This window comes from Panicum virgatum, chromosome 2N (genome assembly GCF_016808335.1).
Source record: "Panicum virgatum strain AP13 chromosome 2N, P.virgatum_v5, whole genome shotgun sequence".
Taxonomy (NCBI): Eukaryota; Viridiplantae; Streptophyta; class Magnoliopsida; order Poales; family Poaceae; genus Panicum; species Panicum virgatum.
The window spans coordinates 38,188,140-38,260,046 of NC_053146.1; the positions used below are offsets into that span (position 1 = coordinate 38,188,140).

The 71,907-nt window shown below is 48.6% G+C and overlaps 2 protein-coding genes and 1 pseudogene across 2 annotated transcripts; all 3 read right to left on the minus strand.

Annotated features, from left to right (window-relative positions):
- Positions 1–43,752: 43,752 nt before the first annotated feature.
- LOC120660369 lies at positions 43,753–44,772 on the minus strand. The gene is made up of 2 exons (XM_039938879.1): positions 44,466–44,772; positions 43,753–44,361 (listed from the first exon to the last, which is right to left on the minus strand). The coding sequence occupies exons 1-2, from the start codon at positions 44,701–44,703 to the stop codon at positions 44,030–44,032; spliced, it is 570 nt and encodes a 189-aa protein (XP_039794813.1). The 5' UTR covers positions 44,704–44,772; the 3' UTR covers positions 43,753–44,029.
- Positions 44,773–57,760: 12,988 nt separating this feature from the next.
- Positions 57,761–58,261, minus strand: LOC120662577 (annotated as a pseudogene).
- Positions 58,262–70,480: 12,219 nt separating this feature from the next.
- On the minus strand, positions 70,481–71,495 carry LOC120660370. The gene is made up of 2 exons (XM_039938880.1): positions 71,194–71,495; positions 70,481–71,089 (listed from the first exon to the last, which is right to left on the minus strand). The coding sequence occupies exons 1-2, from the start codon at positions 71,432–71,434 to the stop codon at positions 70,758–70,760; spliced, it is 573 nt and encodes a 190-aa protein (XP_039794814.1). The 5' UTR covers positions 71,435–71,495; the 3' UTR covers positions 70,481–70,757.
- Positions 71,496–71,907: the final 412 nt, after the last annotated feature.

Here is a 71,907-nt window from a genome sequence, read left to right on the forward strand (position 1 = left end):
CAGGAAAATTTCCACTAGTACTCGACCCTGTTGTCCAAGGATCCAAGCTCACTCGAGTACTCATCGACGGCGGAAGTGAGCTCAACCTGATCTTTGCAAGCACACTGATGAAGATGGGCCTCAACTGCATGAGCTTGCTCACACCAAGCAAAGCTCCCTTCTACAACATTGTTCCAGGAAACTCCTCTACACCAATTGGCTCGGTTACCCTCCCAGTCACATTTGGTACGGAGCAAAACTTCCGGACAGAGTATATCATGTTCGAAGTAGCCGACTTCGAATCTTTCTACCATGCCATCTTGGGAAGACCAGCACTGGCCAAATTCATGGCCGTGCCTCACTACGTCTATTTACTCCTCAAAATGTCGGGCAACACAGGAGTCCTTTCTCTACGCGGGGACCTCCTCAAGTCCTTTGAGTGCAACAAGGAGGCAATTGTTCATGCCTCTAGCATTCGAGTACCTAGCTCCGTGAGCGAGATACTCGCCACTGCCAAGGAGCTATCTCTCAACAATGACTTGATGCCCTTGTTGGCGGCTCTTAAGTTGAAAATCCAACCGCCAACTTCTGTAGCATTTCATAACATTTGAGCACCAAACTTAGTTATAGGGCTTATTGCTAATTGGTTCCACAAGTTTTGGTGAATTGTGATCTGCAGGCACCCATAGGTTAAATAGAAAAGAAAACACAAGTAAATGCACAAGAAAAGCACAGAAGATCGCTGCCTGCGTTTCACCTACAAAAAGGGCCCACAAACCAGAGGAAACGGGCGTGCCAAGCAAGATGCACCCAAGGGATAAGACCAGGGCCCACCTGTCAGCCAGCCAGAGGAAGATGGGCCTGGGAGGGCGCCATCTGGGGCCGGCCGAACCCTTGGGTCGGCCGAACCCAGACGGGCTCCCGCCCAGGTGTGCCTTGGCGGGAGATTCGATCTTATCCTCTAGATGGCGGTGCCCACATGTTTCCTTTTTAATTTTGGCGGGAACCGACCTCATTGGGCTATAAAAAGGGCCTCCCTCACCCCCTCAAACACAGACCACATTAGAGAGAAAGAGAAGAAGGGGAGAGTCCACCCTTAGAGTTGCTTTGTAGAGTAGGCTAGGGAGTGTGTGAGGAGAAGCTCGGAGGAGTGCCGGAGTTGTCGGCTACCCTCTACTTGTACCTCGGCGGGTACGAACCTCTTTCGAGTAAGTATCCGGGTCTTTGTCTACTTGGTGAGTTCTTACCTGAATTAAGCTTTTGTTATCACTTGCTTGTGGGATCATTGTTCGTCCTCGTGACGAGTGTTCTAGTCTAAAGGCTCGAGTCGTGGACGGAGTCGGGGCTAGAGCAGTAATCGATAGCATTGACGTGGTGTCTAGGTTAGAGGTTACCTTTGTTTGCATACCTTCTCCACGGTCTGTAGGGGTAGGCGGCAGGTGGTGACAGCCCTGTCCATCCCTTGTAGTCCCCCACATGAGGGTTGGGTATAGAGCTAATAGCCGGATACTCATGGCAGACCAGGAGTAAGCCGGTGCCCGAAGCAAGCGGGTGAGAGCTGAGTTTATCTCTCTTAAGTATCTCTTCTCTTAGACGACCACACTACCCAAAGGCTACCCTTCTCTCTTCCTCCGGGTAACTCAGTTAGAAGACCGGTACACCTCCGTTCCTCGTGGAAAATACGATACCCTGAATACTCCCGGGTGAAGTGCTACAACGGTATTTCCGTGCGCTTGCGGATTTCTCTGTGAGAGTTAAGAAATACTAACAAGCATTTCTGGCGCTGTTGCCGGGGAACGGTTGCTGTAGTTGTCTTCGAGCCTAGTTGCCCGTGTATGCTTTCTTTTTACCTTTCTCTTTCTTTATTCCTTTTTCCATGGATCACCTTTCTATCCACCAATTCTCTGATCCCAACGGCGAGTTCTTAGAGCCACCAAAATCCTCCAAGCCAATCACATTCTCAGGCTTTGAACTCTGCCCTGGCTTCATAGCCATGGTTCGGGAACAATCCTTCTCTGGTTATGACCATGAAAATCCCTACGACCACCTACGAGAGTTCGAGCAGCTGTGCTCATGCTTGTCAATCGCAGGCATGGCACAAGAAACACTTCGGTGGATGTTGTTTCCTTTCTCTCTTGCTGAGAGAGCGAAACAATGGTACGCCCATAATGTAGGGAAGGTAAATGGAGAGTGGGTTGAGCTAAGAGACAGATTCTGTCTTGCGTTCTTCCCTATGTCTCGCATTGCTTCCCTACGAAAAGAGATCCTCGACTTTTGTCAGGATGAGAAGGAGTCCATAGGTGCAGCCTGGGCTAGATTTTCCAAGCTAACTCATGCTGGCCCAGACTTGTCTATCCCCGACCACGTGTTGCTTCAACACTTCTGGTTAGGGCTTAGAAAGGAGTCTGCCCTACAGCTTGATGTCACTGATGGAGGGTCATTCATGCACAAAACCACTTCCGAAGCCAAGGCTCTTCTAGACCGTATTCTAGAAAACACCTCCTTCACCGAAGCCCTCCCGTTAGAAGAACCTTCAAGCCATGAGGAAGCCCCGCTAATTGAGTCAGCAATCTTAACTCTAAACAACCTGGACTCAACCACTGAGCCTTCACCCGAATCAAAAACAATGGAGGAAGAAGAAATTCAACCTCCAGAGTTCCCTTTTGAATTCGAGGATGATTTATTCGAAGATTTTGGAAACACCTTGAATTACCTCTACCAGAAAAGACCCCCAGTTCCAATTGGTCCTGCTGAACCTCTCAATAAGGCTTTCCTTAAAGAGATGGTTAGAGACTTAACCACTGTCATGAGCAGCGAATGGGTACAGGAGGGTGAGTTATCATCTGAACCACTTCAGATTATCGCTCCCTCTTTGATAATTCACTGTTTTATCCAAGGAACCTTGGGGGAGGTCTTATACAATCTCACGGTTGGAGCAAACGTCATGTCGGCCTCCTATGCGTTTATGCATTTGGAGAACTCTTTGGTTCCAACCAAGAAAACCCTCAGGATTTCACCAGGATCCGTCCTAGAGGGAGTTGGGATAGTCCATGACGTACTTGTACGTCATAATGATTTTGAGGTTGCCCTTGATTTTCATATCTTCGATGTCTATGACTTTGATGTTTTAATCGGGCACCCCTTTGAGAAGTTGTTCCTAGAAGGCCCTCTTTTAGGAACCCTTGATGTTAAGCTAGGGAGAGAAACATTCTCAATCCCGATTTCTCGGGCGAAGAATTCCCCCGCTGAACTTCTCCCCGAACCAGAGCCGATTGAAGAAGTGATGGCCATTTCTCCCTTTGAGCCTTCTGAGTCGTCTTTAGAAAAAGATGCTGAACTCTTCATTCAAGAAGAAGATGACTTAGGAGAGACTCTTGACCTTCCCACTGACGAACGTCCATCACGACCACCAATCGAGCTAAAATCTCTTCCTTCTGGCCTTCTCTATGCTTTCTTAAATGGCGACACCGAATCTCCCGTCATCATAAGCAATAAACTTTCTGACGTGGAGACAACCAAACTCCTAGCCATACTAGAAAAGCATAGGCTTGTTTTCGGTTACTCACTCCAGGACCTTAAGGTAATCAGCCCTACGCTTTGCACTCATCGCATTCCTGTAGACCCATCTTTCACACCTTTTAGGGAGCCTCAGCGTAGGCTAAATAATGCGATGAGAGAGGTTGTCAAGACAGAGGTCCTAAAGCTTCTGCACGCCGGGATAATTTATCCCGTGCCTCACAGTGAGTGGGTGAGTCTCGTCCAGGTTGTGCCAAAGAAAGGAGGAATGATGGTCGTTCGGAACAGCAAGAATGAGCTAATCCCACAACAACCCATCACGGGGTGGAGGATGTGCATTGACTACCGAAAACTCAACTCGGCAACAAAGAAAGATCACTTCCCACTGCCTTTCATTGATGAAATGTTAGAGCGGCTGGCGAAGCATTCTTTCTTCTGTTTCCTTGATGGGTACTCGGGTTATCACCAAATCCCTATCCACCCTGACGATCAGAGCAAGACCACATTCACATGTCCTTATGGAACGTATGCATACCGAAGGATGTCATTCGGGCTTTGCAATGCCCCTGCATCGTTCCAAAGGTGCATGATGTCTATTTTCTCAGACATGATTGAAGAAATCTTGGAAGTTTTCATGGACGACTTTTCCGTCTATGGAAAAACCTTTGATCATTGTCTTGAGAATTTAGATAGGGTCTTGCAGCGGTGCCAAGAGAAGGACCTGGTGCTAAATTGGGAAAAGTGCCATTTCATGGTCCGTGAAGGCATCGTTCTCGGACATCTTGTGTCCAAGAGGGGGATCGAGGTGGGTAGAGCTAAAATTGAGGTCATAGAAAAGCTCCCACCTCCGGTGAACGTAAAAGGGATCCGTAGCTTCCTAGGTCACGCAGGGTTCTACAGGCGGTTCATTAAGGACTTTTTTCAGATTGCTAGGCCCCTCACGAACCTCTTAGCTAAGGATGTGCCTTTTGAGTTCACTGACGAGTGCCTTAGAGCTTTCAAAATCCTTAAGAAAGCACTCATCTCGGCCCCAATCATTCAACCCTCAGATTGGAGCCTTCCGTTTGAAATAATGTGTGATGCTAGTGACTATGCTGTTGGAGCGGTCCTTGGCCAAACCAAAGATAAAAAGCATCATGCAATCGCCTATGCAAGCAAAACCCTGTCAGGAGCTCAATTAAATTATGCCACAACTGAAAAAGAGCTCCTGGCTATTGTCTTTGCAATTGACAAGTTTAGATCTTACTTGGTTGGAGCAAAAGTAATTGTTTTCACCGATCATGCTGCTTTGAAATACTTGTTAACCAAGAAAGATGCAAAACCACGCTTGCTAAGATGGATCTTGCTACTCCAAGAATTTGATCTGGAGATAAAAGATAAAAAGGGAGTACAAAATTCTGTTGCCGATCACTTGTCGTGTATGCCTATCACTAACATGCAGGATCTTCCCATCAATGATTTTCTACGCGACGACATGCTATTAAAGGTGATAGATTCCTACCCGTGGTACGCAAATATTGTGAATTTCATGGTTTCAGGATACGTGCCACCGGGGGAAAATAAGAAGAAACTATTGTATGAGAGTAGACGCCACCTATGGGATGATCCATACCTGTACAGGGTGTGCTCAGACGGCCTGCTCAGAAGATGTGTACCAACAGCTGAAGGGATCCAAATCATTGATAAGTGCCACTCAGCACCCTATGGAGGCCACTATGGCATATTTCGCATCTAGGCGAAAATATGGCAAAGTGGTTTCTACTGGCCATCAATGTATGAGGACACCCGAGACTTCATCAAGAGGTGCAGAAAGTGCCAAATGCAAGGTGGCATCACTTCTCGTGATGCGATGCCCCTCAACTTCGATCTTCAAGTCGAACTATTTGATGTTTGGGGCATTGACTTCATGGGACCATTCCCAAAATCAAAGGATTGTGAGTACATCTTGGTCGCTGTCGACTACATGTCAAAGTGGGTTGAAGCATTACCATGCAGATCTGCCGATGCCAAGCATGCCCGCAAGATGTTTCATGAGATCATCTTCCCACGTTTCGGGACTCCAAGAATGGTGATAAGTGACGGAGGGTCCCATTTCATTGATCGGACCTTCTGGAAATTCTTGGAGGAGCTTGGGGCACAGCATAACATTGCAACTTCATACCACCCACAGACCAATGGGCAAGCAGAAACCTCCAACAAGTAGATCAAGAACATTTTGCAAAAGACAGTCAATGAAATGGGGAAAGGATGGAAGAATAAGCTACCTAATGCACTCTAGGCATACAGGACGGCTTACAAAACCCCCATAGGAATGTCGCCATACCAGCTGGTATATGGAAAAGCCTGCCATCTACCAGTTGAGCTAGAACACAGGGCTCACTGGGCTATCCGAACATGGAACATGGATAGTAAGATGTCAGGAAGAAACAGGAAGATCCAACTATCCCAGCTGGAAGAACGGAGGGAAAAAGCCTACCACAGTGCCAAGATCTATAAAGACAGAACCAAGAGATGGCACGACAAGAGAATCATGCCCAAGGAATTTAAAACTAGAGACATGGTACTACTTTTTAATTCCAGGGTCTAGCTCTTTGGGCAAGGAAAACTACGAAGCAAATGGAAGGGGCCATACACCGTCATCCATGCATCTTCACATGGAGCAATCATACTGCAAGATGACGATGGTAAGAACTTCAAGGTAAATGGCCAACGTTTGAAAGTTTTTCTTGAGCCTTTTAATTCAAAGGAAGAGGTAGATGTAATTAATTTAATCGATCTCCGTTTTCTACCTTAAAACTTCCTACCCACATAACACCTTGATAAAAAAAATTTAAAAAAAACAAAAAAAGGTTTTAATAAATAAATAAATCAAATAAAAAATTTAGACTCCCCGGTATTTCAAAACCGGCAGAGTCCTTTCTTGTTTCCACCTTTGTTTTTCTTTGAATAAAAGCAGGTACAAGAATAAGTGTGGGGGAGGTCTCTCAAGGATTACGAGAAGCAAAACCATTCAAGATCTCCCCACCACATGAAAGACCAGCACCATGCGACAGGTCCAAGGCAGGATCTCCCATGCAGCTCCTACATCATCCATTACGCTGGTTTGCACTTCCGGACTCACACACTTTCCTGTTCAAATTTCCAATCTAAACAAAAATTTTATGCACTCCATGGGCTTTATGATAAACTTGCATACTCTTTATTCCAAGACTTTTGCCTTGCTCTTGTGAACTAAAACTTGATAGGGAACCCATGCTATCTAATAATTGACTTTTGAGATATGGTTGAACGAATGGAACCTAGCCCTTCCATGCAAAGTACTTGGAATTTCTTTTTAAATTATCAAAAATTGCAGCAAGGCTCCTCACTTGTCAATAAAATTCCTATCCAAGGCCATATGTTGATCGAAATTGAAAACCTCCCACATATGCAACTTGTTTTCTCATTGAGCTTTGTCAAATTGTTGTGACCCTTTGAGAGATTCATTTCATATTCCTATGATCAAGATCACGTACATGCCTCCACTCAAATGCTATACTTCTACACTTGAAGATAGCAAGCATTTCCATCCACCACAAAATAAAACTCCAAGTCATACCATGACTCTCTCTTTCTCCAAAGTTACCATCAAGGATGTGGGCTATGCAAAAAAAAAAGAAATAAAAGATGCATAACCAAAGAAGGTATGCCACATGCTCAAAAGGCATGTTTAAAAAAAAGAAGAGAATTGGACACATGAGGTCCAAGTATTAAAAAAAAAGAGTTGGACACATGAAGGTCCAAGTATTCAAAAAAAAGAAGAAAAGAGATAGCCCATGTCCAAAGAAAAATGGAGAGAGATGGTTCATGAAAAGGAGTTCATACATCATCCACCAACAATATTCACACACTTGCACATCTTGATCAAGGATTATGACTTGTTTCTCCTTTGGATCTGGTCTTTGACTTAGCAACATATGAGGAACAGGTATGCCTCCAATTGTTCCCCTACCCTCAGCTCCACATAAGCCTTTTTAGAGGCAGGAGAAGAAGAAGGCATCACTTTGCCTAGGTGAGGAAATACACAGAGTGATCCGAGAGGACAAGCTGAGGAGCTAAGCTATCATTTTTCTTATTAAAAAAACAAGTTGCTAAGCAAGGAAGGCTAAGGAACCTGAAGTTTAAACTATTCCAAGTTTCAATTATCAAGATAAGTGTGGTAGACACTCAAAAGTTCACAAGTCCAGGAAAAAGCATGGAATAACTTGTATGCAGGATACAATCAAGGAGATGCATCCACCTTAGTCCTTCAACCTTTACTCGAGGACGAGCAAAGGGCTAAGTGTGGGGGTGTTGTTGGCGGCTCTTAAGTTGAAAATCCAACCGCCAACTTCTACAGCATTTTATAACATTTGAGCACCAAACTTAGTTATAGGGCTTATTGCTAATTGGTTCCACAAGTTTTGGTGAATTGTGATCTGCAGGCACCCACAGGTTAAATAGAAAAGAAAACACAAGTGAACGCACAAGAAAAGCACAGAAGATCGCTGCCTGCATTTCACCTACAAAAAGGGCCCACAAACCAGAGGAAACGGGCGTGCCAAGCAAGATGCACCCAAGGGATAAGACCAGGGCCCACCTGTCAGCCAGCCAGAGGAAGATGGGCCTGGGAGGGTGCCATTTGGGGCCGGCCGAACCCTTGGGTTGGCCGAACCCAGACGGGCTCCCGTCCAGGTGCGCCTTGGCAGGAGATTCGATCTTATCCTCTAGAAGGCGGTGCCCACATGTTTCCTTTTTAATTTTGGCGGGAACGACCTCCTTGGGCTATAAAAAGGGCCTCCCTCACCCCCTCAAACACAGACCACATTAGAGAGAAAGAGGAGAAGGGGAGAGTCCACCCTTAGAGTTGCTTTGTAGAGTAGGCTAGGGAGTGTGTGAGGAGAAGCTCGGAGGAGTGCCAAAGTTGTCGGCTACCCTCTACTTGTACCTCGGCGGGTACGAACCTCTTTCGAGTAAGTATCCGGGTCTTTGTCTACTTGGTGAGTTCTTACCTGAGTTAAGCTTTTGTTATCATTTTCTTGCGGGATCATTGTTCGTCCTCGTGACGAGTGTTCTAGTCTAAAGGCTCGAGTCGTGGACGGAGTCGGGGCTAGAGCAGTAATCGATAGCATAGACGTGGTATCTAGGTTAGAGGTTACCTTTGTTTGCACACCTTCTCCACGGTCTGTCAGGGTAGGCGGTAGGTGGTGATAGCCCTGTCCGTTCCTTGTAGTCCCCCACGTGAGGGTTGGGTGTAGAGCTAATAACCGAATACTCTTGGCAGACCAGGAGTAAGCCAGTGCCCGAAGCAAGCGGGTGAGAGCTGAGTTTATCTCTCTTAAGTATCTCTTCTCTTAGATGACCACACTACCCAACGGCCACCCTTCTCTCTTCCTTCGGGTAACTCAGTTAGAAGACCGGTACACCTCCGTTCCTCATGGAAAATACGATACCCTGAATACTCCCGGGTGAAGTGCTACAACGGTATTTCCATGCGCTTGCGGATTTCTCTGTGAGAGTTAAGAAATACCAACAGCCCTCAAAGAAGCCAAGCCAGTCATCGGTAAAACCAGCCGGAGACGTCGGCACCAAGGCCATCCAGCTACTGTTAAGGACGTCCAGAAGCTCACAGGCTACATGGCAGCCTTAAACCGATTCTTGTCTAGGCTTGGTGAACGGGGCCTACCCTTTTTCAAGCTCCTCAAACAACAAGACAAATTTGAGTGTACTACAAAAGCAGCGGAAGCACTCGAGAACCTTAAGCATCATCTCCAGTCACCTCCAATTTTTACAGCTACACTACCAGGAGAGGAATTACTCCATTACATTGCTGCGACTACTCACGTAGTCAGCACAGCGATAGTCGTCGAGCGCCCGGAGGAAGGCCATGCCTATGGTTTCTAGAGACTATTTACTTCATCAGTGAAGTACTTTCTGAATCAAAGGTCAGATACCCGTCAATTCAGAAAATTCTCTATGGAATTCTAATCACCTCCAGGAAGTTTCGCCACTATTTCGACAAGTACAAGATCTCAGTTATCACTGACTTCCCATTGGCAGATATACTACACAATTGGGACGCCACTAGCAGGATTTCAAAGTGGGTAGTAGAACTGGGGGCCTTGGAAATCAAGTTTAAGCCAAGAACAGCAATCAAGTCGCAGGCACTAGTCGACTTCTTAGTTAAATAGCGAAAAAATCAACTCCCAGCACCTGACAACATTCCAAAGCATTGGGTAATGTACTTTGATGGCTCACTCAAGCTCGACGGAGGCGGCGCGGGAGTCTTATTCATCTCCCCCAAAGGAGAACAACTCAAGTACGTGTTCCGGATCCTGTTCAAAGTCTCCAACAATGAAGCAGAATACGAGGCACTGCTACACGGGCTTCGCCTAGCAATTTCTCTCGGCATCAAGCGACTACTGGTTTACGGCGATTCTCTACTCGTCGTTCAGCAAGTTAATAAAGAGTGAGACATCAACAAGGACACAATGGATGCATACGTGGAAGAAATTAGAAAGCTCGAGAACAAGTTCTCAGGATTGAAAATCCACCACGTAGATCGTGACAACAACGTGGGAGCCGACATCCTCTCCAAACTTGGATCTACTCGAGCAGCTATCCCACTTGGAGTCTTCGTCCATGAATTACACCATCCATTAGTCAAGGTTCAAAATCAACAAAACACTGACACGGAGGCCTCGGCCACGGTCAGAGAGGTAATGATGATCGAAGAAGACTAGTGGATACAATTCATCGACTTCATCAGGGAATTTAAGCTTCCACTTCATGTCGAAGCCAAAAGCACTGAAGCAGCGCACATCATCAGGTGAAGTAAAGGTTTCGTCCTTGTTGGCGACAACCTGTACAAACGCACCACCTCCGGCATCCTCATGAAGTGTGTTACTCTTGAGGAAGGCAAGGATACTCTCAGGGAAATCCATAAAGGAGTCTGTGGCAACCATGCCGCATCAAGGACTCTAGTCGGCAATGCTTACAGATCAGGTTTCTTCTGGCCAACTGTCGTATCAGACGCAGAAGACCTTGTCAGAAGATGCCCTGGCTGCCAATTCTTTGGCAAGAAGACCCATGTCCCAGCACACAACTTGATTACAATCCCTCCATCGCGGCATTTCTCTTATTGGAGTCTGGACATGATTGGACCCCTCACCGTAGCTCCAGGAGGATTCAACCATGTCCTGGTAGTAGTCGACAAGTTTACTAAGTGGATCGAGTACAAGCCCATTGTCAAGATCTCATAAGATAGAGCAGTGGATGTCATCTCCGACATCATACATCGGTTTGGTTTCCCTCACACTATCATTACAGATCTGGGTTCTAACTTTACCTCGCAGTCTTTTTGGGATTTCTGCGAGAACTCTTGCATAGAGGTCAAATACGCTTTAGTGGCTCACCACGGGCCAATGGTCAAGTAGAACACATCAATGTCTTGGTACTCGATGGCTTAAAAAAGGTACTCTACGATGCAAATTCTAAGAAAGGTGGCTAGTGGATTCAAGAACTACCCCATGTGGTATGGGGGCTGCGAACGCAGCCCAATAAAGCAACTGGACAATCTCCTTTCTTCCTCACCTATGGATTAGAAGCTATACTACCCGCGAACATCATGTCGAAATATCCTAGAGTAGAAGCCTATCAAGATGGAGAAGCAGATGAAACGCGACAACTTGAGTTAGATACAGTCGAAGAAGCAAGGATCAATGCTTTGACCCAGTCGGCTAGATATCTCCAAGGAGTCAGACGCTATCATGATTGCAACGTCCAGCAAAGATCTTTCAGCATGGGAGATCTAGTTTTATGATGAATTCAGGATGAAACAGGACTGCACAAGTTAAATTCCAGATGGGAGGGACATTTCATTGTGTCTAAAGTTACAAGACCAGAATCCTACAGAATTACCGATGCTGATGGTAATGAGGTACCCAACTCTTGGAACATTGAGCACTTGCGCAAGTTATATCTTTGATTTAGTTGTATCATGAAGGTGTCAGTTGATCTCTTTAATAAAGCAATGGTTCTTACTACCTCTCGACTACATTAAAGGCAGTAATCAACCTGATACTATCACGATCGACTACTTTTCAAAGGGTTTTTCCAATCAGGGTAATCTTATAAAGATTCATACCGACATGGATAACCCAATTTGGATAGCCTACACAGTTTTTCCTACTGGGATAACCTATTAAGGTTCATCCAAACTGGATAACTATACAGGCCACATCCTTGTCCTTAGCATAGGACACTCCCTACTCGCTCGCTCGAGTAGGTTCTTGGTTACCTTTACAAGTTTGTCCAACTTAGGTAGCCCAACGGGGTTCATCCTAACCGGTTAACTCTAAAGGTACTCCCAACCTTGAGTCAAAGGCACAACTACTCGCTCGCTCGAGTATGTTTTTGGATACTCTTAAAATTTGTCCTACTTGGGTAACCTGACGGGATTCATCCTAAACGGTCAATCTTAATAGCTACACCAGTCTACAAGTTAGACACTCTACTCGCTCGCTTGAGTAGATTATGGATATCTCTATACAGTTTTTTCTATCTGGATAATCCGACGGGATTCACCCTAACTGATCAACTATGGAGGTTACTCCATGGAAACACCCTACTCGCTCACTCGAGTAGTTTGTATATCGACTACTTATCCTACGATTTCAGATCAAGTTTCTGAAGATGCATCAATAGGATAAAATAGTGATTTATATAACAAAAACAAGTCTCCACAGATCTAAGGAGATATTACAGGCAGGTCATTTTGCCAGGTTCTTCAGGATCTCCTCAGCAATTGTTTCTGTTTCCTTAGAATATGTAACACCGGGTTTATAAAAAGACATAAACCGAGCAATCATATACGTGCCAGGATCAAGTCACACGTATATACAACAGAATGAACATTATATCACAGCACATATCACGTAAAAAGACATAATAAAGTGAGTATGAATGTTATTTATTATATTAATGATAAAATGTCTGATACAGAGTATGCGGAAGCGTAGAATACATATACGAAGTCTCTCGGAAGCTGTGCGCCACAGGGATGTCAATTGGGAGACGAACGCCTAGAAGTCCTCGTAATCCTGGTAGCGCTGAGCGAACTCCCTCGCGTCGGCAGGAACTGAGCAGCAGTAGAGTGTCCCCAAAAGAACAAGAGGAAAAAGTGTAGAGGAGGCAAGGGTGAGTACACAACTCGTACTCACCAAGTATAACACAAACTATGAGGCTCTAAGGTTGGCTGACTGACTGCATTAGCTTTTAAGTCTTGGCAAAATTTTATTAAAGCTAATTACTACAAGTTGATGATTTACCATAAACCCAGTTACATAGTAATTAATCAAAATTATTTAAGAACTACTGAGAACCAAACCGAACCAAGCCAAGGTAACCCCGAGAGGCACCCCCCTCGTCGGAAGGAGATAACCCCACTAATCAAAAGGAGGATCTGGGCCGTTCATGACCATGAGCATGGCTAGTATACCAGTTTTACACTCTGCAGAGGTTGCACATCTTTACCCACAAGTCGTGAGCTACGCCAGTTGTTCATCACACTTCCTTAGGTGAGATGACTAGCAAACTCACTACGAGGCCGTTACAAAGGATCACGTTGGTAAGGTGTAACCGCTAAGCAATCAGGCTCCGCAATGATGGTGACCACCTCGAGGGGTACGCAGACCAAGCCTCGTAGCCTGGGCACCATTGAAGCTCACCACCCCTCCTGCCCCGTCGGTAAGTTACTCCTGAACCAAAATGACCTAATTAGTAAGCCATGACCGTCCCATTCCAGTCTTGTGGTAGCGCTGTTGTCCCAGGTTGTCGCTCTATGAACCGGTCCTTATGGAGAGTGGCCAACCAGGCAGTAAGAACCGTGCTGGCCCCCCTAAACCATGTTTCTAACAAAACCAATTTTAACGAGACGTGAGCCCCTCAAACGGGCCACTCTCAGAATTAAGTTGCATATACCATTAATCAAATTAATTAAAAAGGACCATTATGTGTTATAGCGCGGCACCTAGCACAACTAACCAAAATGCAACCCAAGGAATATATATAAGGGATATAAAGTGGCTAGGAAAGTCCTTATAGGCATACAATATTAAAATGCAGTATGAAAATGTATTTAAAGTGATAGGTGTTGTTCATGTTATACTTGCCTTCCTCAAACTGTTCCTGCTGCTCAAACTGTTCCGAAGATGGCTCCTGGTACTGGTACTGGGGCTCCTCAGATGGATCGACGTCTACTCACGAACACATGGCCAAAAACAATTCACAACATAAACATACATGCAAACAATAGCAAAAACTAAGAAACAGTACAACATTACATGAAAACAGCAAATAAAGCTATGCTAGAACTATTCTATGCATTACAACGATCGCGTGGACATAAAGAACGCCTAAAACGGAGCTAAAACGCAAAATCTAGGCCTAAAACAAGTTCTAGGGGCTTATCTGCGAGAAAAACTAGGTTCCAGGGGGTTTTCTGCAAAAACTGAGGGCCCAAACATAATTAAACAACAACTCTGGGGTCTAACTTGCAAAAACAGCAGCCAAGGATGGCGGGTTCAATTTCTAAAGAGTTCAGGGGGCTGGGCGCTAATTTCTGGACTAAACTGCAATTTCTTTTGAATAGAGGTGGACTGCGGGTTGATAACAAGAAAACCGAGGGGCTCTTTAACAAAAGCGCCAGGTGAACTGGTACGTTTGGATCCAGACCGTTGGATCGAGATCTAGTGGCTCAGAGAAAAACTGGATCTAGATCTAATCGTGGCCGTCGGTGTCGGATCGGGTGGCTGAGAGGCTTTGCGCGCGGGAGCGGCGGTGGAACACCGCCGGAGCTCTGCTCCGCGGTGGGGGGGGGTCGCCGGGGTTGGCTTTCCCGGTGTTCCTGGGCTCATTTTGGGATGCGGGCTGGTGCAAAGGAACCAGGCCTTGTACATAACCCACTGGGGGGTTAAGCCGGGTTCAGGGAGGGCTGGGGACACAGCCGCGACGGTGGAGGCGGCTCGGCGTGACGGACTATCGACGGCGAGCAGTGTTCTAGAGGCCCCAAGGGCTACTGCCTACCAATTCTAGTGCCAAAAGGGCCAGGGAGGGGTTGCGGTGCTCACCAGGGCTTGGAACGGGCGGGGCGTGACGCAGAAGGGAGTCGCCGACGAGGTCGAGCGGAGACGGCCAGGCGGAGCTCGCGGAGGGGTTGATGCGGGGTGCTTCCGGGCTCCTGGATCCCTCGAGCAGACTCGGGGCGACCCTGAGGAAGTGATGCGGGGTCAAGAAGGGCTGAAGTTCGCCGGCAGTGGGCAATTGTGTTTGAGTTGGACTCACCGGCGGCGATGTCTTCGGGGCGAAATCCGGCGTGTGCAGGGCCCTAGGTCAAGGAAGGAGGCCCCGAGGAGCCTTCTGGCGTCAAGGCTGAGCGGTTGCGAGGTTTGGCCGGGGTTTTGGTGGAGTGGGGCGGTGCGCCCGCGGCGGCGCAGAGGAGCGGCGGCACGGCGGGGCGACTCCGTGCGGCGGCTAGGGTTGGGCGGCGCGCTGGTGGATGGAAGGGGGCAGGGGGGTCTCGGTTCGGTTTAAACGGGGCGCCCGGAGATTTCGGCGTTTGGTTTGGGAAGGAAATCCACGAGGATCTCGGGCGGACGCCGCGGCCGTTGCGCGGGCGAGCGCTGCGGGGACGATGGGTCTGACCCGTGGGGTCGGCCTGTCAGAGGGACACAGTGGTGGGGACGCAGGCGAGCGCGGGCGTGGGAGGAGGCGTCTGACAAGCGTGGCCCGGTGGCAGGCGGGTGAGAGCCAGCGAGCGCGGAGAGGGGAGGCAGGCCGAGCGCGGATCGCGCGGTGGCGGACCGAGCGGAGCCGAGCGAGCGGGCCGAGCGCTGCTGGGCCTAGTTGGAGCGGGGCGAGCGGGCCGCACGGGGAAAAGAAGGGTGCAGGCCGGGCTGGGTTAGGAGAGGGGTTGGGCTGGGTTTCCTCTTTCCTATTTCTATTTCTTCTCTTTTTTTCTTTTTCAAACTACACCCAAACTAGTTTGAATTCAAATCAAATTTGAATTCAAAAGCCTATGCACTCAAACAAACAAATAAAACTTATGCACCAGCATGAATGCACAAAAAAGTTTTAACCTAAAATAAATTTTAATTGCTTATGCAACAAAATTAGATTAAATGCAAGCTAAGCAAATTAAATCCTTAGAAGAATTAAATAAACCAATTAAATTTATTATTAAATAGGAAAATTAGATTAGGGTGTTACAAATCCTACCCCCTTACAGAAATCTCGTCCCGAGATTCTGGGCTGGCTAGCAAAGAGAAACAAGGATGGGATTAAGTTCTACGCACAACTGAGTTGGATTCTCATACCCACATGTCTTGAGTTGGAAGTATGTTGAACCTCATGCTCTATTTGCTCTCCTGACGAGGTCAGGACCTTTACCACTCTTTTGGTAGGCTGCATCACAAGTTTGTTTCAAGCTAACCAGTCTTGACCAAGAATGATGTCGATTCCTGTTGACTCCATTACAATAAGGTTCTCAGGGAAGGTTGCCTCGCATATCCTTATGCTGACTCGAGGACATATGTAACTAGAGATCTGTTCTTTTCCTGATGATTTGACGACCAATCTCTTCTTCATGGGAAGCTTCAATATCTCATGCTTAGCAGCAAACTGCGTGCTGATGAATGAATGTGTAGCACGAGGGTCTATCAACACTGAGGCTGGGAAAGAGTTGACCAGAAGCATACCAAGAATGACCGGACTACTATCCCGAATGGTTTCTGCTGACACATGGTGAACTCTACCCTGGAGGTACTCTTTTGGTCCCTTCTTGGATTGCTCACTCTTTGTACGATCACTGCACACCGGTATCACCTGCTGCTGAGCCTGATCATTCTGGGCATCTTGCTTGGAGCAGTTCCCGGAAATAAGGTGGGCCTCGTCATGGAGCAGTTCCCGGAAATAAGGTGGGCCTCGTCACCACTGGTGCACGGGGGTTGTTGAAAGGTCCTGGACTAGTGCTACCGGTGACAGGCGTTTCTGTGGACAACTTTTGGCATAATGACCTTTTGTCCGCACTTGTAGCACTTGCGGTGGAGGTGAATGACGCTACTTGGTCGACCTCTATGTGAACTTAACATCTCATCTAGCATTATTTTTGCTGCTTGCTTTTTGGACTCCTTGTGGCCACGTGGCTGAATCACCTTCATAGTGATAGTCAACCCATCAACATAATCATAGAGAGCTTGGTTCTTGACCTGTGTATCTCTAGAGCACTCAGAATCCTTTCTCTTCTGGATGGTCTGTAGCTCGTCGACCGATGGACAGTCAAGGAAAAGGGAATCCTCTGCTAGCTGCTCTTGATGAGACCTCTTCCTCTTTGTACTGGAGAACAACCTCTGGTTCCTCCTAGTTGTGGCTTCATCTTCAGTCGCACGAACTTGACGACAAGGAACGCCATAGAATTGGCAACACGGGCAAGTTTTCTCACCATCACCCATTGCACTGTCTCCAAGGTCTTTTTGTTCTGCCGACATCTGAGCTGGGGTAAAGAGGAAACATAGGTAAGGTCAAGGAATAGAGAAAAACTCCACTATTTAAGGTTCTATCTTGTTTAGACAACACTAACCATGCATCACTGCTGCCAACTCTAGATAGGTGTTACATGAATCCAAAAAAGGGAACTATAGCATAACTCTTCTGCCTCATCTGAGAGATTCTCAAATTCTCCTGTACTATCTGTAGGCCGGGGTGTCACATCCCTACCCCCTTACAGAAACCGACGTCCTCGTCGGTGACGTCCTTGTCGGTGAATCCCTGGATATCACATCCTCTTCGCGCCATCCTTCTTCTCAACAAGCAAGACAGAAGCCCAAGGCATGATAAGGTAGAGAGGATAGAGCGGATGGTTTTACCCCCAACGATCTAACTCGTTTTATTAATTAATTAATTTTGACTTAAGACTGATTTTCATTAAACAAATTTTAACTACTAAACTATGCAATCAACCAAAAATCCAAATCATACATTTGCATAATAACAAACATACAAAAGTTCATACTTTAGTCGAGTTTAACACACCACTCGACTAACACAACGTGTCGCAAAACGGTCTATCGTGATATTATAAAGGGGTCATTTAGTTTACACCTATGATGGTCAGTCGACTTACTTCATGCCAGAATCTACGGAAACTATTCTATAGAGAAAAATCAAGGCAAGACGAGTAAGAATCTTGGAATTCAAGGAATATAATAGCAAAATAGTTTCAGCAGACAAGGCTGAGAGAGAAGAAGTCCTAAAACTCGACCAGTTCTATCTAGCCTTCGTCCTACAGTCGATACGGCTCTGATACCACTCTGTAACACCCGGTTTATAAAAGGACATAAACCGAGCAATCATATACGTGCTAGGATCAAGTCACACGTATATACAACAGAATGAATAGTATATCACAGCACATATCACGTAAAAAGACATAATAAAGCGAGTACGAATGTTATTTATTATATTAATGACAAAATGTCTGATACAGAGTATGCGGAAGCGTAGAATACATATACGAAGTCTCTCGGAAGCTGGGTGCCACAGGGACGTCAACTGGGAGACGAACGCCTAGAAGTCCTCGTAGTCCTGGTAGTGCTGAGCGAACTCCCTCGCGTCGGCAGGAACTGAGCAGCAGTAGAGTGTCCCCAAAAGAACAAGAGGAAAAAGTGTAGAGGAGGCAAGGGTGAGTACACAACTCGTACTCAACAAGTATAACACAAACTATGAAGCTCTAAGGTTGGCTGACTGACTGCATTAGCTTTTAAGTCTTGGCAAAATTTTATTAAAGCTAATTACTACAAGTTGATGATTTACCATAAACCCAGTTACATAGTAATTAATCAAAATTATTTAAGAACTACTGAGAACCAAACCGAACCAAGCCAAGGTAACCCCGAGAGGCACCCCCCTCGTCGGAAGGAGATAACCCCACTAATCAAAAGGAGGATCTGGGCCGCTCATGACCGTGAGCACGGCTAGTATACTAGTTTTACACTCTGCAGAGGTTGCACATCTTTACCCACAAGTCATGAGCTACGCCAGTTGTTCATCACACTTCCTTAGGTGAGATGACTAGCAAACTCACTACGAGGCCGTTACAAAGGATCACGTTGGTAAAGGTGTAACCGCTAAGGAATCAGGCTCCGCAACGATGGTGACCACCTCGAGGGGTACGCAGACCAAGCCTCGTAGCTTGAGCGCCATTGAAGCTCACCACCCCTCCTGCCCCATCGGTAAAATACTCCCGAACCAAAATGACCTAATTAGTAAGCCAAGACCGTCCCATTCCAGTCTTGTGGTAGCGCTGTTGTCCCAGGTTGTCGCTCTATGAACCGGTCCTTATGGAGAGTGGCCAACCAGGCAGTAAGCACCGTGCTGGCCTCCTAAACCATGTTTCTAACAAAACCAATTTTAACGAGACGTGAGCCCCTCAAACGGGCCACTCTCAGAATTAAGTTGCATATACCATTAATCAAATTAATTAAAAAGGACCATTATGTGTTATAGCGCGGCACCTAGCACAACTAACCAAAATGCAACCCAAGGAATATATATAAGGGATATAAAGTGGCTAGGAAAGTCCTTATAGGCATACAATATTAAAATGCAGTATGAAAATGTATTTAAAGTGATAGGTGTTGTTCATGTTATACTTGCCTTCCTCAAACTGTTCCTGCTGCTCAAACTGTTCCGAAGATGGCTCCTGGTACTGGTACTGGGGCTCCTCAGATGGATCGACGTCTACTCACGAACACATGGCCAAAAACAATTCACAACATAAACATACATGCAAACAATAGCAAAAACTAAGAAACAGTATAACATTACATGAAAACAGCAAACAAAACTGTGCTAGAACTATTCTATTCATTATAACGATTGCGTGGACATAAAGAACGCCTAAAACAGAGCTAAAACACAAAATCTAGGCCTAAAACAAGTTCTAGGGGCTTATATGCGAGAAAAACTAGGTTCCAGGGGGTTTTCTGCAAAAACCGAGGGCCCAAACATAATTAAACAACAACTCTGGGGTCTAACTTGCAAAAACAGCAGCCAAGGACGGCGGGTTCAATTTCTAAAGAGTTCAGGGGGCTGGGCGCTAATTTCTGGACTAAACTGCAATTTCTTTTGAATAGAGGTGGACTACGGGTTGATAACAAGAAAACCGAGGGGCTCTTTAACAAAAGCGCCAGGCGAACCGGTACGTTTGGATCCAGGCCGTTGGATCGAGATCTAGTGGCTCAGAGAAAAACTGGATCTAGATCTAATCGTGGCCGTCGGTCTCGGATCGGGTGGCTGAGAGGCTTTGCGCGTGGGAGCGGCGGCGGAACACCGCCGGAGCTCTGCTCCGCGGCGGGGGGGGGGGTGGTCGCCGGGGTTGGCTTTCCCGGCATTCTTGGGCTCATTTTTGGCTACGGGCTGGTGCAAAGGAACAAGGGTGGCGTACATAACCCATTGGGGGGTTAAGCCGAGTTCGGGGAGGGCTGGGGACACAGCCGCGACGGTGGAGGCGGTTCGGCGTGACGGACTATCGACGGCGAGCAGTGTTCTAGAGGCCCCAAGGGCTACTGCCTACCAATTCTAGCGCCAAAAGGACTAGGGAGGGGTTGCGGTGCTCACCAGGGCTTGGAACGGGCGGGGCGTGATGCAGAAGGGAGTCGCCGACGAGGTCGAGCGGAGACGGCCGGGCGGAGCTCGCGGAGGGGTCGACGCGGGGTGCTTCCGGGCTCCTGGATCCCTCGAGCGGACTCGGAGCGACCCCGAGGAAGTGCTGCGGGGTCAAGAAGGGCTGAAGTTCACCGGTAGTGGGCAATTGTGTTTGAGTTGGACTCACCAGCGGCGATGTTTTCGGGGCGAAATCCGGCATGTGCAGGACCCTAGGTCGAGGAAGGAGGCCCCGAGGAGCCTTCTGGCGTCAAGGCGGAGCGGCTGCGAGGTCTGGCCGGGGTTTTGGTGGAGTAGGGCGGTGCGCCCACGACGGCGCAGAGGAGCGGCGGCACGGCGGGGCGACTCCGTGCAGCGGCTAGGGTTGGGCGGCGTGCTGGTGGATGGAAGGGGGCAGGGGGGTCTCGGTGCGGTTTAAAGGGGACGCCCGGAGATTTCGGGGTTCAGTTTGGGAAGGAAATCCGCGAGGATCTCGGGCGGACGCCGCGGCCGTTGCGCGGGCAAGCGCTGCGGGGACGACGGGTCTGACCCGTGGGGTCGGCCTGTCAGTGGGACGCAGTGGCGGGGACGCGGGCGAGCGCGGGCATGGGAGGAGGCGTCTGACGAGCGGGGCCCGGTGGCATGCAGGTGAGAGCGGGCGAGCACGGAGAGGGGAGGTAGGCCGAGCGTGGATCGCGTGGTTGCGGGCCGAGCGGAGCCGAGCGAGCGGGCCGAGCGCTGCTGGGCCGCAGCAGGGAGAAGGGGGAGAGCTGGGCCTAGTTGGAGCGGGGCGAGCGGGCCGCGCGGGGAAAAGAAGGGTGCAGGCCGGGCTGGGTTAGGAGAGGGGTTGGGCTGGGTTTCCTCTTTCCTATTTCTATTTCTTCTCCTTTTTTTCTTTTTCAAACTGCACCCAAACTAATTTGAATTCAAATCAAATTTGAATTCAAAAGCCTATGCACTCAAACAAACAAATAAAACTTATGCACCAGCATGAATGCACAAACAAGTTTAAACCTAAAATAAATTTTAATTGCTTATGCAACAAAATTAGATTAAATGCAAGCTAAGCAAATTAAATCCTTAGAAGAATTAAATAAACCAATTAAATTTATTATTAAATAGGAAAATTAGATTAGGGTGTTACAGAATAGCCAAGGAAATCCTGATCTGAGGAATCAGCGGCTATTCCTTTTGCTACTAGAGCTAAATTATGCTGAGGCCAGTAAGACTTTACAATTGCAAGCATGTGCGACAGGTAGTTCTTGGAGGTCGCCGTCATGAAGTCAATAATCTTTCTGGGAGCTTCTTCTAAGCGCTCGACCAGAAATCTACTACTCGACACTTCTCCTTCTTGGGGATCTACCATGTCGACGATTGCTTGAGCTACAGGCACCAATCGAACTTGTTCACTTGATGGACCTGCCAAAGGACATTCCTGTGATTTTGCAAATAATCTCCAAAGACTACCAGGTATATTTTGAGTACTTACGAGCCTGAACAGTCTGCAGTTGCTCCTGGAGTTTGGCCTTCTCATCTTCTAAGCCCTTGACTTGCTGTTTCAATTTCCAAATCTCTCGCGTATGCTTTCGGTTAGCTTCATAAAGCTGGTTCCGCATATTGAGAGCTTGGTCAAGGCGCTAGGCAATCTCGGCATTCTTTTGCACAAGGAGGTTCCGATTGTCTACAGTCTTATACAAAGCATGAGACTTCAAGAAAGATTGGTTGGCAACGTCCTATAAGGCAAAAGATGACAAGTCAGAAATCACAACTACTCGATATAGAGCAAGATTGATGGGAGGAGACATACCAAGATTGATGGGAGGAGACATACCTTGGTGAATTTGAAGCTCCATTGCATATAGTCAGCAAGCTTCTGTATATTCTCAAGAGTGAGCAAAGGATCATCAAAAAGCTCTTTGCCCAACTCTTCTTGAGAAGAAGAAGGGAGAGACTGGAAGGGTACTACTCGAACTCCAGGTCTACCCGACCCTCCACCCTCTCCACCACTAGTAGCAGCAGCAGTGGCAGTAGCGCCATCACTAACAACTGCAGACGGAAGAGCTTGTTCACCAGATGGAGCAGATTTCTCTGCCTTAGGAGCACTTTCCTTTGTCATGCCGGATGTGCCCACCTCTTGGCATGTTGCAGCATCAGAGCTCTCGATCACCCCGATTATTGGTGAATCATGGTCTGATCGACTGGGGGGAGGATCGTTCTCCACCCAGTTACAAAAATCTTGAACCTGACCTTTTTCCGGCTCAGGGAGGTATTGTATCATGAAAGAATCTGAGTCACCCTTGGGCTAAGCAAGACACTTACTGGCCGCTGTCAAGACGATAAATTTTCCTTTGCAACAACGATCCAGGGGCTGCTTTCTGTTTCTTTTCATTATCGCCACCAAATTGGGCGGCATCAGTGGAAGATGGGGGCATACAGTACCAAGTTATATAGTTCTTCTGCAAGAAGCAGTTTCATCAGAAAACTAAAGGAATTACAAATAAAAGTACTCGGATGTGCTTACTGGATCTTACCCAGACATTCTCGGGGGTATTACCCGCCCAGGACAATGATGGAAGAATCAACTTCGTGTCAAAATTGTCGAGTACTTTGCAACATCTTCTTATTAAATCAGACAGAGGCATTGGCGCAGGAGAAAATCTAGATGGGTCTTTCGTGCCTTCATATCTGAACGCAGGATGTGTCTGATGTTGCAAAGGTTGTACTCGATGACTCAGAAAGGAGTACACTACATGATCTCCAGTGACTCCATTTTTCTTCAATCTTGCAAGAGCTTCGAGGAGGGTTATCACTTGACCTCCACCTCGTCCAGCATCCATCCAATTGGCTTGGGCCCTGGGGGCTCCAGGAATTCTCTCAGGCAAAGGAGATTCAAAGTTCCTGATATAAAACAAGAAACTTTTCCACTCGACTCCTTTACCAGAAGGCTGGTAAGATAAGTACTCGCCTTGGTTTTTTGGGCGAAGTACTAGCACACATTCGCCAACAATAGTATTGGGGATGGGTCGAAGGAAGAAAAAGTGTTGAAAAAAGTGAAAATATGGCAAGATGCCAAGGAAAGCCTCACACAAGTACGTGAATATGGAAAGATGCAAAATTAATTGTGGGGTCAAATGGTGAAGTTGGATCTCCCTGAATTGTAGAAGAGAGTGGAAGAACTCTGAGACAGGGACCGCAAGACCGCGCTCTACAAAATTGCAGAAGACAACAGTCTCGAGAGTACCTTCGTATGGACGGTCCTCCCCCTCAGCACCACGCCATTGGATAACGGCGCGATTCTGGAGCATCTTCATATCCTCCAACTCCTGAACAGCTGCCTCGGACATAGTACTTTTCTTCCATCCTGTGGCGAGATCAGGAGCTCCCTCGACATCAGGCTTGGATTTATACTTCTTGGGAGCCATCTCAACGTCATGAGCGAAAATCTTTGCTCGGGGCTACGAGAGAGGCTAATGGAAAGCAAGCAGAGTAAGGAAAGGCTTGAAAGAGTTTGGATCTAAAAATGGCAGCGGTCAGGAATCGGAAGGGTAAAAACCCTAGAAGTTACCGCATGGTTAAATAAGATTGCAAGTGGCAATTTTGTAAATTGATGGAAGTTCAACGGTCATTGGCTATTCTGAGCGGTTTACACTTACCATCAGAACAGGCTCACATGCCACGAGTATTGGATCCTTGAATCTAATAAAAAAGATTTAAATTTAAGGCTCGGGGGCTGCGAGATATGTGGCATCAATGATTTATTTTTCAATTTTTTTGGAAAATAATGAAGGAAAAAGACTGAAGTGATCCTCATGCTGATTCTACGATTCAACATAAGGCTCGGGGGCTACTCCATATGGAGCGCGAGTACTTCGCGCACCATATATGATGAAGATTTCGGGGCTTGAGCACCTCACAGCCTCGGAGCAACCACAAGTACTTGGAAGACTACTCAACGTACTCGAAGGAAGGCCCAGAAGCAACCAGAAGGATGTTCATGCTACTTGAAGCACTCGAAGACGTCTCGCCAAGTACTCGACGCCTGCAGGATTCGGCTACGAAGAGCTCGGGGGCTTGTCAGACCCGGGGCAGCGAGACTGCTTATAGGCATAGAATGTTCTAGAGTAAGGAATAGTACATGGATGTACCTTACCTCTCTTGTAACTACCCGAATAGGCGTAGAACTAGCTGCAGTACAAAGAAACTACCCGACTGTGTTGTAGTAGGACTCCAACTATACTCGGCTAGGACTTTCCATGTAATCTTGTCCCCCCGGATATATAAAGGCGGGCAGGGACTCCCTCGAAACACATCAACACCTAAGGCAATACAAGCAACCACACAGGATGTAGGGTATTACGCACCTTGCGGCCCGAACCTGTCTAAATCCTTGTGTTACTTGCACCATCGAGTTCTAGAGCAGTCGATCCATACCTACAATCCTACTACTAAGGGTATCCCTGAGCAGGCTTGGCAGTAAATACCGACGGGGTTGCAGGAGACAGTCCCCTGCGCGCCGCGACCAACGGAGCGCCATCCGGCCCTCCTTGCGCGGCGCCGCCTGCGCCAGAATCCTCAGAACTGCTCGCACCGGCCCACGCAACCTTGGCCAGCGGTCGCCAATGTAGCGCCGGATCCGGTCGCCGCCGGAGCCCGAAGCTCCACAGCGCTCGAGGTTTCGCGGTGAAGCTCACCGGTCCGGCCTCTGCCTCCATCGCGCCTCCACCTCCACCGGGCGCCTCGCCTCGCCTCTGCCGCACCTCCGCCCTACCAAGCTGCGCCGCTAGAGGCGAGCGGTGTTGCCGGAGCTGGTGCCGCCGCCATCGCCACCCGGAGCTGCCGTGAGTGGGAGAGAGTGAGGACGGGAGAGAGTACCGTGGATTCACTTGCTGAAGGCAAGTCAGTTAATCACTATAGCGGTGACTTTTGATCCATTTCCGGTAGTTTGTTTGCAGATGGATGGATGAGATCTAGTGCTACAGTTCATCCAGTCACAATTTACTGTAGGCTTTTGCTGACTTTGCTTCAGCAAGTCAGACAAGCCGGACCGGGGAGAGAGAGACAATGAGGAGGGAGTAGGGAGGGCGCCGGGGAAAGAGAAAGGATGGAAGGAGGGAGGAATCTTTTCACCGAGATTGCGGGAGTGGTCGGGGTGGGTACGCGGGCAGGTAACGAATCGGTCTGGTGAGAAAAAATAGCTGAAATCGGCGGAATCATTTTGGTTCGTGCGTTTTTTCGGTCCATCTTTGTGCTGTCAAGCACCCAGCTCTTACATGTAGGTCCTCCAGACGTTTTTTGTGAGGGGTATGGCTAGATGAAACTTGGTGAGAATTGTTCTCAATTCTTTGAACCTTTATAGTATTGATGATTGATTCAGGTTCTGGTACTGCAACTCCATCATCCATTGTCGGAAACTCACCCGGCTCCGTGGCTGTGGCCGGCGCGCACGGTAGTGGGGCTGCGGCACGAGGAGGAGATGCGGCGTGGGCCGAGGCCGCGTCATCCGTGATGGCGGTTTCTGCACGGCCGGGAGGAGGTGCGGTGGTGCGGCGTGCCGGGAGGAGGTGCGGTGGTGCGGTGTGGCGCCGGAGCATTGCCGGGTCGCGAGGACGGCGGAGGGAGATGGAGCTTCGGCAGCGGGCTTTGTGGAGCTGTGACAGTGGCGTCCCTCGGTTGGGGCGGCCGCAGTTTTGGTGCCGGCTTGAGGCGACGAACGCGTGCAGTGGGGTGCCGGCACTCCAGGCGAAAGCCCTTGCCAGATTCATTCTGGTGAAATGGCGGCGGCGCCTCCGGGCGTCGTTCTCCCTGTTGAGGGCGTCATTTTGAAGTTGCAACCCTCCTGCACGAGGTCTCTAGGTGAAAACCCGGTCCAGCTCCTGGACGAGCGATGGTGGCTCCTGTGGGTGTCGTGACGTCCTTGGGCGACTTGGCCGGCCTGCTGCTCGCGATTTTCTTCGGCCGGTGGTGACAAATCTATCAGAGGGCGTGCGGAGAAGGGGTTGCCTACCTCACGCCAAGACGCCTGCTCTTTTGTTGGTGGCCGGGGGTCATCACTCGGCTGTTGTTCGCCTGCTTGCAGCATTCCGCGGTGCCTGGAGCTGCGTGGCAGTCTCCAGTGTGGTGCGGGATAGCGTTTGAAGGACGGCACTAGCGGCAATGACAATCAGTAATTACTTGGCCTGTAGCGGATCGCGACGGGGTGTTCGGCACGGCTGAACCGTTCCGGTGCGGTACAACGTTGGAAGACGGCGCGGGCGACATCTTCGGTCTTCTAGCTTGAGGGTGGCGTCTTTGTGCGAGGGGAAAAGCAACGTGATGATTTCAAACCATGGAGGTGGTCTGGCGGCTTGGTTCAGTTCCCGCGGGGGTGGGGCACCTCTTCTTGCTGCCTCGACGGCAATCCCTGAAACGAGTACGGAGCGTGGTGCCGTGTGGCGGGTTGGAGGTCCCCGCACATGAGAGAGGCGTGCTGAGTGGTGGGTTGGAGGACCCCGTACACGCGAGAGTGGCGTCCAATGGCGGAAGTGGCGTGGCCCCCGCGCATTGGGTTGCTCCGAACTTGGTGTTTTTCATGCCGTCGGGCGGTCGGTTTAGGTGCAGCAGCACTGCGGCGTTGGGTCCTGCACGGCAGTGGCCTCCTGGTGTGGTGGTGTCTGCCCCTTCTGCTCCTCTATCAACGTTGGAACACTTCAGTTGTTTCGATAGCCGCAAGAGTGCGACGGTAGGTGAAAGCTGCGGTTGTGCCTTTTCTCCTCTGTCGTCGTTGTGATTAGAGTTTGGCCGTGTTGATGTCCCAATCCAACCGGCCAGTGAGTATAGTTGAGCGCTAACCCGTACTGACGTCCCAATCCAACCGGGCGAGTTTGTTGTTTTCTTTTCTTTTTGTTTCCTGCCTGTAACACCCTAATTTAAATTTCAGCTAATTAATAATAAATTTAATTGGCTTTATTTAATTTTCTAGGATTTAATTTGCTTAGCCTTGCATTTATAAATTTTTTTTTGCTTCATAAAGTAATTAAAATTTATTTTAGGGCTAACATGTGTGTGAATTCATGCTGGTGCATTGTTCTTTTGTTTGAGTGCTAGGTTTGAATTCAAATTTGAATTTGAATTCAAATGGTATTAGATTGGCGAAGTGTTTGAATTAGGAAAGAAGAATAGGAGAAGAAGCAAACCAGCCCAGCAGCCCAGCTTTTTCCTCTCCCTTCGGCCCGAACCCCACGGCCCAGCCCCGTTCGCCCCGGCCCGCGTTGCGCTGGCCCAGCTCTCCGGCCCAGCCCTCCTCTTCCCTGGGCCCGCTCCCCGCGTCCGGCCCGCACGCGCGTTCAGCCCAGCGCGCCCAGCCACGAGCGCGTCGCTTCCCCGCCGCCACTGACAGCCTTAGCCCATGCGTCAGCCGCTCTTTCCCCTCCCGCCCGCGCGCGCATTCGCCCCGCTGCCATGTGGCCCCCACATGTCGGCGCCCTTTCACCCCGCAGCCGCGTCCCTGCCTTAGTCGCTGCCAGTGCTGGCCCACCGGTCAGATCCATCCTCTCCGTCTCTCTGGCTGAGATCCCCGCTCCGCGCCCCGCTGCACTGCGCCATGTCATCCCGACGTCCACGCCGAGGATCCACGGGCCCTTGCCTTCTTAAACGCCCCAGCCCGCACTCCCTGGAACCCTAACCCTCACATCCGCCGCCCCACAACCCTAGCACAGCACCGCCGTGTGCCCGGAGTTGGAGCAGGGGACCGGCGCCGCTGTGGTCCCGCTGTTCCACTGCCGTTCCGCCAGTGCGAGCCGACACCGCCGCTCCGCCTCGGATCTAGGACCTCCGTCGCGCTCTCCTTCCACGACGTCAGCCCCCCGCGCACGAGAATCCCCAAGTGCAAGCTCCGTCGAGCCGCGCCTGCGCCGCCGAAATCCCACCGCTGCACCACCGATCTCCGATGCCCGCATGTCCCTGCAGCACCACGCGTTGGTGAGGAACCTCCCCGAACTTCTTTCCTCTTCCTTCGTCCCTCTGCGCGTGCGAGGATTTCTCGCCGTGGTTTCGCAGCGCCGCCGCGCCATGGCAAGTGCTCACCCCTCTGTGCCTTAGCCCTGCAGAGACCCCCAGTAGATGTGCGGTACCTCTTGCATGCTCGCTGCTCCGTTAGCACCCCAAACCGACCCCCGGCATCGCACGAACGTGCGTACGCCGGCGAGCCCCTCGTGCAGACCCGCCTCTCACCGTGGCTAGTACAGCCAGAGCCCCGATCCACTACCCTGAGTGCATAGGTGGATTAAACGTGGCGTGCTCGTGCTTCCCGGCCAAAATTCGAGCCAAAAGAACCCCGGACGGCCAACTTCGGCCCACGACGGCGAGTTCGCCGCCGCTGACCAGCGCACCGGCGGACCGCACCACCGCAGTCCCTCGCCCCCGCGCTCTGGACCGCGCGATCCAGATCCAACGGCCCGCGTTAGCCCACGCCGAGTCAAAAGGAGCAGCATACCGGTCAGCGCCCGCTACTTTGCAAAAGAGCCCCTGCGCTTTATTAGATTTGACCCGCCGTCCTGAGCAGTGTAAAAGTATTTACAGTTCAGTCCTGGTTTTTACGTTTTGAACACTTAGCTTTTTAGAATTCAAACCTGCCATCCAGCCCCTGTCCTTTTGCCCGTTAGACCCCAGATTTAATGTTTAATTATGTTTTAGTCCTCGGTTTTGCCCAGAAACCCCCTGGATCTCCAGTTTTCTTACAAATAGGTCCCTGGAACTTGTTTTAGGCCTAGATTTTGCGTTTTAGCTCCGTTTTAGGCGTTCTTTATGTCCACGTGATCGTTGTAACACGTAGAATAGTTTCAGACTAGTTTAGTGTGCTGTTTCTATGTATTGATGTACTGTTTCTTAGCTTTTGTTAGTGTTTGCTTGTATGCTTATTGTTGTGCCTTGTTTTGGCCATGTGTTCGTGAGTAGACGCTGATCCATCTGAGGAGCCCTAGTACCAGTACCCGGAGCAGCATTCATTTTCAGATCAGTTTGAGCAGCAGCAGGAACAGTTTGAGGAAGGCAAGTATAACATGAACACTACCTATCACTTTAAATACATTTTCATACTGTATTTTAATACTGTATGCCTATAAGGATTTCCTAGCCACTTTATATCCTTTATATATATCCTTTGGGTTGCATTTTGGTTAGTTGTGCTAGGTGCCGCGCTATAACACACTTGGTCCTTTTTAATTAATTTGATTAATGGTATATGCAACTTAATTCTGAGAGTGGCCCTCTATGTTGGCTTGAGTGGCTCACGTCTCGTTAAAATTTGTTTTGTTAGAAACATGGTTTAGGGGGCCAGCACAGTGCTTAGTGCTTGGTTGCCCACTCTCCATAAGGACCGGTTCATAGAGCGACAACCTGGGACAACAGCGCTACCACAAGACTGGAATGGGACGGTCTTGGCGTAATAATTAGGTCTTTTTGGTTTGGAGTAACTTACCTGCGGGGCAAGGGTGGTAAGCTTCTATGTCCCTCGTACTGAGTGGCCTCGTCTGTGGTATTCTTGACGCCCACTAGACCTGCTCCATAGTCGCCGATCCAACCCTTGCGGTTATTCCTTACCAACGAGATTCTTTGTAAAGGCCTCGTAGTGAGTTTGCTAGTCATCTCACCAAAGGAAGTGTGATGAACAACTAGCGTAGCTCACGATTTGTGGGTAAAGATGTGCAACCTCTGCAGAGTGTAAAACTGGTATACTAGCCGTGCTCACGGTCATGAGTGCCCCAGATCCTCCTTTTGATTAGTGGGGTTATCTCCTTCCGACGAGGGGGGTCCCTCTCGGGGTTACCTTGGTGGTTTGGTTTGGTTCTCAGTAGTAACATGATTAATCATGATTAATTACTATGTAATCGGGTTTATGGTAATTCATCAACTTGTAGTAAATAGCTTTAATAAAATTTTGCCAAGACTTAAAAGCTAATGCAGTCAGTCAGCCAACCTTAGAGCCTCATAGTTTGTGTTATATTTGTTGAGTACGGTTGTGTACTCACTCTTGCCTCTTCTATACTTTTTTCTCTTGGGACACTCTACTGCTGCTCAGTTCCTGCCGACACGAGGGAGTTCGCTCAGCGCTACCAGGACTACGAGGACTTCTAGGCATTCGTCTCCCAGTCGACGTACCTGTGGCGCCCTACTCAGCTTCGGAGAGTTTTTATCGTATTTGTACTTCACTTCCGTTGTATCAGACATTTTTGTCATTAATGTAATAAATAACATTCGTATTCGCTTTATTATATCTTTTTATGTGATATGTGCTATGATATACTGTTCATTCTGTTATATATACGTGTGACTTGATCCTGGCACGTATATGATTGCTCGGTTTATGTCCTTTTATAAACCGGGTGTTACAGAGTGGTATCAGAGCCGTATCGACTGTAGGACGAAAGCCTAGATAGAACTGGTCGAGTTTTAGGACTTCTCTCTCCAACCCTTGCCTGCTGAAACTATTTTTCTATTATACCCCTTGAATTCTATGCCTTTTACTCGTCTTGCCTTGATTTCTCTCTCTAAAGAATAGTTTTCGTAGATTTTGGCCTAAATCAGTCAGCTGACCACCATGAGTATAAGCTAGGTGACCCTTTTATAATAATACGATAGCACGTTCTGTGACGCGTTGTGTTAGTCAAGTCGTGTGTTAAACTCGGCTAAGTCGTGGAATTTGTATGCTTGTTATTATGCTACATGTTTGATTTGGATTTTTGGTTGATTGCATAGTTTAGTAGTTAAATTTGTTTAATGAAAATCAGTGTTAAGTTAAAGATAATTAATTAATAAAACGAGTTAGACCGTTGGGGGTAAAACCATCCACTCTATCCTCTCTACCTTATCATGCCTTGGGTTTCTGTCTTGTTGAGAAGAAGGATAGCGCGAAGAGAAGGGGATATCCAGAGATTCACCGACGAGGACGTCGGTTTCTGTAAGGGGGTAGGGATGTGACACCCCGTCCTACAGATAGTATAAGAGAAGTTGAGAATCTCTCAGATGAAACAGAAGAGTTATGCTCTAGTTCCTTGTTCCCAGATTTATGTAACACCTATCTGGAGTTATCAGCAGTAATGCATGTGCAGTGTTGTCTAAATAGGATAGAACCTTAAATAATGGGGTTTTTCTCTCTTCCTTGATCTTACCAATCTGTATTTCCTTTTATCCCAGCTCAGATGTCGGCAGAACAAAATGACCTTGGAGACCATGCAATGGGTGATGGTGAGAAAACTTGCCCGTGTTGCTAATTCTATGGCGTTCCTTGTCGTCAAGTTCGTGCGACTGAAGATGAAGCCACAACTAGGAGGAACCAGAGGTTGTTCTCCGGTACAAAGAGAAAGAGGTCTCATCAAGAGCAGCTGGCAGAGGATTTCCTTTTCCTCGATGATCCATCGGTCGATGAGCTACAGACTATCCAGAAGAGAAAGGATCCTGAGTGCTCTAGAGATACACAGGTCAAGAACCAAGCACTCTATGATTATGTTGATGGGTTGACTATCACTATGAAGGTGATTCAGCCACGCAGTCACAAGGAGTCCAAAGAGCAAGCAGCAGAAATAATGCAAGATGTGATGTTAAGTTCACAGGGAGGTCAACCAAGTAGCGCTTTTCACCGCCGCCGCCTGTGCTACCAATGCAGGCAAGAAGGTCATTATGCCAAAAATTGTCCTCAGAATCAGCAGTCACCGGTAGCACCAGTCCAGGACCCTTCACCAATCCCACATACCAGTGGTGACGAGACCGACCTCATTTCCGGGAACTACTCCAAGCAAGATGCCCAGAATGATCAGGATCAGCAGCAAGCGATACCAGTGTGCAGTGATCGTACAAAGCGTGAGCAATCCAGGAAGGGACCAAAAGAGTACCTCCAGGGTAGAGTTCACCATGTGTCAGCAGAAACCATTCGGGATGATAGTCCAGTCATTCTTCATATGCTTCTAGCTAACTCATATCCAGCTATGGTGCTTTTCGATACTGGTGCTACGCATTCCTTTATTGCACAGTCTTTTGTCGAGCATCATGGTATTCGTACTAACACATTAAAGAAGTGCATGCTAGTATCTTCACCTGGAGGACAATTGAGGTCTCATATCTCCTGCCCCAGAGTCAGTGTTTCCATAGGGAGAGTAAAGTTCAGTACAAATCTGATGGTGATAGACACCAAGGGTATTGACGTGATTCTGGGAATGGATACTCTTGCCAAGTGGGGAGTCAGAATTGATTGTGCTCAGCGGTCGGTTCACTTGTTGGCATCTAATGGCCAAGAGGTGACAGTCAGTGCTACAGAGCCTTCTGGTTTTCTTCATCGGATGGAGGCTAGACCCACGGATGGTATTCGCGTGGTGTCTGAATTCCCGGATGTCTTTCCGGAAGACTTGCCAGAAGAAGGAAGAGGAGTTGACGAAGACATATCCTAATCTCTTTGCTAGCCAGCCCAAAATCTCGGGACGAGATTCCTGTAAGGGGGTAGGATTTGTAACACCCTAATTTAAATTTCAGCTAATTAATAATAAATTTAATTGGCTTTATTTAATTTTCTAGGATTTAATTTGCTTAGCCTTGCATTTATAATTTATTTTTTGCTTCATAAAGTAATTAAAATTTATTTTAGGGCTAACATGTGTGTGCATTCATGCTGGTGCATTGTTCTATTGTTTGAGTGCTAGGTTTGAATTCAAATTTGAATTTGAATTCAAATGGTATTAGATTGGAGAAGTGTTTGAATTAGGAAAGAAGAATAGGAGAAGAAGCAAACCAGCCCAGCAGCCCAGCTTTTCCCTCTCCCTTCGGCCCGAACCCCAAGGCCCAGCACCGTTCGCCCCGGCCCGCGTTGCGCTGGCCCAGCTCTCCAGCCCAGCCCTCCTTTTCCCTGGGCCCGCTCCCCGCGTCCGGCCCGCACGCGCGTTCAGCCCAGCGCGCCCAGCCGCGAGCGCGTCGCTTCCCCTCCGCCACTGACAGCCTTGGCCCATGCGTCAGCTGCTCTTTCCCCGCCCGCCCGCGCGCGCGTTAGCCCTGCTGCCTTGTGGCCCCCACATGTCGGCGCCTTTTCACCCCGCAGCCGCGTCCCTGCCTCAGTCGCTGCCAGCGCTGGCCCACTGGTCAGATCCATCCTCTCCGTCTCTCTCGCCGAGATCCCCGCTCCGCGTCCCGCTGCACCGCGCCATGTCATCCCGACGTCCACACCGAGGATCCACGGGCCCTTGCCTTCTTAAACGCCCCAGCCCGCACTCCCTGGAACCCTAACCCTCACATCCGCCGCCCCACAACCCTAGCACAGCACCGCCGCGTGCCCGGAGTTGGAGCAGGGGACCGGCGCCGCTGTGGTCCCGCTGTTCAACTGCCGTTCCGCCACTGCGAGCCGACACCGCCGCTCCGCCTCGGATCTAGGACCTCCGTCGCGCTCTCCTTCCACGACGTCAGCCCCGCGCGCACGAGAATCTCCAAGTGCAAGCTCCGTCGAGCCGCGCCTACGCCACCGAAATCCCACCGCTGCACCGCCGATCTCCGATGCCCGCATGTCCCTGCAGCACCACGCGTTGGTGAGGAACCTCCTCGAACTTGTTTCCTCTTCCTTCCTCCTTCTGCGCGTGCGAGGATTTCTCGCCGTGGTTCCGCAGCGCCGCCGCGCCATGGCAAGTGCTCGCCCCTCTGTGCCTTAGCCTTGCAGAGACCCCCAGTAGATGTGCGGTACCTCTTGCGTGCTCGCTGCTACGTTAGCACCACAAACCGACCCCCGGCATCGCGCGAACGTGCGAACGCCGGCGAGCCCCTCGTGCAGACCCACCTCTTACCGCGGCGAGCACAGCCAGAGCCCCAATCCACTACCCTGAGTGCATAGGTGGATTAAACGTGGCGTGCTCGTGCTTCTCGGCAAAAAACCGAGCCAAAAGAACCCCGGACGGCCAACTTCGGCCCACGACGGCGAGGTCGCCGCCGCTGACCAGCGCACCGGCGGACCGCGCCACCGCAGTCCCTCGCCCCCGCGCTCGGGACCGCGCGATCCAGATCCAACGGCCTGCGTTAACCCATGCCGAGTCAAAAGGAGCAGCATACCGGTCAGCACCGGCTACTTTGCAAAAGAGCCCCTGCGCTTTATCAGATTTAACCCGCCGTCCTGAGCAGTGTAAAAGTATTTACAGTTCAGTCCTGGTTTTTACGTTTTGAACCCTGAGCTTTTTAGAATTCAAACCCGCCATCCAGCCCCTATCCTTTTGCGTGTTAGACCCCAGATTTAATGTTTAATTATGTTTTAGTCCTCGGTTTTGCCCAGAAACCCCCTGGAGCTCCAGTTTTCTTACAAATAGGTCCCTAGAACTTGTTTTAGGCCTAGATTTTGCGTTTTAGCTCCGTTTTAGGCGTTCTTTATGTCCACGGGATCGTTGTAATGCGTAGAATAGTTTTAGACTAGTTTAGTGTGCTGTTTCTATGTATTGATGTACTGTTTCTTAGCTTTTGTTAGTGTTTGCTTGTATGCTTATTGTTGTGCCTTGTTTTGGCCATGTGTTCGTGAGTAGACGCTGATCCATCTGAGGAGCCCTAGTACCAGTACCCGGAGCAGCATTCATTTTCAGATCAGTTTGAGTAGCAGCAGGAATAGTTTGAGGAAGGCAAGTATAACATGAACACTACCTATCACTTTAAATACATTTTCATACTGTATTTTAATACTGTATGCCTATAAGGATTTCCTAGCCACTTTATATCCTTTATATATATCCTTTGGGTTGCATTTTGGTTAGTTGTGCTAGGTGCCGCGCTATAACACACTTGGTCCTTTTTAATTAATTTGATTAATGGTATATGCAACTTAATTCTGAGAGTGGCCCTCTGTGTTGGCTTGAGTGGCTCACGTCTCGTTAAAATTTGTTTTGTTAGAAACATGGTTTAGGGGGCCAGCACAGTACTTAGTGCTTGGTTGCCCACTCTCCATAAGGACCGGTTCATAGAGCGACAACCTGGGACAACATCGCTATCACAAGACTGGAATGGGACGGTCTTGGCGTAATAATTAGGTCTTTTTGGTTTGGAGTAACTTACCTGCGGGGCAAGGGTGGTAAGCTTCTATGTCCCTCGTACTGAGTGGCCTCGTCTGTGGTATTCTTGACGCCCACTAGACCTGCTCCATAGTCGCCGATCCAACCCTCGCGGTTATTCCTTACCAACGAGATTCTTTGTAAAGGCCTCGTAGTGAGTTTGCTAGTCATCTCACCTAAGGAAGTGTGATGAACAACTAGTGTAGCTCACGACTTGTGGGTAAAGATGTGCAACCTCTACAAAGTGTAAAACTGGTATACTAGCCGTGCTCACGGTCATGAGCGGCCCAGATCCTCCTTTTGATTAGTGGGGTTATCTCCTTCCGACAAGGGGTGTGCCTCTCGGGGTTACCTTGGTGGTTTGGTTTGGTTCTCAGTAGTAACATGATTAATCATGATTAATTACTATGTAATCGGGTTTATGGTAATTCATCAACTTGTAGTAAATAGATTTAATAAAATTTTGCCAAGACTTAAAAGCTAATGTAGTCAGTCAGCCAACCTTAGAGCCTCATAGTTTGTGTTATATTTGTTGAGTACGGTTGTGTACTCACTCTTGCCTCTTCTATACTTTTTCCTCTTGGGACACTCTATTGCTGCTCAGTTCTTGCCGACACGAGGGAGTTCGCTCAGCGCTACCAGGACTACGAGGACTTCTAGGTGTTCGTCTCCCAGTCGACGTACCTGTGGCGCTCTGCTCAGCTTCGGAGAGTTTTTATCGTATTTGTACTTCGCTTCCGCTGTATCAGATATTTTTGTCATTAATGTAATAAATAACATTCATATTCGCTTTATTATATCTTTTTACGTGATATGTGCTATGATATACTGTTCATTCTGTTATATATACGTGTGACTTGATCCTGGCACGTATATGATTGCTCGGTTTATGTCCTTTTATAAACCGGGTGTTACACTGCCTATGGCATCCCAGGGCCGTAATCTTGTATTTTTTTGCTATATTAATAGAAACGCACTCGTCGAGTGCTGTTCGTTCAAAAAAAATATATTTGGAGTTTTGCATCTTTTTGAATCTACCTTGTTTAAATGGCTTGAATGATTTTTGTATGAAATTGAGTGGAGTTCAAATTGATTTGAGCCAATCAATTTGAACTCAAAAGTTAACATTAACTCGGGCCAAAACCCACCAAACCCTACAGCCGACCTGCTGTTCCAAACCCTCTTCCGGCCCAGCACGCCGCGCGCGCGCCGCGGCCCACACCGGCCCGTTTTGCCCCGCACCAGCCCAACACGCGTGTGGACCGCCAGTGCCAACCCAGCTCGCTCCTGTTTCTGCCTGCTGCTGCTGACCACCAGGGTTCGCCCGTCAGGTGCCTCTGTTGCTCTTTCTTCCTCCCGACGCCGCGCTCCGCCTCGCCTGCCCCTCCTCGCGACGAGGGGGCGCAACCGCCGCCACGTTCTGCGCTGCCCGCGCTAACGCTAGCCTGCCCCGGTGTTGGCCACCACCCCTGCGCGCAACCCCGAACCCGGGGCAGAGAGGGATCGGATGCGCGCCACGTGCACCTGTGCCGCTCCCGTCCCATCCGCGTTGCTCCCTCAACGTCCGTGCCCGGACACGCCATCCAAACCCTATCTCCTCCCCTATAAAGCCCCGTCTCGATCGCCACCGCCCTCGCAACCCTAGGGGTCTTCCCCTGTTCCGCCGCCACACTGAGAAGCAGAGAGAGAAGGGAAGAAGAGGAGGAAAGAGAGGAGAGCACCGCCAGACCAAGAGGAGTGCAAGAAGAGGGGAACACCATCACCACCACCGCCTGAGGAGGAGCTGGAGCCGTGCGCCTTGAGGGGGAGAACCCGCCGCCGCAGGAGCTTGTCGCCGACCCAGCGCCCTGATCGGCTACAGCAGCGTTGCCGCGCGTCACAGCCATGCACAGGCTCGTCACTGCCTCTCCTCGCCACAGCCCCGAGCCCATTGTCCCCAAACCGACCAGTAGGCCCTCGTTCCACCGCTGTTCCTTCCCTGTGCTGCCGACCATGGTGCTGATGGACCTTCCGTAGAAGCCATAGCCGCCCTACCCATCTTGTGCAGGGACCTTGACGCCATCCCGCCGGCCGCTGCAGCTCCAGGGCACTGGACCCCTGCGCGCACCACGCGGCCACGCCGCGGCCTTGCGTAGCCAAGTGCTCGAGTGCATGCACTCCTAGCCAAAGAACCCAGCACCCCTCCTTTGTCTCACCACGGCCTTGCCGTGTGCGGTCACCACTCACCACCGCTGCGACGTCACGGCGTGGCCTGGTGAAAGCCCCTTTGGGCATTTCACCGAGCACCCTGGGGGCACCATCCCTTCATGCGCGGAGGCCGTGCCTTTTGACCTCGCCCTTGCCTGGTGACCACGCACACAGCCGCGCTGTCACATTCGCGGCGTGCACAGCTCGTTGGGACGTTCCACCGAGCGCCTTGCGCGCACACCCACACACATCCACGAACACGCCTCGGTGCGGTAGATTGCCCCTTCGCAGTGGAACCATCCTGCTGCCACGGAGCCAAGCTCGCCGTGACCCTGCCGCCTTTGCCTCTTTCCGCGACCTCATCGGCGTACCGTGCCGTGGCTTTCCGCGCACACGCACCCTGATACCCGCACTGCTGCCGTCGCTCTGCCACGGCCATGTGCCTTTTCCCCGAGGCCTTGCCTCGTCAGAGCAGAGCCGCTCCTCCGCCCTGAGCCTCTGTTCCACCCCGCCACGTCCACCTCGCCGTCGAGCACAAGGAAGGAGAGGAGCCATCGCCGGGGGTAGAAAGGAACGCCACCGTCGCTGTGCTCGCATGTCCTCGCCGACGCTAGACCTTCGCCTCGCCATCGTCACCGTCGCAACCAGGGGAGCCCTCACCATCGCCGGCGAAAGGAAACAGAGAAGAAAAGAGGAAAAAGAGAAAAGAAAAGAAGAAGAAGAGAGAGGAAAGATGGGCCGCCAACACCCCGTGGCCCAGTCCGTCGACCAAGCCGGTGTAAGGATCACCGGGGTGTCCGACCCTAGAGGGGGAGGGGGTGAATAGGGTCGCTAATCGCTTTCTATCCTAGGGCTCAATCTATTTGTATGAGATAAACCTAACACGATCTACTTACCCCTAAAAGACTTGCAACCTATAGCCAATCCTAATCAAACTAACTAGGAAAGTAAAGGCACGCAAGAAGAGTAAATGAGGAAACGTAATACGGTAAGTAAAGTGGTAAGGGAGAGAATATGCAAACTCCCGTGAAGACACCAAGACACATGATTTAACGTGGTTCGGTTAGGACACCAAGTCCCTCCCTACGTCCACGGCCACTTGTCCAACAGGAACAAGTGTGATGCCAAGTCTCTTCGCTTGATCACCGTCTTGCGTTCGCCACCAAGGCTCCCAGCAAGCAAAGGCTAAGTGACCCTAAGTCACCAAGACAAGGCCACCGCCACCGTCTCTCTCAAAGCGTCACCAACGGCACCATCTTCACTATCAGAGCTTCTCACCAAGAGGGGTCTCCTTCCCCGCACAAAGTGTCGTTGCCGCTCCACACCAAGTCGGAGGGTCACACGACGAGTACACAAGATGCTTGCCACAGCAAGACTTCTCTCAAGGGAGCTCTCGCAAGAACTAATCCCTATTACAAGCACTAAGCACTCTCACAAGTGTGCTTAAGCCTATATGATGTACAATGAAGCTCTATGATGGTTGGAGAGGTTATTCAAGTGTAGTATACTTCCTTAGTCTCCAGCAACCTCAAATGACCCGGCCTTGGGGGTATATATAGGCAATCCAAGCAAATATAGCCGTTGTAGAAAAGCTGCCAGAAAAACACTTAACGCCGGTTAATCCGACGTACCTCCAAAAGCCATTGTCGGTTCAACTGGTGATACTAAACTGCCCGCCTCAAAAACTAGCCGTTACGTGTATGGGCAATCGACCGATGCTGCGTCGGTTTAACCGGTGAGTGTAATTATCCTGTGAACTCTGAAAAACAAACTCTCTGGACAACTGCACCGACGTTCACCAAGACCCTATCGTCGGTTCATCCAGTGTATAGATTTTGCCTCAGCTTCTGGGTCCATTGCACCGACGTATTCAACTTCCCTAATGTCGGTTCAACCGGTGATACTAAACTTCCTGGTGTGCTCCAAGTCAATGCACCGACGTATGTAATTTTCTTAGCGTCGGTTTAACCGGTGATACAAAAGTATCTCTGTCTTGATTTCTTTGACTTGGATTTCTTCACGGTCACTTCAATTCTTGGTCCTTTTGACCGAAGAGGTTTCAGGGCCTAGCTACGCCTATCTTCTCTTTATCATCACTTGATCCTAAAAGCCTGAGAATGTTCATCTTAACAATCATATTAGTCCAAGTGTTGTGTGTGTCATCAATCGCCAAAACATTATATTGAAATATGGCATGAGAGGCCATTTTCGCTACAGCCGGCCTGCACTACTGCGGGCCAGACCGAGCACCCGAGCCGAGCCGCTGTTGGGCCCGCTAGAAGCCAACCCAGTTCCTCTTTGAACCCAGTAGCAGTGTTAGCCTTTTTCTTTTTCTTTGAACAGACCTGACGCGTGGGCCCCATTTGTCAGTGACATACTGTGGCTGACCTATGGGACCCGCTAGCCGCTGACACGTGGACCCTGCTGACCTGGACATTGACCCGTTGACCGTTGACTTGGTCAACATTGACCAAGTCAACGCTGCCGTCATGCTCTACCCATTAGAGTAGGATTTGTTGTATTTTTGGATCTTATTTGAGTAGTTTTGTGCACATTTGCACTTTAGTCCCTACCTTTATATGTAATTACGATTAGGTCTCTGCGAGGAGGAGTTGATCAACGCCTCGGATGCCCAGAATACCCAGAAGGACGTCCCGGACTACAAGGAGTCCCCGAGACTCCAGCATACTACGAAGAGTTATCAGGTTCATGCCCATCTACGACTTGAATTCCTATTAGGCATTGCTTGCTAGAATTGCTATTGCTTTACTATGTGTGAGAGATGAACTTGTATGGCCTATTTATTTACTGTATTCCTTGCATACCTACGATACCTTGATTGATTCTTAAATGCTTTGGCTACTATGAGAGTGAATGAGTATGGGAATTCGTGATATGATAGTCTTGGCTTGCATGAAGATACACCATATGAGGAGCCGATGAATAGGGCTTTTTAACGGGGGCAAGCGACTGGCCGGGGATGTGTATTGGGCACATCCTGAGGAGCACCTGTGGCGGGTGCGGGACAAGGTGGGGCAATACCTATTATGGGTGCCCATGGAGAGGCGATACCATTTATGGGTGCCTTTGGCGGACCACTGCGGAGGACTGCGCGAGGAGATGCTTGCCCTGGCTCGTAAGGACATGCAGTAATTATGATTTATGGGACTTTGTAAACGTTGGCGCCACTTATCCATTATGCGGGTGGACCCGGTCTGAGCTAGCTATGCGCGTCACCAGACCTATTAGTAGGATGGGATATCATTGTGCGGGGGTGGTTCAGGTGCTGGGGTGGCACTGGCCTTGTCGAACTCTAAATGGCAATAGGGGGGAAAGCCTCACCACTCCAGGGCGACCTCTTGCAAGAGGATGCATCCCAACCTAGGGAACATGATGGTGCTGTAGCGGTTAGTTTCGTTCTCAGTAGACAGGTGCTTCGGGATCAGTCAAGTCGCTCCTGGCTGGCGTCGGGGCGAGTGGGTACAGGTGCGCAACCCCTGTAGGGTGAAAACTATATGTATAGCCGCGTACTCGGTCATGTACATTCCTACTCTTCTGTTACTTCATCTAGTTAGTGTGCCTTGATATTTCTATCTCCCTCTAGTACGACTTTTTCTGCTCCCATAACAGCTGAGGTGCAGGGAGAGGGAGTCCTGCACCGACCTGGGCTTTTGTAGATGGAAGTTGACCGGTGCCGGTATGGCCCGTGTCGAGGAGTTATGGATGACATATATAAATGCTTGCATAGAAAACCTCAGCCTATCCATTGGCTACTTTTATACCTTACTGCATCCACTTAAAGCTTGCGTACGGATGGTGACGTGAACTTATCCCGTCCTTGGGGATAGCCTGGTAGATGTAGGATTCGACTCGCAGATCAAGCCCGAAGACGAAGGATGAAGCTAAGGATGGTTTGTGCTATGCTCGAGTTTTGCCTGTGGAGAGGAGACATCAAGACGAAGGATGCCCAGAAGACTAGCTACCACTTCCGATTTCTGTTTGCTTCCCTTTAGCCCAAGGGGCTTGTACTCTGAATTTCGTATTACAATCCTCTGGATTACGTAATAATTAAATCCATGTAATGATTTTCAACGTTGTATGTCTGTGATATCTAATTGAAATGAGTTCTGTATGTGATAGCTACTGATCCAGGGACTATCACGACGATACAGGGTTTCGAGTTCTCCTTTCGGAAACCCGGGACGTTTCAGTTCATGTCAATTTGGCTCAGTGGATACAGTTGATTCATGTCAAATTGGCCCGGTGGATACAGTTGATCATTCAATTTGGATCAGTTGAAATGGTTGGCTCATGTCATTTTTGATCCGTCGATACTGGTGATTCATTGTAGGAAGAAGTAGTTGTTCCACCTCGAGGGATCACATATCTAACGTCGCTCCTTGAAGGGTCTTTGAGTGAAACAAGTGTGTGAAAGGAACATTGTCATGCCAATTTGGATACCTTCCACATGTATGCTGTTCTCCGAGTGAATGATGGCAATGACGGCACATCTGTTTAATTTGACGCAATTGTCAGAGTTCAGCTTGCACTCTTCCTATCCAGGCACGGCATAATTATTGTTGCGTGCCTACTGCCTAGTGCGTCCAATGTATTCGATGTACTCGAATGGTTATTATATATTTGAATAATATTATACATGCTTCTATTATAATACTTATGACTGAGCTCAACGTGTACCTGAACAAAAAACTTTATTTGTATCAGGTTCCCAATTGAACTCATTTCAAATTAAATTGAAAATATAACCTACTTGCGGAACTAGTGGACAAGCACGTACGGCACACACGTGTCTGGTTAATTGTAAGCTCACATACTTAGGTCGGTGATTATTAAAAGCAATGGTATAATTAAAGTACAATGCATAAATGTGTGTTTTCCTATATAGCAAGTAACTGATATAAATAGGAACAAGTACATAATTTATTAAATTGAGTAGAGTGGTTACATAAATAATGTAGATAATTGGGGTTTAAGGTCCTTCTTCAATACTATGGAAACAAATTACTTAACAACACTGCTCATATATATGGCATAATTTTGGTTAGCATGAATAATTACAACATGAATGTCTATGATTCTGGCAAGACATAAATATAAACAAATAAGGAAATAATTTATTTAATTTAACATATCTTTGTCACAACTATAGAACATCCATGTATACAATAGTTTTGGTCTTCTTTCTAGTGAGATCAATAGCTTTGTTTTAGCTATAAACCTCATGTACTCTTATGTGGAACACCTTTTGACAACATTTTACAATTCATTGAGACAACACTGGTTCAGAAACATACCGATTATTGCTTGTATAACATTTTACCTTGTCTAGGCAGCCACAAAGTAGAAGCACCGCCGCCAAGTCACAGCCAAGCCTCCACCTTTGTCAAGCGCCGTTGCAACGCCAATTCAATTCACGCAGGCGTTTGCTGAATTCTTGTCCGGTGAACAGCGGCGGAGGCAAGGGGGCCTGGCAGGGGCCATGCCCCCCCCCCCTAACATGTCATAACAATTTTTTTTACTAGTATAAATTTATGTTTTTTATTTAATTAAGAGGGAGAGATCCTGATGTTTACGAAATCACCCTAGACACCTTGCTGTTTAGTTGTCGTCTACCACTTAAAAACTAGTGTCTTTGATCCAAGAATATATATAAGAAAATACGAGCACATGTGTCAAGTTAATGAATTAAGCTAAATGGTAATCACGAAGAACCTAATCAGTTTTGTTTACAAGTTGGATGTTTTTGGTCGGACCCCCTATACATAATTTCTGGCTCCGCCACTACCGGTGAATGGTTGGTCCACTCGTGCACCGCTTCTACCATATCAACCTTGGTGCTCAACCATCTATATAGTTGCAAGTACAAATGGTTTAATGTTTTCAATCCAGCTTATGCTTCAGTTGTAAGCTAATTATATATTTTTCTCTCTCAGTACCACTTGGAGTTGTTGTCAGAACAGGAACCGGCACTGTGAATGGAAGTAAGCGATCATGAAGAATGGCTATACCAAGTGGTAATGGCCGGGAACAAAGTTGGTCACAGCCTGACAATTCTGGATCTATATGGTGTATTTGGAAGCAGTGGAATGCGAGGATCTTTAGGGGGAGCATGAAGACAATGTTCATCGAGTTTAAAGACACATGTCAGCTGTGGTCTCTGACGTGGGCGGTCTTCTTGAAGCCCCTTTTTTGTTGCACAAATAAATAGTATGTAATAAGACCATTCTTTTTTCTTTCAACAAGCTATGGGGAGTAGTGCTTCTCGCGCTTGTAGTGACTTTTGCTTCTTCTACCTATTTAATATAGAGAACATATGTGTCTGATTAAACATCAGAGTACCATACAAGGTTATTATTTGCCAATACCGTACAAGCTAGTACACGCGCAGCACATATTACTGCTTGTACTCACACACACATCATTATTTTATGTATTATTAACACATATAACAGATCAAAGTTGCCTGAGATCGAAACTAAATAAAGGACATCATCTGTCTGTCTATCCATACAGCATAGTGATGATCACAGGGCCGGGATGCATGGCATGCATTCATGCATGCAGTTAGTGGCCGGTAGTTATGGCTCCTTGGGAATGTCTATCTTTTTGGGACCGTGCTTAGGCTTGGCGATAAGAATAACCAGCCAGCCGTCAAACCACCTGGGCTGCACCTTGCTACCGTCGTAGCCGGGAGGCAGCGCCAGTGGGACGTTGAGCTTACTCGCCTCGGTGTTGTCGTTGGTGTCACCCGTGTATTTGATCACCAGGTGTGTCTGGTCCGTCGTTGTGCCAACCTCCACTTTACCTTTGGCCGACTCTCCCACCCTCAACTTGAGGATGACCAGGTCCTCGTCTCCCATCACATTCCAGTCATCGCCCGCTGACGCTGATGTGGGAGCATTTTGCAGAGCTAGCTTTCCAAAAAAAACATTATAAATTTATCGATCGATAAATAAATGAACTTGGATCGGCATTAGAAATATCTATCACCAGCTAGCTACGCGTACAGCTTACCACTGGGTTGGATGTCGTACTTGTACTTGTCACCCTGCGCGTGGCACACGAAGAGAGGAGCCCGGCGGGACTCCTTGCATGAGGCCCAACGCAGAGCCACTACAGACGACGCTACCGCCGGCGGTGACAGTTGTTTGCGGAGCTGCAGTGTGGCGGCGGCGGCGGCGGCTGGTGGAGAGAACTTTGGTCCCGGCGCCGGCGCCCGGCTAAGGAGGGTGTAGGAGCTCAACATCGCCATCTAGCTATCACCGCTAGTGCTAGATTAGCTACAAGGACGACGGCGGTGTGTGTGTGCTGCACTTATTTGCATCCATGCCTGCCTTTTATAGAGGCCGTGTGGGGGCGCAAGTGCGGGGTAGCTTTGCTTCGCCAGCCAGTTCAGAATATATATTTAGTGAACTGAACAAGCTGCTCGATCGCTTTTATTTATAAAAGTGTACAAAGCATATGTGATAGGTAGCTTTGCTTGGTCCGACGGTTCGGAATAATGTTCAGTGAACTACTGAAGAAGCAGCTTTTTGTTGTAAGAGTATAAGCGGTAATGCCAAGCTGAGTGGTCGACAAGCTTTCTACCTGGTAGAACCCTTTGCGCCCTCTAGCGTATACAGTACACCTTGCCATTCTAATACGATGTTGTAACGAACATGGCACTATTTATGTCATTTCGAGTGATTTTATTGATCGAATGACAACGCAATCAATGGGACTAATGCTTTTGTTAAGTGAACATTTCTAGATCCTAGGGATGAAGTAAAAAGTTCATACAAAACAAAACACGAAGAAAGAACTCAAAGAAACGCTGAATTGGACAAGTTCTACTGAAATCAGTAGCACCGGAAGAACCGATGCCTATAGCATCGGTGCATCCGATGGTTGTCGGAAGATCCGACGCCTTGGCATTGGTGCAAGTCTGAGCACCAAATAGAGATCCAGCGAAGACCAAGTCAAGATAGCTAGGTCACCAGTTGAACCGAATGCGTCAAGATAAGCATCGGTGGTGCATTCAATGTACTATGTTCCAGAGACGATGTCAAGCGCGCAGGAGCCACGCCTTCAGCACCGGTTGAACCGGTGGTGCATCGGATCGTAGCACCGGTGTAATGACGTCAGCAAAAGAGAAAGAGGTCCAACGGCTAGTTGAGTGCTGTGAGTGACCAGTTTAACCGACACAAAGTCATTGGTTAAACCGATGGTGCTGCAGACTGTGCGTCAGAAGGTCAATGGCTACTTCAGGTCTGAGAGTGACCGGATGAATCGACGCCACCTCATGCAGAGGCATCGGTTCATCCGATGGTATGCTGTTTTTCTGCTGACCGTTGGAGCAACGGCTACAAGACTTGGTGGCCTATATATATGCCTCACCCCGGCCATTTTAAGTTTGCTGGAGTCCCAAGACATCATACACACATCCAAGAACACATCCAAGAACACCTCCAAGCCATCCAAGAGCATAGAGATCAAATTCTTAGTCCTTAGCACAAGCTTTGTGAGTGTTAGTGTTAGGTTAGCTCTTGAGTGAGTGATCAAGCAAGGTTTAGTTCCTTGTGCTGTGGTTCTAGAGTGAACCAAACTTGTATCTCGGTGCGCAGGCCTCCTTGGAGCATTGGTAGCTCGCCGGCACGTCAACGACCCTCCGGCTTGGTGTGGAGCGGCGTCGACAACTTTGTGCGGGGGACGGAGACCCCTCCTTCGTGGGCAATCTCCCTTAGTGAAGATCGGGATCAAGGTGACCGTGATTGTGTTCACGGAAGAGACTTGATTGCTGGAAGCGATACTCTTCGTGAGTGCTTCAACAATGTGTACGTAGGGGCGCCTTTGTGGCAATCCGAACCACGGGATAAATCCTCATGTCGAGAGTTCGCTTCCTCTCATCCCTCCATTTAAGCTTCCGCATTTCATATTGCAACTTGTGTATCTTACTTTCTTAGTGTAGTATCTTGCTAGGATTGGTAATATGTTGTAAAATTCTTTTGGGATGAGGGTTTTACACTAAGGTGAACCGTAGTTGCACATCTAGATAGCTTGTTTTAGCTTAAGTTTTGTGCAAACTAGTTGGAGACATAGGTTAAGGTTTTAAGAGAGCCTAATTCACCCCCTCCCCCTCTTAGGCTAGAGCACCCGATCGCTTTCAGATGTGGCGTAGCAGAGTAATTTTATCATGCCGTGCAGGTATGACGCGGCTTTTTTTAGAAAGGCGGCAAGAGTTTTGCTAGATTTTTATTAGAAGATGGAAAAGAAAACAAAAATACAAAGGAATTACAAAAGGGAAAACAGAAATATTATTGAAGTGGTTCATCATTCAGCTAGAGCATGCTTAGACAGTTGCCAAACATATACTATGTCGAAGCCGTACGTCTCTTTACCAAGACACGGTTTTGGTCACCGCCGACTAGACTGGAAGTGCTTACATGTGCCGCCGTCTAATAAGCATATGGAAAAGCAGAGAGCAAACTAGTTTAAGAAAAAGTATTCTGCGCGTGCCTCCGGGGTATTTTTTTTTGACAAATCTGGACGAACAAGGCCTCTACAGTTAAATTAAATTAAAAGAAAGAGAGACTGGTTTACAGAGGAATACAAAGGTCTTAAGAAACAAAAAAAAAGAGAGAAGAAGAAAACGGCCCTAGCTAGCAAAATTAAAACAGATTTTGGATCCATGTGTCAAAGGCCCTGTTTGGTTCCGAGGGACTAGGGACTAGAGACTAGATTTTAGTCTCTTTTAGTCCCTATATTGCCAAACAAGGAGACTAAAAGAGGGACTAGTAGTCCCTAGTCCACTAGTCCCATGAGAGATGCTAATTGGGACTAATGGACCAACTTTACAATCCATGCCTCTCAATTTGCTAGTCCCCACCCCTCCTTTAGTCCCTCTTTTCGGGGGTGTTTTGGTCTTTGTTTTGTCTTTTAGTCCCTGGAACCAAACAGGCTATTAGTCCCTCTTGTAATCCATGTCTTAATCTCTAGTCTCTAGTCCTTGCAACCAAACAAACCCTTAGTTTGAAGGGAGACTATAAGACTAGTTCCCTTGCAAAAACCCTCTTCCAATCCATCATGCTCAACTAAAAACCCTTAAAAATCAAGCCATTCCTTGCTCCCCTAATAGTCCAACACATGAAGATGATTGTTGTCACGAAGAAATCTGTGTGAAGTTTATCCTTTAATATATACTAAGGGCATGTTTGAGAGAGCTCTTCAACTGAAAAAGTGAATCTAATCAATAGGATTCACCATAGAGCAGCTCTACTAGTGGATCTAAGATCCACCGTGGATCTATCAGGAAACTGTTTGGCTACACAACATCTCCAGATCCACGCAAGGGCCTTTTCGTGGTAATGGTCTGATTTGCCCTTGGGATAGGCCCCACGTGTCAATGTTTGAAAAAAAGCTTCTTCTTGGTCTTCTTCCCTCCTCCGGCTGACTCGAACGTGCCTCTCACAGGCCGGATCCTGCCATGTTCGGAGCATAGGCACATAGTCCGGGCGGCTCCTCGCAGTGGGGTAGGGTAGCTCCCGTGCTTGACCGGGGCACACGTGCTCCCACGCGGCGGCGTGCGAGGTAGGGCTGGGTACACGACGGCGCAGCGCGCGCGGCGGGCTTGGTTTGTGGCGAGTCAAGACGGACGGACACAGGGCAGGCCCGGTCACGTGGCTTTCAAGATGACGACAGAACTGGGAGCATGACTAGCACCTAGGATGCATCGTCAGGAAAGAAGCAGTGAAAGAGTAAGAGGAAGATGGAACCATGCGGCTCTCGATCGGTGACAAGAAGAATAAAGAAAAATTAGAACGGACCGATATCTTTCTCTAGTCTATGGCAGTGGTGGCTGATTTCCCCAACTCCATCGAACTTGAGTTTGGTGGAGAATCCCTTGAGAAGTCCACCAAAATGTGAATCTAGCCCCTATAGATCAACTGTTTCGGTGAATCCGGATTTCGTGGAGCTAGACCGTTTGGGTAAAATTTTGTATAGTGTGGAGCTGTGTTTTTTGTGGATCTAGAGTTGGTGGAGACCTACCAAATAAGCCCTAAGACAATCTCTCAGAAAGAGCTTGGTGAGATATCTATGTTTAACATGTTCCAGTAAAAGCAACTCCAGCAGAATCCCTACTTGGGTCCTTACATTTAAAATAGGGGCTGAGAGAGAAAAAATCAACTCCAGCAGAGCCCCCTACTGGAGCCCCTAAACTAAGGAGGCCCCTGAAATCAACCTCACAGTCCCATCTCCCGCGGGCGGCTGGGGAGGCCCCTACTCCCTGTTTTTTTTCGTCCACTTCCCCTTCCCCGGCATTCCGCGCAACGGCGCGGGAGGGAGCGCCGCTTCTTCTCCCTCGCCGGCAACGACCCTCCGCTCGCCCTCCCCCTCCGCTCGCCCTCCACTTCCCCTATCGTTCCTTCCATCGCTCCCATCTGCTGCCCACTTTGCCCTCATCAAAACCCTAGATCTTGACTCACCGGATGCCACCGACCCGTCCTCGCCGCACCACCCACTGATGAGGAAGAGGGCCAACCCTCCTGTACCAGTTGGATCCGTCGGGATCCAGGCCTCCGGCGTTGGCAGCATCGGCAACCTGGCTTCGACCTCATGGCACCGCCTCGTCAATGACGGTGATTGCCCCTCCGCTGCGTACGTCCATGCAGGCATGATGCGTGGCGGGCAAGCAACCATCAATAGCACCACAGAAGGACCAACTCCAATAGACACATCGTGCAAGGTAAGGTTTTTTCGACAGATTTCTTTCATTTGTTGCCTTTTTGCTATTCACTTGAGAGTCAGTGATGTTTTGTGACAGAGGTGTAGTAGTTTGACAGAGGCATTGTAGTTGGAAACCAGAAAGTGCTGCTGTAGATCATGCCAATTTTCCAAAGGGATATTTTCTTCTTTCTTCTTTCTGATTGCTAGCTGGAGGAACTTGCGGTTATTAGGCCTGTTCCATTGTTGTAAGTTTTTTTTTACTGCTGGACAAATGGTTATCATGTCTAGGTCTTGTTCCAAGCTTATATATGCACTGCCATATGATCTGTCCCCTCATTGTTCAAGGTTCATAATTCTTTGTCAAGGTTCATACTTGTGGTGGTGGTGTTCATCCTTTGCCAACATTCATGCGCCATTTGGCTTCCATGTTATTTGCAAGCACTGAGATAAGCTTGCCGAACCTAGTGCTACTGCTATGAACTCCTTTGCTGATTTTTGTTATATGTTTCATATGTGGCTTGCAGCTTGCAAGGGCCGCCCCTCCTGCGCCACTTGGACCCGCGAGGTCCCGGGCCTCCCATGCTACTTCACTGCCTATCGACATCGGCAACCCAAGCTCAACCTCGCCGCGCCGCAGTCTATTCCATGTCAGTCACTCTGCCATTGATGGCACTGCAGGTGACCCGACACTATCTGATGAGATTGCAATGGCTACTGGAGGCGGACCCTGGACCAATATGATATCTGATGAGTGTGATGTTGATGCAATCTCCTTGTCAACTGGCTTTCAGTGGACATTTGGTGATCCTGAGAACCAAACCAAGGTTGCAAAAGCAGCTCCGAAAAGGGCAGGCAATTACAATCATGAAGAGGACATCCAATTGTGCGTGTCATGGGAAAACATCAGCACTGATCCTATCATTGGCAATGAGCAGCCAGGGAGAGCATATTGGAAAAGAATTGCAGATCATTATCATGCCAACAAGACCTCTGAGTCAGATAGGAATGCCAACTCACTTGAGCACCGTTGGAGTACCATTCAAAAGGAGTGCCAGAAGTTTCAAAGATACTATGATGAGGTCGAGCGTCACCATCCAAGTGGCATACCATACAAGGAGCATGTAAGTTTGCTTATGTATTGTTCACTGTTGATAATTTTGCATTTATTTGTACTAACACTTAACTTTGTTGTAGATCCTTGAAGCACCGACACTATTTGCAAGGGGGCCACTAAAAAAGTCATTCCAATTCCTTCACTGTTGGCTCAAGGTGAGGCATTGTCTGAAATTCCAAACAATGGAGAATAATAGAAGGTCACAGAGTAACATGTCTTCCAATGGAGCTACTGAAAGGGATGATGGAGATGACAGTGGTAGAAGTTATTCTACAGAACCAAACCCAAACAAGAGGCCACCTGGAAGGAAGCAAGCAAAGGAGAGATTGAAGATAGGAGGTGATGCAGGGCTATACAAAGAAGCTATTGCAGAGTTGATCTTGGACAAGAAGGAGGAGAAGAAGTTGAGGGAGCTTAGGTGGGAGGAGGAGAAAAAAATGAAGGGGGATAGGTGGAAGGAGACAAAGATGATTCAGCAGCAAAAGATATCATTGGAAAAAGACAATCTGATGTGGGAACAAGAACAGAAAATCATGTTCTGTGATGTGAGTACCTTGGATCCAGATCAGAAGACATATGTGTTGACAATGAGAGCACAAATTGCAGCACAAAAGATGGCTGCCTTCAGTGCTGGGTTTGGTGGTGGGTTTAGCGTTTCTAGTGGTGGAACTGGAGGCGATGCCGATGGTGCAACCATTTAATTTATGCTTGGTGAGTTGTTTTCTCTTTTATTTGCTTATTTGAGTACTTTAGATCATGCACTAAGACCATAACCAGAAATTAGTCAGACTAGCTTAGCAAGCTTTGATCTTTTCTCTCTAGAGTCGGTGATGTTTTGTGACAGAGGTATACTAGTTGTAAACCATCTTTAGCAGATTCTTGTAGCGATATGTTTGGTTATTTGCTAGTATTGCTTGATGCTTGCAGAGATGCTTGTTGAATACATTTATGCTGACTGCCAGTTGTTGCTTAGGTAATTTGGAGAAATGAATCAGCATTACAAACTGTACAGATTTAGCATGGCATAGGCATCTGGTTTGATGTAACATGTGTTGTCTAGCTCTGTTCTGTGCACCAGCCTGTTCCATTGGTTTTTTTTTTTACTGCTGGACAAATGGTTATCGTGTCTAGGTCCTGTTTCGAGCTTTTATATGCACTGCCATATGATCTGTCCTCTTATTGTTTAAGGTTCATAATTCTTAGCCTTTGATCTGTGATTGATAAATGGGAAGCCAACAAATGTAGAATCTGCACTTTTTTCGAGTGAAATTTCTGCACCTTGTCACCTTGATGTGGATAACAAACAGAAGTGGCTTGTCACTCTAGTTTGTCAGCTTATTCCAAAATTTGTTTTTCTTGAAAAAGAATACGTAACTTAACAATTTTTTTATCTATCTGAAAATGTATGTGGTCATTCAGCTCGACTGCGATCAGTAACTCCTCCAGAAGTAGAACAAACCCATCAGAGAAATACGAAATACATTCAAGTGGTTTCAGTTGATAACCATGAGTTTTGGTCCATGGACTTTGTTTACCACGACAGTGCTGTCAAGAATCTGCAGGAAGCACTTCAGGAATCTCATAGTTTGCGTGCTAGTGATGCCCATAGATTGGTAGTAGCATGTCATATAAACTATAGTTGTAATATACTTGGTGTCGACTGCTGTCCAGATTCAGTTGGATAGGTATTGGCTCTGCTGTGATTTTTACCAACTTGAACCATTTTTCAATCGGTGACATCTTGTGCATTGTCATGTCTGCATCCAGCTGTGAATTGACATATATGATTTGAGTCCATTCGGTTTGAGCAGTCGCTATGGGAGCCCATTTACTAGTGTGATATACATAGAGAGAAACTTGAAATAGGAAAGAAAAAGATATAGGGGCTGAGAAGTAGGGGCCCTTGCTGGAGTTGGGTGCAACGAACAGAGCCCCAGAAAGTAGGGAAAGCCCCTACTCAAAAAGTAGGGACCCTGGAGTAGGGGCTATTACTGGAGTTGCTCTAAGCTGTTGCAGAAGGACATCAAATGAGGAAGAGATTATCACGGGTCTCCTCTTCTCCGTTTTGGCAAAGCGCCTTTCTCTTAGAATGAGGCATACTCCTACTCAGAGTCGGTGGTTGTAGGTGGCATGATCAAAGCCAACAAAGATAATGGCATTTGCGTGCACTACGACGATATACTACCATCAAACACTTTAAAGATAATTCACTGTTCTTTTCTGAAAAAAGGAGATTCCGAGAAGCTGACACCTTAATTTGTGATGAATTAGGGAAAATAAAATATATTTGAAGGTTTCTAGAAATTGTGAACTGCATGTACATGCCCAAGATTAATATACTAGTGGCGTGCAAAAACATGTGAAAAAAATCACAAATACACAAATGGTGCCACGGGCCGCCACAGTTGCCTCTCGGTGGATGTGGGGCTCCTCGCCGTCATCGGCCTCAAGTATGGCCAATGGTGCTAGTATTTGTTCGGGGTGCCCAAATATCGCTATCAGTGTCCTTACTCCACCATCATCCATGAGCCTTGATTGCCATGTCTCACCAAATGCCGGGTTAGTGGGACCAAGATCCCCTCGATGGATGTTGGTGGGAAACGATTGGATCCCGGAAGTGCCTCAAGACGTGCAAATCACGACCGTCGTCTGCCTTCTTGGCTCAAAGCTTAACAGTTGCTTGGGGATTGGAGGTGTCAGAGTATTGTCTCTTGAGAGTGTTGTTTGTCTGTGCACAATGACATGCTGGGCACATCTCAAAACCCTACATCGGTTCCAACCTCTTCCCTCTGATGTTTTGCACAAGTTCTAACTGTCATGCTTCACTTCCAGTGGCTACCTCTGCCTTTCTACATGATCCTTGGTTGCCTTGTCTCAACAAATGCCGGTAACAAGACAATGGTCCCCTCTATTGGATCTCCTTGTGCTCCGTTTTGCCGGCCCTCCCTCCGTTGAGGATTCCTCCCCTCATTGGGCATTGGCGGGCGTCACTTGGGTCCTGGATGTGCTTCTAAGACAAAATGTAATCATGACTATTGTCTGTCTCAATCGACTCGAAGCATAACAGTCGCCGTTGGAGTGGAGGTCGCGGAGTCTAGCCTATTGGTTGTGGTGCTGTCGGTGAACCACGACGCACAAAACTGAAGCTTACCTATGGGGTGATCGGCTACCACGAGTTGACAGGAACTTTTCTAGTTTGCCACAGTTTGGTGCTCTGTAATAGCTAGCGCTTTGTACTCTTAGCACCATCAAAAATCCGAAGGTGTATTTGTAACCAAATGGCTAATTGAGAGCCAATCATCAATATATCATTCAGGTGGAGGATTAGCTCCCCTCCCGTCGACTTATCAAAAAAAAAACACAAATCAAAGAACAAAGAGTACGTAGCTCTGGATCGAGAACATCAAAACAAGCTAGGACTACTAGAAGCTGTAGCGTGCAATATAATTGGGGTCTGGACTCTGTGGAGTACAACAAGTATTTCCCTCCAATCCTGTCAGGTTGTGATGACTGAGCTGAGCTGCATGATTGACTGACACTGTAAAGATTGAGCCTCAGTGGTACACTGGTACACCTTCAACACATATGTGCCCCTTATTATCAAGCTGCTCCCGATTTTCCTAAGAAAACGTTTCCCTGATGGATTTCATTCGAAAGCCAAAAACAAGACATCAATCCTGTAGTACGTGTCGAAATACATAAAGGAGCTCAAGGGATCCATTTCCATGCTTGCATTTTTGTGTGTGCACACACGTACATATACGTACAGGTGAGCGTCTCGTCAGTGGAGCAGGAGAGGGTTCGGGATCAACGTGTCCACAGAGAGGAGCCAGCCTGGGCTGCTGGTGTCGATTCTGGAGGCCTTGGAGGACCTCGGCCTCGACGTCCTTGACGCCGACCTCTCCTGCGCCCACGACACCGCCTTCCGCTCATTAGATTCATCTCGCGATTTACAGTCCATTGGTGTAATGCGATTTATTTTTTGACTACATTTAGTACACCATGCAAGCGATTTACAAAAATTTTGCATTTTGCGTTTTGGAATTTAAACAAGACCTCATTATAACAAGGCAAACCAGCCGGCTGAATGACTGAGTAGAGTCCTGAACGAATAAGGAATAGCAGCAGCAAGCGTACTAGTTGTACATATCTGGAGAATCATCATAATTCAGAAATCCAAATTGCAACACAAGAAAGTTATGTTCATTAATTATCAGAACCAAATACAAGTCCTTAAATGAATTTAGTACGACAACAAATTCTCACAGTCCCGATCCCCTTTAGGGTTCTGAGAGGGAGCAGGGTACCCGTGATGGTAGGGCAGTGGCGGCAATCCCGCGGCTAGGGCCGGCTAGAGCAGCGCCGAGGGCGGCGTGGCCGGCTATGGCCGGCTGGGCGGCGGCCGAGGGTAGTGCGGCCGGCTGGGGCCGGCTGCGGCGGTGCAGTGGCAGCTGGTGGAGGCGGTGGCAGGCTGGCAGCACAGGAGGAGAAGAGGAGGTGGTGGCGCAGGATAAGAGGAGGAAGGGAGGAAGAGAGAAAGGGATTAACCCTAAACTTTGCTTGCCTTTCTCATTGATTGTTCTCCCTTGTATATGAAGGGGGTTACAAATGCTAATGGGCCTGGCCCATGAGCCTATCGTCCAAAGGAGGCCTTAATCAATAACAGCTGATCCTGTTGCCTCTCGCTAACAATCTAACCCGCTGCCACTTTCCAAGGGCGTCCTCGAGGATGCTTGACGACTGTTACATCTCTCCCCACATGAAGAATCAGCTTGTCCTCGAGCTGAAATTTTGGGTATAACTTCTTGAAGCGTTCCAGCTCCTCCCATGATGAGTCGGCTGCCAGTTGGTCGTTCCATTTTATTAGTATTTCAATCTTCCCCCCATTTGGTCTTGCCTTTAACACTGACTAGTGGAGATGCACAAGCCACAGACATGTGTTTAAAGAAAAAATATTTAAAAGTGTAGAGGCGGTTCCTACTGTGCTCCACCTTGGCGAGCAGCTTGCGCTCGCGGTCCCTGATCCAGAGCATGCCGCCGTCGATCAGCACTTGGCAGCCACGCTCATCCAGCTGGCCAATGCTGACGATGTTGCTCTAAAGCTTGGGGATGTAGTACACATCCGTCAGTGTCTTGTGCTCACCGGCCTTGCACTGGAACACGACCGTGCCGCGCCCCCGGATGTCGATGCCGGAGTTGTCGCCGAAGTTCACCGTGCCGACGATGCCGGTGTCGAGCTCAGAGAAGGCCTCGCGCTTCCCGATCATGTGGTTGCTCGCACCGGTGTCCAGGTACCACAGCTCCTCTGCTCTATCCCCTTCTCGCCCAGGTTGATCCGTGCGTGTTTCATCGAGTACGACGCGCAAGCCCTAGTCTTCTGTCTCGGCGTTGATGGCGCACACCTGTGCCATGAGCAGCGCAGGCTCCTCCTCGTCATCGTGCGCCAGATGCGCATGCTCCTGGCGCCGCGGCTCCTTGCAGTCGCGGGCTTAGTGCCCGAGCTTGCCGCAGCCGCGGCACCAGTCCTTGTCAGCGACGCGGTCGCTGCCATCCTTGCCGGCGCCCTCCGCCTTCCGCCACGGCTTGCCACGCCGCCGCCGCGCGGAGTAGAGGAGCCCTCCCCCTACTTCCTCTCGCGCACGAGCACCGCCCACTACTCCTTCGTGAGCAGCAGCTGGCCGCCGGCGGTCGTACGAGTAGGCGCATCCGTGCGGTCCTCGACCGCCTTGAGCCGCCCGGTGACGTCCTTGATCGAAAGCGTGCTCATGTCGAGCAGCGTCTCAATCGAGAGTGCGATCTGCGCGAACCGGGGTGGCACGACGTGCAGGTACTTCGCCACCACCGCTCCTCGTCGATGGCGACGCCGACCTGCGCAATCTGGCTCACCAGGGAGTAGAGCCGTAGCGCGAAGTCCTCGATGGCCTCGCCATCGCAGAATGCGATGGCCTTGTACTCCCGCCGCAGCTGCTGCGCCTTCGCCTTGCGCACGCGGTCGCCGCCGAGCCGCATCGACTCTAGACTCTCCCAGGCCTCCTTGGCGAAGTCCTTGGCGCCGAGCGCGATGATGTACTCGGTCGGCACCGACTTCAAGATGGCATCCATGGCCGACTGGTCTCCATCTTCATCGGCGGTGCCCACGGTCACCGCCGCCCACAGATTCCTCGCCTTGAGCATCACCTTCATCAACACCAACCACTCAGCGTAGTTGGTATGTGTGGGCATGGGATACTGCGCGCTGCTGACGTCCCGCACCGTCTTCTTCATGACGTACGTCGTCTCGCCATGACCATGTCACTCTGGGGAACGCCCATGCCCGTGCCCACGATCCAAGGAAGCCATGGCCACCAGGTTCTCAACTCAAGCTCTGAATACCACTTGTTGGCTTTCCTCACACACTCACACACACACACACACACACACACACACTTTGCTGTAGGTGGAAGATGAACAAGGTGAGAGGAAGAGAAGCACCAGGAAGAGCACACGAGGAAGTGGAGCTACTTAAAGTTCCTGAGCTGCAGCTGCTCTTACTTATATTCAGAGCTAGTCAAGGTGAATTAATTACAAGGTATGGCTCTATAGTACTTTGCAGCCTCTACCACTACTAGCTACTACTACATTGCTGCCACATGCAGATGTTACTATGTTACAACAGCCAGCCGCCGCCTGAGATCAATGGCAACTCTTGGCCAGTCAAAAGAGCTAGAGCTCCTACTACTACTAGCATGAAAAGGCAAGCAAGAACATGGGTAATTATCTAACATACTGATGTGGTGCCCCATCTCAACAACCAACCATGATTCTACCAAAGCTATATTTGTTTAACATTCTGGACTCTGCACATGCGAATTAGCACGCCTAAAAGAAGACCAGGAAAAATACATCCGCTATCCAAGTCGATGATCAATTCAACAAACAGATAAAAGCAATTGTTTAAGTGAATCCATGACCCTAACCGTTACAAACAGAATGGCAGATCCAGCACGCTGACAGCATTCTCGAACAATACGATTTATCCCAATCATCAAAGGTTACCCAAACAGAAGCAGCAAACAAAAAAAATGAAAAGAGTGCAGATGATTGGACTCACATTGGGGATTAACTCGGTGTCGAACATGTGGAGATCGAGCAGTCTGGGACTGAGCTGCTGCCTCTGCCCCGTCGAGTCTCGTCACGGCGTCCCCTCCGCGCAGCCGCGCCGGTGTCGTGGATTCCACCGACATGAAGATCTCCCCATCCCCACGCCGCACCCCGCCGCACTATACACACAAAGCGATCCCTCCGATGAGCTCAACCCAAAAGAAACCGGAAAACCCGGGCTCCACACAGATCTCGACCAGCCATTTGGCCATACCTGCTGCGGAAACCGGTCGGCGTCGGCATTGGCAGGCACGTCGAAGAGGTGCTGCTAGGAGGGGTACCACTTCCGCGTAGCCAGCCACCTCGCCAGCCTCTGCGCCGCTCCAGCCGCCTCCCTAGCCATATTGATGATCTATGAAACAATAGTAAAAAAGAAATAATCAGCTTCAACAATCCATTTAGCATCAGTAAGCTCATCGCAGGTGCTGTAGCCCCCCAGCCCGAGCACCTCAGTTCCCCAGCAGGATCTATTGAAATCAAGAACTTACAAGAATCACCAGAGAACCAGATCGAACCACCTAACAAATCAATAAATCGACAGACCGACAGAACGCAGCACAGGTCGCAGGAGGCAGGGGGACTGACCGACGTAGTCGTCCACGAAGAGGTATTTGGTGTCGGGCGCGTCACCGCTGATGCGGAAGAGCTTGATGAGGTCGTAGAACCGGTTGTGGATGTCGCCGCAGACGGTGATGGGGTAGCGCACGGGCTGCACGTTCCACTCAATGACTCCATGAGGATCGCCTTGGCCTACTCGCAGAGCGCCTTGACCTCTGCCTCCTCCAGGAACTTGCACTCCCGCATCTGCGAGATCTGGCGGTCCAGATCCGCATGCGACAGCATCGTCGCTGCAGCTCCGCTCTACCCTATGGGAGGAAGGGAGGGAAGCAGTTTCACGGGGGGCGCCGGTTCCGCATGCACATGGCTTGAATAGTTTGACACCGCGTCGGCGGTCATGAGGGCGCCGGTTCCGCCCGACACCCATGCGTGGTTTTTGGATGGGTCGACGTCGGGGCGGCGGTTCTGTGGGCCGCCGTGCGTGGCTTGGATGGGTCAACGGCCGGGCACAGCGGGGAAGGCGGTGGAGAAGGGAAGGAGATGCGAGTCGCTGCCCCGCGGATGGCGCCGCTCCCATCGCGCAGACGTCACCCTTGCCTGCTTGCCCTTACGCAACGAGGCAGGGAATGTCACACCCGGGGCAGCGGGACTACTTGCATAGAATGTTCTAGAATAAGGGATAACACATGGATGTACCTTACCTCTCTTGTAACTACCCGAATAGGCATAGAACTAGCTGCAGTACAAGAAAACTACCCGACCCTGTTGTAGTAGGACTCCAACTGTACTCGGCTAGGACTTTCCATATAACCCTATCCCCCCGGATATATAAGGGCGGGTAGGGACCCCCTCAAAACACATCAACACCTAAGGCAATACAAGCTACCACACAGGATGTAGGGTATTGTGCACCTCGTGGCCCGAACCTGTCTAAATCCTTGTGTTTCTTGCACCATTGAGTTCCAGAGCAGTCGATCCCTACCTACAATCCTACTGCTAAGGGTATCCCTTAGCAGACTTGGCGCTAAACACAGACAGCCAGGTAGGGGATTCGGCGAGTTCATCGGCGAATTCGACGGCAACCTTCGCTTTCAACACCATGGTGTTTCCTCAAGGCGCCACCATCGTCTTCGGCTCGTGGGTCTGCGTCGCCGATGGTTCAGGCGGCTTTAACAGCCACTTAACTAACCCCATTGAGAAGAAGACGATCTCATTGGAAAGTTGCAACCCCACTGCTGCATCAGATGATCACGGTGACATGCTCCTTCCCAACCTCGCCAAGGAGATCGAGCATAAACTCGACGACAAATCGAGTTCCACTCGGACTCAGATTAATTTTATCCCGAATTCTACTTGGGTTGAGACTCTCCTTGCCCGACCCATCTTTGGGTTGCGCAACGCGTCATCTACTTACTGGCAGATGATCAAATCTATCTACTCTTCGTACAAAGCAAGCTTGGATCGAACACCATGCGTCGAGAACTTCTCAGCCACTATTAGCCGGGGGCACCCGTTTTCGACGTATATTCAGATTCAGATGAGTCATCCCATGACAATCTGGATCCCATCATCGATGCGCTGGCAAAACTACAGCTCAAGTCCTGCCATGATTACTCATTCGCAGAACTACTCGACAACCTTCGAGAAGTCGCCAGCATTGATGATCTTCCATTTCAGCACGGTACCCCCCTTACACCCATACGGGAAACTGGATCCGGGGGAACCGTGCTAGCCGATTACGGTTCAGACCTTGAAAGCTACACCCCAGAGAGTCTGGTCTCCATGATCAATTGGCAAGATGGGGGCGCTCCTAGTCAGCATGACCCCAATGAAACTCCAGATCAGATCTCAGAGGATGATCTGACCCAAGACGCCCCACAAGATGAGGATGAAGCTACTCGAACAGCTCGTAGAGTAAGGAATCAACGCAGGGAGGAGCGCATGACTCGAGCTGCGGAGCGCGCTCGCATTGACCCGCGTGATCTTAAACAGGAATTCGATAGGATAGCAGATCCAATCTTTAACACCCCAATCGCCGCAGTTGCAGAAGCCACCTTGCGCCTCATGCGGCTGCCAAATAATCGCGAAACAGAGCGCATCATACAACTCACTCGCCATGCTATGGAACAACTCGAGCGACAAAACCCCTTGTCCTCACTTCATGGCACCCGATCCAGGGCTACTGCGACAGTAGTACCTCAAGCAAACCGCACCCCGGGAGGCCATCACCGTCAACTACAGTAAAACCAAAGAAACCAAGAGGAGCAAGAAGTCGCTAGCAGCCATCGCCCTAGGAGGGGACAACCTGCGGCAAACCAAGCTCCAAGGCCTCAACAAGCCCGCAACAACAACAACAGTGACCGTGACCGTGAAGAAGTAGCCAACTCCGGGATGAATGCACGGGATATCATCAACGCAAGACGCCAAGCACATCTTACAAACAACTCCGATCGCTTCCCAGCCCTCAGCAGCGTCTTCAACAACGTCGAGTACCCAAAGGATTTCAAACCCATAAACATCCAGAAGTACGACGGTAAGCAAGACCCTGCTCAATGGTTACGTTTACACTCGACCGCTATCAATGTTGCAGGAGGAGATACCTACACCAAGGTCCTCTACTTCCCGATGGACCTGGAGCCTGCACCTCTCACATGGCTGGAGAGCTTGACGCGCGAGTCCATACATTCATGGGAGGATCTCAAGAAGGCCTTCATCGACAACTTCCAGGGATCCCTACATCGAGTAGCTACTCGACATGCTCTTGCAATGTGCAAGCAAGAGCCAGGCGAAGCCATCAGGTCCTACATCAAGCGCTTCTTCAATACAAGGGCAACCATCGCCAACGTCTTTGATGAGGACGTTATCCACTACTTCCACGACAGCGTCACCACTCAATCACTTTATTGTGATTTTGGGCGTAACCGTCCCAAAATGGTGGTGGAGCTACGCGACATGATGCAACGTTGGGCAGATGAGGAGGAACAAGAACGTAGCCACTTCCCACGCCGTAACAACGACAACAATGGAAAGAGTAGCAATGATCGTGGGGGCCCCAGTAACCAGCGGGATCCTGCGTGCAAGCGCAAGTCAGACGATACTGTCGGCACTATGGATCGCACCCCGCGTGGTAAGAAGACAGAAAAACCTCAAGATCAGTTCGACAAGATCCTGCACAACAAGAGGTGCCCAATCCACCCCAAGAGCAACCACTCGATGTTCGAGTGCTCAATTATACGCAAGTCCTTCCAGTCTCCGCTACCAGATGTGCTCAAGAAGAAGCCCAATAAGGAGGACGAAGATGATGACAAGAAAGACCCGGACGGGTTCCAGAAACCCGAAAATGTGGTCAATGTCATATTTGGAGGAGATCCAAGCTTCTCCAAGCGTGTCCAGAAGCTGCTTCTCAGGGAAATCCTCTCAGTTGAGCCTGCAATTCAGAGACCCTTAAAATACAGCGAGGTATCCATTACCTTCTCTAGGGAGGATCAATGGACCAGCTTCTCTGAACCAGGAAAATTCCCACTAGTAATCGACCCTGTTGTCCAAGGATCCAAGCTCACTCGAGTACTCATCAACGGTGGAAGTGGGCTCAACCTGATCTTTGCAAGCACACTGATGAAGATGGGCCTCAACTATATGAGCTTGCTCGCACCAAGCAAAGCTCCCTTCTACGGCATTGTTCCAGGAAACTCCTCTACACCAATTGGCTCGGTTACCCTCTCAGTCACATTTGGTACGGAGCAAAACTTCCGGACAGAGTATATCAAGTTCGAAGTAGCCGACTTCGAATCTTCCTACCATGCCATCTTGGGAAGACCAGCACTAGCCAAATTCATGGTTGTGCCTCACTACGTCTATTTACTCCTCAAGATGCCGGGCAACACAGGAGTCCTTTATCTACGCGGGGACCTCCTCAAGTCCTTTGAATGCGACAAGGAGGCAATTGTTCATGCCTCTAGCATTTGAGTACCTAGCTCCGTGAGCGAGATACTCGCCGCCGCCAAGGAGCTATCGCTCAACAAGGACTCGATGCCCTCAAAGAAGCCAAGCCAGTCGTCGGTAAAACCAGCCAAAGATGTCGGCACCAAGACCATCCAGCTACCATTAAGGACGTCCAGAAGCTTATAGGCTGCATGGCAGCCTTAAACCAATTCTTGTCTAGGCTTGGCGAATGGGGCCTACCCTTTTTCAAGCTCCTCAAACAACAAGACAAATTCGAGTGGACTACAGAAGCAGCGGAAGCACTCGAGAATCTTAAGCATCATCTCCAGTCACCGCCAATTCTTACAGCTCCACTACCAGGAGAGGAATTACTCCTCTACATTGATGCGACTACTCACGTAGTCAGCACAGCGATAGTGATCGAGCACCTGGAGGAAGGCCATACCTATGGCGTCCAGAGACCAGTTTACTTCATCAGTGAAGTACTTTCTGAATCAAAGGTCAGATACCTGTCAATTCAGAAAATTCTCTATGGAATTCTAATAACCTCCAGGAAGCTTCGCCACTATTTCAACGAGTACAAGATCTCAGTTATCACTGACTTTCCATTGGCGGATATACTCCACAATCGGGATGCCACTAGAAGGATTTCAAAGTGGGCAGTAGAACTGGGGGCCTTGGAAATCAAGTTTAAGCCAAGAACAGAAATCAAGTTGCAGGCACTAGTCGACTTCTTAGCTGAATGGCGGAAAAATCAACTCCCAGCACCTCACAACATTCCAGAGCATTGGGTAATGTACTTTGATGGCTCACTCAAGCTCGACGGAGGCGGTGCGGGAGTCTTATTCATCTCCCCCAAAGGAGAACAACTCAAGTACGTGTTCCAGATCCCCGTTCAAAGTCTCCAACAATGAAGCAGAATACGAGGCACTGCTACACGGCTTCGCCTAGCAGTTTCTCTCGGCATCAAGCGACTACTGGTTTACTTCGATTCTCTACTCGTTGTTCAGCAAGTCAATAAAGAGTGGGACATCAACAAGGACACAATGGATGCGTACGTGGAAGAAATCAGAAAGCTCGAGAACAAGTTCTCAAGATTGGAAATCCACCACATAGATCGTGACAACAACGTGGGAGCCGGCGTCCTCTCCAAACTTGGATCTACTCGAGCAGCTGTCTCACCTGGAGTCTTCGTCCATGAATTACACCATCCTTTAGTCAAGGTTCAAAATCAACAAATCACTGACGCGGAGGCCTCGGCCACGGTCAGAGAGGTAATGATGATCGAAGAAGACTGGCGAATACAATTCATCGACTTCATCAGGGAATTCAAGCTTCCACCTCATGTCGAAGCCAAAAGCGCTAAAGCAGCTCACATCATCAGGCGAAGTAAAGGTTTCGTCCTTATTGGCGACAACCTATACAAACGCTCCGCCTCCGGCATCCTCATGAAGTGTGTTACTCTTGAGGAAGGCAAGGATATTCTCAAGGAAATCCATGAAGGAGTCTGTGGCAACCATGCCGCATCAAGGACTCTAGTCGGCAAGGCTTACAGATCATGTTTCTTCTGGCCAACTGCCGTATCAGACGCAGAAGACCTTGTCAGAAGATGCCCTGGCTACCAATTCTTTGGCAAGAAGACCCATGTCCCAGTACACAACTTGATTACAATCCCTCCATCATGGCCTTTCACTTGTTGGAGTCTAGACATGATCGGACCCCTCACCGTAGCTCCAAGAGGATTCAACCATGTGCTGGTAGCAGTTGACAAGTTTACTAAGTGGATCGAGTAGAAGCCCATTGTCAAGATCTCATCAGATAGAGCAGTGGATTTCATCTCCGACATCATACATCGGTTTGGTTTTCCTCACACTATCATTACAGATCTGGGTTCTAACTTTACCTCACAGTCTTTTTGGGATTTCTGCGAGAACTCTTGCGTAGAGATCAAATACGCTTCAGTGGCTCACTCACGGGCCAATGGTCAAGTAGAACACATCAATGGCTTGGTACTAGATGGCTTAAAAAAGATACTCTACGACGCCAATTCTAAGAAAGGCGGCAAGTGGATTCAAGAACTACCCCATGTGGTCTGGGGGATGCGAACGCAGCCTAGTAAAGCAACTAGACAATCTCTTTTCTTCCTTACCTATGGATCAGAAGCTATACTACCCGCGGACATCATGTGGAAATCTCCAAGAGTAGAAGCCTATCAAGAAGGAGAAGCAGATGAAATGCGACAACTTGAGTTAAATACAGTCGAAGAAGCAAGGATCAATGTTTTGACCCAGTCGGCTAGATATCTCCAAGGAGTCAGACGCTATCATGATCGCAACGTCCAGCAAAGATCTTTCAGCGTGGGAGATCTAGTTTTACGGCGAATTCAGGATGAAACAGGACTGCACAAGTTAAATTCCAAATGGGAGGGACCTTTCATTGTGTCTAAAGTTAAAAGACCAGAATCCTACATAATTACCGATGCTGATGGTAATGAGGTACCCAACTCATGGAACATTGAGCACTTGCGCAAGTTTTATCCTTGATTTAGCTGTATCACGAAGGTGTCAGTTGATCTCTTTAATAAAGCAATAGTTCTTACTACCTCTCGACTACATTAAAGGCAGCAATCATCCTGATACTATCACGATCGACTACTTTTCAAAGGGTTTTTGCAACCAGGGTAATCTTACAAAGATTCATACCGACCTGGATTACCCAATTTGGATAGCCTACACAGTTTTTCCTACTGGGATAACCTATTAAGGTTCATCCAAACCGGATAACTATACAAGCCATATCCTTGTCCTTAGCATAGGACACTCCCTACTCGCTCGCTCTCACTTGCTCGAGTAGGTTCTTGGAAACCTTTACAAGTTTGTCCAACTTGGGTAGCCCGACAGGGTTCATCCTAACCGGTTAACTCTAAAGGTACTCCCAGCCTTGAGTCAAAGGCACAACTACTCGCCCGCTCGAGTATGTTTTTAGATACTCTTAAAATTTGTCCTACTTGAGTAACCTGACGGGGTTCATCCTAAACGGTCAATCTTAATAGTTACTCCAGTCTACAAGTTAGACACTCTACTCGCTTGCTCGAGTAGATTATGGATATCTCTATACAGTTTTTTCTATCTGGATAATCCGACGGGATTCACCCTAACTGATCAACTATAGAGGTTACTCCATGGAAACACCCTACTCGCTCGCTCGAGTAGTTTGTATATCGACTACTTATCCTACGATTTCAGATCAAGTTTTTGAAGATGCATCAACCGGATAAAACAGTGATTTATACAACAAAAACAAGTCTGTACAGATCTAAGGAGCTATTACAGGCAGATCATTCTGCCAGGTTCTTCAGGATCTCCTCAGCAATTGTTTTTGTTTCCTTACAATAGCTAAGGAATTCCTGATCTGAGCAATCAGCAGCTATTCCTTTTGCTACTGGAGCTAAATTATGCTGCGGCCAGTAAGACTTTACAACTGCAAGCATGTGCGACAGGTAGTTCTTGGAGGCCGTCGTCATGAAGTCAATAATCTTTCTGGGAGCTTCTTCTAAGCACTCGACCAGAGATCTACTACTCGACGCTTCTCCTTCTTGGGGATCTACCATGTCGACGATTGCTTGAGCTGCAGCCACCAGTCGAACTTGTTCACTTGATGGACCTGCCAAAGGACATTCCAGTGATTTTGCAAATAATCTCCAAAGACTACCAGGTATATTTTGAGTACTTACGAGCCTGAACAGTCTGCAGTTGCTCCTGGAGTTTGGCCTTCTCATCTTCCAAGCCCTTGACTTGCTATTTCAATTCCCAAATCTCTCGCGTATGCTTTCGGTTAGCTTCATAAAGCTGGTTCCGCATATTGAGAGCTTGGTCAAGGCGCTTGGCAATCTTGGCATTCTTTTGCGCAAGGAGGTTCTGATTGTCTACAGTCTTATACAAAGCATGAGACTTCAAGAAAGATCGGTTGGCAACATCCTATAAGGCAAAAGATGACAAGTCAGAAATCACAACTACTCGATATGGAGCAAGATTGATGGGAGGAGACATACCTTGGTGAATTTGAAGCTCCATTGTATGTAGTCAGCAAGCTTCTGTATATTCTCAAGAGTGAGCAATGGATCATCAAAAAGCTCTTTGCCCAACTCTTCTTGAGCAGAAGAAGGGAGAGACTGGAAAGGTACTACTCGAACTCCAGGTCTACCCGACCCTCCACCTTCTCCACCACTAGTAGCAGCAGCAGTGGCAGTAGCGCCATCACTAGCAGCTGCAGATGGAGGAGCTTGTTCACCAGATGGAGCATATTTCTCTGCCTCAGGAGCACTTTCCTTTGGCATGCCGGATGTGCCCACCTCTTGGCATGTTGCAGCATCATAGCTCTTGATCAACCCGATTATTGGTGAATCAGGGCCTGATCGAGTAGATGAATCTGGATCGCTCTCCACCCAGTTACGAAAATCTTGAACCCGACCTTTTTCCTGCTCAGGGAGGTATTGTATCCTGAAAGAATCTGAGTTAGCACAAGGCAGGTGGGAATCAAACTGACCCCTGGGGTAAGCAAGACACTTACTGGCCGCTGTCAAGACGATAAATTTTCCTTTGCAACAACGATCCAGGGGCTGCTTTCCGTTTCTTTTCATTATCGCCGCCAGATTGGGCGGCATCAGTGGAAGATGGAGGCATACAGTACCATGTTTTATAGCTCTCCTACAAGAAGCGGTTTCATCATAAAACTAAAGGATTTACACATAAAAGTACTCGGATGTGCTTACTGGATCTTACCTAGACTTTCTCGGGGGGATTACCTGCCCACAACAATGATGGAAGAATCAACTTCTTGTCAAAATTGTCGAGTACTTTGCAACATCTTCTTATTAAATCAGACAGAGGCATTGGCTCAGGAGAAAATCTAGATGGGTCTTTCATGCCTTCATATCTGAATGCAGGATGTGTCCGATATTGCAAAGGTTGTACTCGATGACTTAGAAAGGAGTACACTACATGATCTCCAGTGACTCCATTTTTCTTCAATCTTGCAAGAGCTTCGAGGAGGGTTATCACTTGACCTCCACCTGGTCCAGCATCCATCCAATTAGCTTGGGCCTTGGGGGCTCCAGGAATTCTCTCAGGCAAAGGAGATTCAAAGTTCCCGACATAAAACCAGAAACTTTTCCACTCGACTCCTTTACCAGAAGGTTGGTAAGATAAGTACTCGCCTTGGTTTTCTGGGTGAAGTACTAGCTCACATCCGCCAACAACAGCATTAGGGATGGGTCGAAGGAAGAAACAGTGTTGGAAAAAGTGAAAATGTAGCAAGACGCCAAGGAAAGCCTCACACAAGTGCGTGAATATGGAAAGGTGCAAAATTGATTGTGGGGTCAAATGGTGAAGTTGGATCTCCCCAGAATTGTAGAAGAGAGTGGAAGAACTCTGAGACAGGGGCCGCAAGACCGCGCTCTACAAAATCACGGAAGACAACAGTCTCAAGAGTACCTTCGTATGGACGGTCCTCCCCCTTAGCACCATGCCATTGGATAATGGCGCGATTCTGGAGCATCTTCATATCCTCCAACTCCTGAACAGCTGCCTCGGTCATAGTATTTTTCTTCCATCCCGTGGCGAGATCAGGAGCTTCGTCGACATCAGGCTTGGATTTGTTCTTTTTGGGAGCCATCTCAATGTCACGAGCGAAAATCTTTGCTCAGGGACTACGAGAGAGGCTAATGGAAAGCAAACAGAGTAAAGAAAGGATTGAAAGAGTTTGGATCTAAAAATGGCGGCGGTCAAGAATCGGAAGGGTAAAAACCCTAGAAGTTATCGCACGGTTAAATAAGATTGCAAGTGGCAATTTTATAAATTGATGGAAGTTCAACGGTCATTGGCTATTCTGAGCGGTTTACACTTACCATCAGAACATGCTCACATGCCACGAGTTTTGGATTCTTGAATCTAATAAAAAAGATTTAAATTTAAGCCTCGGGGGCTGCGTGATATGTGGCATCAATGATTTATTTTTCAAATTTATTAGAAAATAATGAAGGAAAAAAACTGAAGTGACCCTCAGCCTGATTCTACGATTCAACCTAAGACTCGGAGGCTACTCCATATGTAGCGCGAGTACTTCGCGCACCATATAAAATCAAGATTTCGGGGCTTGAGCACCTCACAGCCTCGGAGCAACCACAAGTACTTGGAAGACTACTCGACGTACTCGAAGGAAGCCCCAGAATCAACCAGAAGGATGTTCAGGCTACTTGAAGCACTCGAAGACGCCTCGCCAAGTACTCGACGCCTGCAGGACTCGGCTACGAAGAGCTCGGGGCTTGACAGACTCGGGGCAATGGGACTGCTTATAGGCATAGAATGTTCTAGAGTAAGGGATAGCACATGGATGTACCTTACCTATCTTGTAACTACCCGAATAGGCGTACAACTAGCAGCAGTACAAGAAAACTACCCGACCGTGTTGTAGTAGGACTCCAACTGTACTCGGCTACGACTTTCCATGTAATCTTGTCCCCCCGGATATATAAAGGCGGGCAGGGACCCCCTCAAAACACATCAACACCTAAGGCAATACAAGCAACCACACAGTACGTAGGGTATTACGCACCTCGCAGCCCGAACCTGTCTAAATCCTTGTGTTCCTTGCACCATCGAGTTCCAGAGCAGTCGATCCCTACCTACAATCCTACAGCTAAGGGTATTCCTGAGCAGGCTTGGCGATAAACACCGACACGGGATGCAAGAAGCATTCCCCTGCGCGCCGCGGCCAACGGAGTGCCGTCCGGCCCTCCTTGCGCGTCGCCGCCCACGCCGGAATCCTCGGAACTGCTCGCACCGGCCCGCGCAACCTTGGCCGGCGGCCGCCGATGTAACGCCAGATTCGGCCGCCGCCGGAGCCCGGAGCTCAACAGCGCTCGAGGCTTCGCGGTGAAGCCCAACGTGTACCTGAACAAAAAACTTTATTTGTATCAGGTTCCCAATTGAACTCATTTCAAATTAAATTGAAAATATAACCTACTTGCGGAACTAGTGGACAAGCACGTACGGCACACACGTGTCTGGTTAATTGCAAGCTCACATACTTAGGTCGGTGATTATTAAAAGCAGTGGTATAATTAAAGTACAATGCATATATGTGTGTTTTCCTATATAGCAAGTAACTGATATAAATAGGAACAAGTACATAATTTATTAAATTGAGTAGAGTGGTTACATAAATAATGTAGATAATTGGGGTTTAAGGTCCTTCTTCAATACTATGGAAACAAATTACTAAACAACACTGCTCATATATATGGCATAATTTTGGTTAGCATGAATAATTACAACATGAATGGGTATGATTCTGGCAAGACATAAATATAAACGAATAAGGAAATAATTTATTTAATTTAACATATCTTTGTCATCATAACTATAGAACATCCATGTATACAATAGTTTTGGTCTTCTTTCTAGTGAGATCAATAGCTTTGTTTTAGCTATAAACCTCATGTACTCTTATGTGGAACACCTTTTGACAACATTTTACAATTCATTGAGACAACACTGGTTCAGAAACATACCGATTATTGCTTATATAACATTTTACCTTGTCTAGGCAGCCACAAAGTAGAAGCACCGCCGCCAAGTCGCAGCCAAGCCTCCACCTTTGTCAAGCACCGTTGCAACGCCAATTCAATTCACGCAGGCGTTTGCTGGATTCTTGTCCGGTGAAAAGCGGCGGAGGCAAGGGGGGCCTGGCAGGGGCCATGGTCCCCCTAACATGTCATAACAATTTTTTACTAGTATAAATTTATGATTTTTATTTAATTAAGAGGGAGAGATCCTGATGTTTACGAAATCACCCTAGACACCTTGCTGTTTAGTTGTCGTCTACCACTTAAAAACTAGTGTCTTTGATCCAAGAATATATATAAGAAAATACGAGCACATGTGTCAAGTTAATGAATTAAGCTAAATGGTAATCACGAAGAACCTAATCAGTTTTGTTTACAAGTTGGATGTTTTTGGTCGGACCCCCTATACATAATTTCTGGCTCCGCCACTACCGGTGAATGGTTGGTCCACTCGTGCACCGCTTCTACCATATCAACCTTGGTGCTCAACCATCTATATAGTTGCAAGTACAAATGGTTTAATGTTTTCAATCCAGCTTATGCTTCAGTTGTAAGCTAATTATATATTTTTCTCTCTCAGTACCACTTGGAGTTGTTGTCAGAACAGGAACCGGCACTGTGAATGGAAGTAAGCGATCATGAAGAATGGCTATACCAAGTGGTAATGGCCGGGAACAAAGTTGGTCACAGCCTGACAATTCTGGATCTATATGGTGTATTTGGAAGCAGTGGAATGCGAGGATCTTTAGGGGGAGCATGAAGACAATGTTCATCGAGTTTAAAGACACATGTCAGCTGTGGTCTCTGACGTGGGCGGTCTTCTTGAAGCCCCTTTTTTGTTGCACAAATAAATAGTATGTAATAAGACCATTCTTTTTTCTTTCAACAAGCTATGGGGAGTAGTGCTTCTCGCGCTTGTAGTGACTTTTGCTTCTTCTACCTATTTAATATAGAGAACATATGTGTCTGATTAAACATCAGAGTACCATACAAGGTTATTATTTGCCAATACCGTACAAGCTAGTACACGCGCAGCACATATTACTGCTTGTACTCACACACACATCATTATTTTATGTATTATTAACACATATAACAGATCAAAGTTGCCTGAGATCGAAACTAAATAAAGGACATCATCTGTCTGTCTATCCATACAGCATAGTGATGATCACAGGGCCGGGATGCATGGCATGCATTCATGCATGCAGTTAGTGGCCGGTAGTTATGGCTCCTTGGGAATGTCTATCTTTTTGGGACCGTGCTTAGGCTTGGCGATAAGAATAACCAGCCAGCCGTCAAACCACCTGGGCTGCACCTTGCTACCGTCGTAGCCGGGAGGCAGCGCCAGTGGGACGTTGAGCTTACTCGCCTCGGTGTTGTCGTTGGTGTCACCCGTGTATTTGATCACCAGGTGTGTCTGGTCCGTCGTTGTGCCAACCTCCACTTTACCTTTGGCCGACTCTCCCACCCTCAACTTGAGGATGACCAGGTCCTCGTCTCCCATCACATTCCAGTCATCGCCCGCTGACGCTGATGTGGGAGCATTTTGCAGAGCTAGCTTTCCAAAAAAAACATTATAAATTTATCGATCGATAAATAAATGAACTTGGATCGGCATTAGAAATATCTATCACCAGCTAGCTACGCGTACAGCTTACCACTGGGTTGGATGTCGTACTTGTACTTGTCACCCTGCGCGTGGCACACGAAGAGAGGAGCCCGGCGGGACTCCTTGCATGAGGCCCAACGCAGAGCCACTACAGACGACGCTACCGCCGGCGGTGACAGTTGTTTGCGGAGCTGCAGTGTGGCGGTGGCGGCGGCGGCGGCTGGTGGAGAGAACTTTGGTCCCGACGCCGGCGCCCGGCTAAGGAGGGTGTAGGAGCTCAACATCGCCATCTAGCTATCACCGCTAGTGCTAGATTAGCTACAAGGACGACGGCGGTGTGTGTGTGCTGCACTTATTTGCATCCATGCCTGCCTTTTATAGAGGCCGTGTGGGGGCGCAAGTGCGGGGTAGCTTTGCTTCGCCAGCCAGTTCAGAATATATATTTAGTGAACTGAACAAGCTGCTCGATCGCTTTTATTTATAAAAGTGTACAAGCATATGTGATGGTTAGCTTTGCTTGGTCTGACGGTTCGGAATAATGTTTAGTGAACTACTGAAGAAGCAGCAGATTTTTGTTGTAATAGTATGAGCGGCAATGCCAAGCTGAGTGGCTCGACAAGCTTTCTATCTGGTAGCCCCCTTCTGCGCACTCTAGCGGATGCAGTACACACCATGTTGCCGTTCTAATACATGTGGCGTAGAGTAGTAATTTTATCATGCCGTGCAGGTATGACGCAGGTTTTTTAGAAAGGCGGCAAGAGTT

What these genes read in the sequence shown, in the direction of transcription:
- LOC120660369 (XM_039938879.1), bottom strand. Translation starts at nt 44,703, where the DNA reads ATGGCGATGTTGAGCTCCTACACCCTCCTTAGCCGGGCGCCGGCGCCG. An exon ending in GTACGACATCCAACCCAGTG is followed by an intron (nt 44,362 to 44,465) that starts GTAAGCTGTACG and finishes TTGGAAAGCTAG; the next exon opens with CTCTGCAAAATGCTCCCACA.
- LOC120660370 (XM_039938880.1), bottom strand. Translation starts at nt 71,434, where the DNA reads ATGGCGATGTTGAGCTCCTACACCCTCCTTAGCCGGGCGCCGGCGTCG. An exon ending in GTACGACATCCAACCCAGTG is followed by an intron (nt 71,090 to 71,193) that starts GTAAGCTGTACG and finishes TTGGAAAGCTAG; the next exon opens with CTCTGCAAAATGCTCCCACA.